Consider the following 72,089-nt stretch of genomic DNA (forward strand, 5'->3'; position numbering starts at 1 on the left):
CAAGCATATTGTTGAGTTTTCTGAAAATTCCTCTATACAGAACAATGTCTACTTATTTCTCATTTATTAGATGGTCTACAGTTGTGTGAGAAAACTTGGTGTTAAAATGCTAGCATCTATTATTATGAAGTAAGGGGTGAAACCATTAGTTTTCATTGAGTCTCAAAGTACTGTAACACTAATAGTAGGATAGCATTGTCAATGAATCACCAAATTTATTGAAATCTGAGCAAAAAACCTAAGAAACTACAGCCTCATAATCCCAGAGTTACTTAGCATTACCTGAGAAAGGAAAAAATGGCGAATGGATTACAATTAAATATGCACTTTACATGGTTTCCTACTGTCTTTTTATTTTTCCTCTTAGGTTGTGTTTATTATACCAAGTGAGTGAGGAAGTGTAAGATTGATTGTAATCTAAATTTAATTTCTCAATTTCTAAAAGTTGCTTAGAATTTGGGTCTCTGGGAGGATACATGGAACTTGCCACCAAGAGTACAACCTGGTTCAACTGGGGAAATGAGTAAGAAATGAAGTTCAAAGTCTCTGTCATCATCATGATCAGTGTATTTCATCTAGTTCCATCCTGTTCAGGTGTCCATGCAGAAAGCAGCAAATTCCTACCTGGTCCTTGCAACTTTTCATGGTGGTCCAACACGGTGTGATCCCCTGCTTTCTCTGCACACTTGCATGTACCACTTACTTGACAATGATCAGCTACCACCCAACATATCTTAACTATTTTGTTCTGACAGCTGGCTTGCAAGGCCCCAGAGCCCAGGGACACTCTAACCTACAGATGTTGGAACCATGGATTCTTGTATAAGATGTCGGAGAAAATCTAGATTTGCTTCCTACTCACTTGGGTCAATAAATATTTATTATTTTTAATGTGCCATGCTAATAGCTCTCCTCAAAGATTTTCTCATAGTAAGAACAACAAAATGTTTCCTCAAGAATCTCAGAAGTCATGCAATTCAGCAATATTCTAGAGAATGTTGTTCTCTAAGGCATGCTTGAAAAGAAAGCTGTAAAAGGAGAAAAGAGTATTACAAAATTAAGCAGAAGTAAATCGTGCCACATCAGAAAAGACGGCATACATAAGTAAAGAAAGCCAGATGGTTTTCTTCATTAGAAGATATGGAATCTGAAACTAACATGCAGAAGGAATTTTGGTTGTCAGCTCTTCTTCAATTCTAAACTTCACCTTCAAGTACGAGTTAAATTGATTCTTCCAAAAAATTCTTCTAAGTGCTTTATAATGATTTTGAGTTTGTTTTGGGAGATTAAGCTGGTATTTTCCTTATATATACCATATTATTCCTGGTTTTGGAATCAGTCCATGCACTCTCTTTTTAAACAATGTTTCTTTTAGCTTATGTAAATCTAGATATTACATCTTGCTTTACATTTTTCTTTCTGCATTTTTCTGGGGTCCAAAGGGTCAGAGTTCCATGTTTCTCTATATCTGATATTTTTCTGGGCTCACTACCTATTCTTTCTTTTCCTATTTATTGTGTGTACTCTTGTTCTTGATGTCTTAAGACACTGTTATTGACTTTATTGCTTAGTGTCAATAAAATGCATAATTATAATTAAAACCCTGTCATGGAGATTGGTCACCATGTTTTTATTATAAAGTAAGATTTGGTGCTAAAGTAAAACAGTTCTATCAAGACCTTATCTACATTGGTTATGTAATAACACAGATTTGTAATGTATAAAATATGGCAAATATTTGTAACTCTTGAGAATTCCAGTGATGTCAAGCATATAGGAACTGTCCATAACTTGGAAATAGACTTTATCAAAATATATTTTCTAGTATCTGTGATGTGCCTCTTTTGCAGTCCCATCACTCTATTTATTATGATACTATATCTAATACTTAAATCTGATATCCCTCTATTCCCTAGGAGAATGTCACCTCCTCATCTCAAAGACACATTTGTACCAAGGTAAGTAACTGAGGCTTTTTAAATGAGACAGAGCTAGTAATTACTCAGGTGTCCATTGCAGAAACCTTAAATTTGTATCTCCAGAAGCAACGTCGTTGCATAGGTGTCAGCTATTAAATGTCCATGAGCCCCTAGGGAACCAGTGGATGGGCTTCAGAGAGCCTAGAAACCCTCTGAAGTATTGGGTATTTGTGCATTTATTCATTTTTTCTATATACATTGAGCATTCTATCAAATTCATAACAAGTTTAATAATCATGATCTTAAAGGGAGCCAGCATAGGACAACTGCATGGAGACTTCAGTGGAAGAAACTGTGTTTAATTCATTGATGTGAATGTTAGATAATAGTGACCCCCAGGAAGGTGGGTGATAGTGACATTTACCTTCCAGACCATCCCATACTTTATCATTTCCCATTGAAACTTACCAGCATCCAGACGTAGCATTCTTTCTTTCAGTTCATTTGTTCATTCATTCATTCATTCATTCACTCATTCATCATTCATTCTATATGGAAAAGATTGTGATTTATTGCAAAACATAATTATACAACAAATTTCAAAGAAGGTCAAATAATTTTCAAAACCAAAATTTAAAATTTAATGACTTAGGCCAAAGATTCAATTATGTTCTGGAGATCTCAGAAGTATTAGGGGTGGAAGAATGGTTTCCTTCTTTATTTCTTTTCTTTTCTTCCTTTTTGTGATGTTTCCCCTTTTCTGATTTATTTTTTCTCTTTTTTCTTTTCTTTCTTCTGATATTTTTGTTTATTTTGTTTTGAAGTGTCCTCTTCAGTGGAACTGGATGAATGAGAACTTTTCCTTTTTTTTTTTTTAATTGACTCATCAATCTCTAGAACCTCAGTCAATAGCGGCATAGAAGGTAAGAAAACAAACAAATGAACAAACAACACTACCACCCCATCCAAGCCATACAAGTCAGTTCAGAAAGAATCCACTGCTCTTAGAAAAGGCTTCTGGAGAAGACTGTTGGCAGTTTTGTTATCCCTGGTGTCAAGAAGTTCATTGGAAAATCCCCTACATCTGTTCAAGATGCTTTGGAAAATTAAAGAATCTAATCTCCAGGCAGAGGGATGCAGTGGAAGTTATTTTGGGGTATTAATTGATTTTACATTTGATAGGAAATAAAGGTTCAGTGAAACCCTCCTGGCTGTCTTTTGGTGCTCTGAGTTTTCCAGTTCAGTGAAATAAGTAAGAGTTGGAGCACTATCTTACCTAGAGAAGGGCAAAAATATATTTTTTATAGGCTTTGGAACACTGGGATTTTTTTAAAATTTTTAATTTTTTTATAAACATATCATGTATTATTAGCCCTAGGGGTACAGGTCTGTGGGATTTTTAATGCTGAAGTACTCTGATATGGTCTGTGCTATTTTCTTCTCCCAACCCCATCCTCCAATCACTTCTTCTTTGTGCCTATATAAAATGAGAGAGCTGCTAAAAAGAATCCTGAATTTACCCAATAAAATTAAAAGACAGTTATTCAAACAAAGAAGCTATCCTGTTCAAACTCCTATCACATGTAAATTTATTCAAAAAACCTCTTAAGACATGGTTTGCTTAAACACTACCAAATAGACTGAAATGTAGGTTCTGCATGAGGGCTTTTGAGGCTTGGAGGATGATGATGCTTCAGGATCTCTGTGCAGGGGAATAGTGAAGAGTCTTAGGGATCTCTGAGCAGGGAAATAGTGATGGAAAACCACCCAAGCTGGGTAGATGAATATAGATTGGCACACTTGTTTTTGGCCAATGTCCTCCAGATGTCCACAAAGCAAAGAGCTACCTCCTTGTGCATCTTCCTCTACTGAATTCACACTAGTCTTCAAAGGCGTTTTGAATTGCCCTTTCACTGATTCCTTCATAAGTGTCCGGAACCAGAGTAGAGAGTATTTGGAATTAAGTGCTGGTATAACACAGGGGCTTCTTTGGTAAGCCTTCCTTCAGAAAATAACTCAGATAAATACTCCTTCCTTCCATAATGCTAGGCTCCTTTCTGACAATCTGAATCCTATTCTAACCCTTCCCATGCAACATTCTTTAACTGTCTGCTACTCAGTATTTCCACACTCTCTCTCTGGACACACCAAACTGATCAGAGACCTTATGTAGTCTCATGTGCCTTTTCAGTCCAGTCATTTGGTATCTTGGCTGGATGTCAGTGATCTTCATATGCTCGAACAAGTCCTGTCTTCTCATGGTTGAAGAGGGCATTCTCATCCCAGGTAAGATGGGGTGGAAATGAGGGGAGGTTCTCCAACTCTTGTTCTACCTCTGTCCAATAACACACCTGTGGTCCTATTTTCTTCTGAAGTTTTTGACACAAACAGTATGATGATCATGAGAATTAAATTTTTTTCTTTCAGTAATCAACCAAGTCTTATTTACATAAAAACTGTGTATTCCTCCTTTTATCAAATGTTAGTCACATATCTTATGAAATAAAAAACTCAGCCCTTTTAGTTTACAAAAGTACATGATTCTCCTTTTTTTAGGCATCCCTCCACCTTACCTCTCAATGAAGTCATGTATTAATTGACAATGCTTCTACAGTTCAGATAAATGACAGCTTCTTCTCAAATTTCTTTCTAATCCTCAGTCTTTTCCCTTTTATCCAGAGAAAGGAGTTTGGTGTTTCCTATCAAATTAGAAATTATGAGACACAGATTCTTTAGATATGATGGCCAAGGATTATGTCAAAGACTTAACGTATTGAGATTTTAAATATCTTTGCCTTTGAAACCTTAGTCTTCAGTTTCCACTTAACTTTTCTAAGGTGGATTTATGATTCAAAAATTGAAAATTAGAACCAAGTCTTGAATTATATTCAGAGCTTGAAGGTAATCTGTCATGATAGTTAGTGTGATCCAACCATTAGCCAGACCTGTCCTCATGGTGCATATTCCCTCATGGCAGAATTTAATCAACTTCACTGGATCTACACAATACCTAGTAATATATTTATATGAACAGGTGAGTGCTCCTAGACCCTTTTTAAATTGATAAGAAACTCACCTTATTTTACAGTCTCCAGAGGTATATGTAATGATGATGATTTACAAAGTTAGAGGAAAAGACTGACTAATACGAAATAATCGGTCCTAAATCCACAGAGTTCTTGGGGAAGGTGGGCAAAGGGTCTGGCTATGTAGTCAGTAAATAAAAGAAATACAGCACTGAGTATGTATGTTATAAAATAGATGATCTTTGTCACTGTATATAAAGTCTACAGAACCTTTGCTTAATTTGGTTTCATTTTTGATGAAGGTTTTAAAATGCACATTTAGGGGCCTGGGTGGCTCAGTTAGTTAAAGACTCTGCTTTCAACTCAGGTCATAATCTCAGGGTCCTGGGATCAAGCCCCCATCAGGCTTTCTGCTCCGCGGGGAGCCTGCTTTCTCCCCGTACTCTGCCTGTCTCTCTGCCTACTTGTGATCTCTGTCTGTCAAATAAATAAATAAAAATCTTAAAAAAAATACAAACAGCACATTTAAAATGCACATTTAAACAAAAAACAATGCAGGTAATTTTACATTTTTTTCCAGTTTTCTCAACCTGCTATGCACAATGACTATGTATGATTATTGTGTTGTGAATGAGTCACTGTTTCAAAGTAAAAGCATTTCTGATATTAAAACTTCATTCTTGTTTCCTAAGAAATCTAATCAAAGTGATAGTAACATATTCTCACTAAGGATAGTCTATGAAATGATGGAGTACCTTATTCACAGGTCACAATAAAATAATCAGAAGACTATTACACTTCATAGGATCCTATGCCCAATGACAATACCCATGACAATGGCAGCCATAAGCACTGGGGAAGGAAGGTGTATGAATCATTGAACAGACACTATTGTCATTAATAATAAACACTGGGAATAAGTTGTTAAGGTTTTCATCATGACTGCTACTGTTCAGACTGTAGATTTATTTTCAAAGTTTGAATTGATGACCGCATAAAATTAGGAACAGCACCCACAGAAATAGCAAAATGTAAGTTAATATATTATAGAGGCCTTGAAAATCAGTCCTTACTAATTATTGCAATGCATAGATACTTACATTTTGTGGTTAACTGCTGAAACAATTAGGTATTATTTTCCAAACAGTGATATGGTGCTATTAGGTTTCCTGTACAATCCCCTTAGGGCTGCTTTTAGTCAGGAGTGGGAGGTAGATAGAGGGGTCGGATGCCTTTCTTCTCTTATTTCCTACCTAAATCCTAAACTACCTTTGAGGCATGTTTAATGACTTTCTTTTCCAGGATGCTTTCTTTGGCTCCTAGACCCTCTGCTCTCAATTCCCCAAATTGTTTAGTATTTGGAACGTGCCTTTTGGCACTTAGCCACATACAGCCTAACACTGATGGACTTCTCCATAAAGATTATAAGTTTATTGAGGTCAGAGGCTGTTCATTATGTTAGTTTTTATTTTTTAGGGCACATGGCATTGTGTACATGACAGACACTCAATGAAAATTTGCTGAATTATATGCAAGTAATATTATCATAGCATTTTTGACCTTATGAGACATTCAGAAATCATTTCATTCAAGTCCCAGTTTTGTAGATGAGGAAAATGAAGCCAACAGAAGTTAAGTTCTTGGTCAAGGTCATATGACTAATGTATAATTTAAAAATAATCAAGCACTTTATTTGCTTAGGATGTAGATATCTCATTCATATTCTTACTTACCCTGTTTGTTTTCCTACAGACTTCGCTTTTCACTGACAATTCAAAATTACACCTCTTCCACTGTACTGCTGAGGTAAATGAGAATTTGACATATTTGTAGTTCTCTTTACAGGTCTGATGCTGTGATTAATATGCACAAACACATTTGCTAATGCTTGTAAACTTTTAACTTGATAGTTTTAGGTTTCATCATTAAATTTCTATCGTCATTAAATTTCTATCCTTTCATCTTTTGTGAGAATAGATGATTTAGGAATTGTTATTTTTGTCTAAGTATCAGAGAAGGTCTCTTCTTGCCAGGCCCAACATTAATTGAGTCTTTTTGTAGAGCAACTAAACAGAGTTATTGCATCCCTCTGGTCATATAGAGCTCTGTTTCTGCCCCAGTTTTGTTATTTTCCACAATCAGACCTATATTGTGGTTTGATGAATATATGTTTATCTCCCATACTATTCTGGACTTGCTTGAGGTTGAGAGAATCATCTAGTAACCACCCTGACTTCTCTATATCACTAGTCCTGTGCTTTGAGTACAGCAAGAACTTAAAAAATGCTGAAAAATGGTTTTCCAGTCTAATATGATTTAATGATGATTACAAGAATCTGTTCTGGAGAAATCAGACTTCTTGCATGAAAATGCTGTCCAAATCATATTGCTTATTATCTTAAAAGAACAATTATAATACATTACTTGTCAACACAAACCAACTAACCTATTTCCTAAAATGCGATTAAAACCCAATAAAGTATCTAGTTAGAAGTAACTACCAGGTTAGGAAATAAAAAGCTTAACCACTTTGTATTCTAATAGTGATGCATTAGGACAGATGAACTTGTGAAACTTGAATTGAACTTGTGGAATCACTACATTGTACACCTGAAACTAGCATTGTGTGTCTACTATCTCAAAACAACAACAACAACAATAGCAAAATCTTGACCATCTCTCTCTTATCACTGAACCACTTAGTAAGGCTGTTCAGAATGTTCTGTGTACAGTAACATGTACAGTTTTAACTCCATATCATAAATATCATACTTGTAATAAAGTATAGAAATGGATACAGGGCAATAAATATAGTTGTTAGAGAAAAAAGCAAATACAAGTTTACAATAAAAATTTCATTTCTTGTAATGAACTTGTTATTTGCAGCTTGAAGAAAGTTGAGAATGGAACTGGAAAGAAAACCTTTGTTTATTAAAGGTTATAGAAGGAAGTGGTGTGAAGCATTGGTATGACCAGTTGACAAAGGGCAATTTTAGGTAAATATCAGACTCAGAGGCACTGGTAAAGAGGCACCATCTTTCTGAGGCTTCTCTAAAGACTCCTGAACAGGAGCCTGAGATGAATATTCAGGGAGCTTGCAGAAATTTTAAGATGCAAAGAAAACAAAACAAAACAAAACAAAAACAACCGAAAACCAAAAAACAAAGCAAAAAAACCCACACCACTTTAAAACAAGCAGCCAGCTTTGCTTATTTAAAAGAAGAAAAGTTTTTAACCAGGATTCTTGTCTTATCACCACTACCTCCCAGCATGTTTGCCATCCCATCTGTATGGGATCCCATCCTTGTGCCACAGTCCTCTCTTCGGATCCACTCTCTCAGCATCAGCAACAGCAGGGACACTCCCATGCCCTTTAAATTCCACGTGATGCTGTTTTCTGAATGTAATTTAAGACTTTTATCTGCACATCCTGTTGTTACTAATGTTGCACTGAGTTTTAATGATCTAAGGATAATTTTTTTCCTTTATCAGTAATAGGAAAGCATTGTATTTAAAGAGATATGTGTTTATGAAGTTTGTATGTTAAAATCTAAGAAATGACTGAAACAGGATATAGTCTGTGGAATATATGTGATACTGTCTCAGTTTGCTTTGTTCCTCTTCATGGGGCATATCATTCTTCCAAGGGAGTAAAATTCTCACATCATTAACAATATTTATTGGGTGCCTAAAGTGTTTATAGCATTGTCAAGAGCATTGTGGAGGAAACGCTGACAGTTCAGATAAGTATCCTGAGATACGGTCTGTTCAGATTCAGCTGCACAAAATGGTGGGAAGGGATTATATCCACAAACAAGATGCAGGAGTCCGGTGGAGTGGGGTTCTGTGTGACAGAGGGAATAGTAGCATCTGGAAAGAGTTGGTGGCATCTTCAGGGTAAAGGTAGAAATTGAGCATGAACAAGTCAGCATGCTTACTTAAAAGTAAATTTATTCTTTATAATGACAGGTATTCCCATGTGGGTAGAGGAGAGGTGATTCTATTTGAGAGACGGATGTTCAGTAGTAGAGTATGGACTTGCATTGAAGTGGTTCTTTTAGAACTATAGCGTATTAGGGATAATGCCTTGAGGCTTTGATGCAGAGAAAATTCAAAGGCCATGTTGTTATGAAGCTTTCTGTCTTCAGTTCCTTGAAAGAGGGGAAATAGGAAATGGTGCCAGAAACACATCATAATTAAACTAGAGGAGCACTAACTTGGGGACTTAAATTCTTGCAAGGAACTCTGCCTTAAGGTAGCATGGACTGCATAAGTAAGGTTGTTAGGGTATAGGAGATAAACAAAACTATAGTTAACACATATTGAGTGAATATCTGTTGTTTGCTGCCTAGCATCCACTGCCCTCTCCAAAATTTCTTTTGGTCACCACCCCTTATTCTCAGCCATCCAGGCTGTGTGGTTTTGACCTCACTGGTTTCTCCAGACTGTCTTGAATCTATCAGTGTGTCTCTTTTCTTCAACTGATTGACTGATTCAAGGATAGTCATATTATACCAGTGGACAGAATTCAATGTGAGATGTTGACTGGGGAAGGCACTAAGGAGAAATGTCTACAAGAAAAAAAGAGGCTTTTTCTCTTTCTCTCTTCTTTGGACAACATAAGGAAGTAAGGTCCAGAACTGACATTGTGACTTTTGACCTTTTTTGTTGTTGTTTGTTTGTGTTTATTCTGTTTTGATTTGCTTTTGGCTTTGCTTCCACAAGAAGAAAAGTTGGAGCTCTTGGAGAATGGAATGGATGCCTCTGGGTGGGTCAGTGGTGGACTGGGGTAAAACAAACACTGGCAGAGTATATAGATGGAGAAACCAGACCTTTGGTGACAGTGTCAAGGCTACTAGATCAAGCTGAACTCTAAAGCTGACCTCTATAGGGATGAAGACTATTCCTGATATAGTCATATTATAGCTCTTTTAGGTATTGTTTTGTCATGATTCTATGTATGTGTATGTACACATGTGTATTGAATGTGGGAGTGGGCACAGCAAAGGCCAACCAATTGGTAACAATACAGTTGTAAAAATGAGCATGGAATGGCTCAGAATAGAGTGAGGCCAAGTCATCTTATAACAATGAAACGACCTGCTGTCAGTCTCAGTATGCCTAAAATTATTCTGGAAAATGCTAGTGAAGTAACTGAAAGATTCTAAATTAATGATAGTTCAAAACCACCTGAGTCAAGAGAAATGCACAAAGGTCAGTACTTCTCTATACGAGCAACAACTGGTAAGCAAACATAATGGAAAAAAAAATTCCATTTTCAATAGCACCCCATACCCATTAACTAATTATGAACTAATATAAAAAGGTCCTATATGAAGAAAATTACAAAAGCTTAAGAAAGACATAAAAGAATATTGGGGTACCTTTTAGCGTGATGGAAGGAGTCATAATTGTAAAGGTATAAATTCTTCTTAAATTAATATTGTAACACTATATATTTGAATGACTTTTTAAAATTTAAATGATTTTAAAGTTTTTAGGAAGAAATTATTTGTGAGAATAGATGGTTTAGGAATTGTTATTTTTGTCTAAGTATCAGAGAAGGTCTCTTCTTGCCAGACCCAACATTAATTGAGTTTTTTTTAGAGCAATAAGTGAAACTGTCAAGAAATTTGAGATAGACATCAATTTGAAGGGTTTTTCAATAAAACTATTTTATTTTCTCCCCAGTATAATATTAAGTTAAAATAAAGCATCACCTGAATTGAAGGTAACCTTTTCTAGCAACCCTATTAAATGTTCTAGAGGAATTGGGGATTTATTCCCCCATCTTATGTGGGACTGTGGTTACAGCATCCCCTCCAGAGGGACCTACCCACCTCTTTAAAGACCAAACAGCCATTTAGTGATATCATCAATTACAAATTTTTTTTCTCTTTTGATGCACTGGAGAAACATTTCCTCAGTCTTTCAAACAAAAATATGAAGCTCCACAGACTCAATTTTTATGATAAGATATAGCCTGAGAACAGATTCCTCTCTCCCTCTCCTTCTCTTATTAAGATGTGTATAAGTCATCTCATGAGAAGAGAATGACAGCCTAAGCCTGGCTACACTCTGCTCCCTGAGTGACAAAGGGTCATAGCAAAGAAAGTACTTTCACATTCATGTTCACATTTCATATTCATTCAGTAGATGTTTACAGCATTGGTTATCAAAGAAGTGCAAGTTAAATCAAGGAGATAACTGGTTTTGGTCAATCATTTTTATAAAGATAGGATAATAAAGCTGCTGATGGGTAGTAAAAGAAGCACAGCTATGTACTGGCAGTAAGTATGCATACTGGGGCAACTTTTCTGGTGAACAATCCAGCAATGCACATTAAGACATTTTAAAATGTTCATCATGTCTCACCCAGTAATTTCCCTTCTTCTTTTTAAAAAAGATTTTATTTATTCATTTGAAAGAGAGTGCACATCCTTGAGAGAGAACACATACAGTGGGGAGGGACAGAGGGAGAGAGAGAAGACTCCCTGATGAGCAGGGAGCACAACTCTGGACATGAGGCTCCATCCCAGGACCCATGAGATCGTGACCTGAGCTGAAGGCAGATATCTAACCAACTGAGCAACCCAGGTACTCCAGTGATTCCATTTCTAATATTGTCTCCCATGGGGTAAGATATGCACCTAAAGATTGACAAGTGCTTATTTTCCTCATTTTAAAGTAGGAAAATCTGGAAAAAGAGACATTAAACATTAAACAAGAAATAAATGAAGAAAGAGCCCTGAAGAAATGACATGCAACCCTTAAAAATTAAAACATGTTTTTCCTGCACATCATTTATAATTTTTAAATTGAGCTATAATACATATGAAGTGCACCAATCTTAAATCCAAAATTCAGTAACTTTTATATACACCCATAATCGGCACCCTGATTGAGAGCACACTTGTGGTATATGTCAGAGGACTCCTCTGATTGCCTCCTACTCAGTATCACCCCCCAAAGGTAGCCGCCATTTTTCCCATTGATTACAATTTTCCTGTTCTCTAACTTATATAAACAGAATTGCACATTATACACTTTTTTGTGCCTGTTTTCTATGATGCTGAATGTAATTATAGTTCATTCATCTTCATTGATGCATACTGTTTCATTTTATGAATATATCAAAATTTGATAATCCATCCTATTGAGGGATATTTGAGTTGTTTCCAGTTTGGAGTTATTGTGAATGAAGTTTCATCTTTTTTTCCCCAAATCATATTTTTGAACATTAAAAATGCTAAAATAAAGTGCTAATTTAAAAAACCTGGAAATACACATCTGATGAAGTATTAGTTTGAGAAATTCAGCTATGCAGAAAGAGATTGGAAAGAAGTGCAGGAAATATCTGACTGTGGTTATATTCCAATGGTAGTACTACAGATAGGATCGTGCATGAAAAGGATACTAAAATGAGGCTCTATTTCAGTTTTGAAAAAAGGACCCCAAGGTATGAGTGCAGGTGGATTTAGGCTGTTGATATCCTGCATTTTATTAAGATATTGAAGAAGAAGTGCCTTAGAAAATAAGCAAGAGAATTTGATCGGGGAGAGGAATCTCCATCTGCAACAGAGGAATGATTTTCTCCAAATTTTAGGATAGAAGATTAATAAAGAACACTTGAAAGTCCTCATGCATGTCACAGTTGCCCAATGTCAGACAGAAGTAGTAGGAATTGAAAGCTGTGGCCCAAAATGACAGAGTAGGTTTGGCGTGGGGATAAGGATGCACTGAGGATTGGGTCCATGAATACCAATAGTGGGGCAAGGATGCTTCTGTGTCTTGCTTAGTGGGCTACGCTGAGGACATTCGTGGTCACCTATATCCTCTGCTAGAAGAGTGTTTGGAGAACCTTGTTAGAGGAGGAGATTGATGGACTCTCAAGGGGTATGGGAGGAAAATTAGTGGCCTGTACAAGGGAAACATCATTGCCTGTATTCTAAAAAGCACAGCCTCGGGTTGGTATTAAGGAGGGCACATATTGCATGGAGCACTGGGTGGGTGTGGTTTATAAACAGTGAATCTTGGAACACTGAAAAAAAATTAAATTAAATTTAAAAAAAAGTACAGTCTAATGATTCTAATGAGGTCTCCAAAGAACCCGTGATGGGTACCACTGAGAGAAAAGGTCAGCTTTCCTTACCTACCAGACCTGGAAGAAACCATTACCAACTGCACTGGGATCACTCAGGACAGGCTTTTCTAGATTCTTCTCCCAACTTCTGCTTCTCTGATTTTAGAGGCACTAGACAACTTAGATAGCCGGTGAAGGGAGGGAATGTGAGGGCTGGAAGCAAAAGAAAGAAGTCAACCATCTTCTCCCATCACAACTATAGGCAGAGGAGGGGAGTTTATATATTTAAAAAGTTTAGGATTTTTAATATTATACAGAACTATGCACTTAAATTACTGCAGTGAGGTAATTATTGTAAATAACAGTGACAAGTACTCATTTTTATTATTTAAGAATGATAATAAATATCATAAAACCTGCCTTAAATTTCACCAGAGGACTGAAAAGGAAGCAAACACAGAGATTAATCTAAATAGCAGTAAGGAGAAAAAGTTTTATTAAGACTGTACAGTGGAAAAAAGACAGTCTCTTCAATAAATGGTGCTGGGGAAACTGGACAGCTATATGTAGAAGAATGAAACTCGACCATTCTCTTACACCGTCCACAAAAATAAACTCAAAATGGATAAAAGACCTCAACGTGAGACAGGAATCCATCAGAATCCTAGAGGAGAACATAGGCAGTAACCTCTTCGATATCAGCCACAGCAACTTCTTTCAAGATATGTCTCCAAAGGCAAAGGAAACAAAAGTGAAAATAAACTTTTGGGACTTCATCAAAATCAAAACTTCTGCACAGCAAAGGAAACAGTCAAGAAAACAAAGAGGCAACCCATGGAATGGGAGAAGATATTTGCAAATGACAGTACAGACAAAAGGTAGATATCCAGGATCTATAAAGAACTCCTCAAACTCAACACACACAAAACAGATAATCATATCAAAAAATGGGCAGAAGATATGAACAGACACTTCTCCAATAAAGACATACAAATGGCTATCAGACACATGAAAAAATGTTCATCATCACTAGCCAACAGGGAGATTCAAATTAAAACCACATTGAGATACCAACTTACACCACTTAGAATGGCCAAAACTAGCAAGACAGGAAACAACATGTGTTGGAGGGGATGTGGAGAAAGGGGAACCCTCTTACACTGTTGGTGGGAATGCAAGTTGGTACAGCCACTTTGGAAAACAGTGTGGAGATTCCTCAAGAAATTAAAAATAGAGCTTCCCTATGACCCTGCAATTGCACTACTGGGTATTTACCCCAAAGATACAGATGTAGTGAAAAGAAGGGCCATCTGTACCTCAATGTTTATAGCAGCAATGGCCACGGTCACCAAACCATGAAAAGAACCAAGATGCCCTTCAATGGACGAATGGATAAGGAAGATGTGGTCCATATACACGATGGAGTATTATGCCTCCATCAGAAAGGATGAATACCCAACTTTTGTAGCAACATGGACGGGACTGGAAGAGATTATGCTGAGTGAAATAAGTCAAGCAGAGAGAGTCAATTATCATATGGTTTCACTTATTTGTGGAGCATAACAAATAGCATGGAGGACAAGAGGAGTTAGAGAAGAGAAGGGAGTTGAGGGAAATTGGAAGGGGAGGTGAATCATGAAAGACTATGGACTCTGAAAAACAATCTGAGGGTTTTGAAGGGGCAGGGGATGGCAGGTTGGGGGAACCAGGTGGTGGGTATTAGAGAGGGCATGGATTGCATGGAGCACTAGGTGTGGTGCAAAAACAATGAATACTGTTATGCTGAAAATAAATTAAAAAAATTTTTTAAAAAAGACTGTACTTTTGAGATTCCTGTTGCTACTTATGTATGTTTTCCAAATTTTATGCGATAGCATTTGTTAATTTTTAAATAAAAATGAGTTAAAAATAATTCTTAGCAAAAGAGAATGAAATACATAGCATGGACAAATAGAAACAAAGAGTCAGAGGGTTAACCAAACAGTGGCAATGTCCTCGATCAGTAGCATTTGTCATGTCTTATGGCTACCTAACTTCCAATGTTTGAGAAACTTCTTATATTATGAGTCCCATCTTCCCACAGTATAAACAGGGAATTCACTTTTCCAGCCTTTCTTATAGTTAGGGTACAGTCAGAGGACCTCAGCTTCACCAATCAAATGCATCCTCATGAAACCTTGCATTAGAAGAATGTAACTTGAGGAAACAAGCACTGTGAGTAGATCCCAACTTTTCTGGCATAAAAGCCAATGGAGTTGTTTTGTTTTCTCTGGCATCAGTAGGTGAGTCTCTTGTGCTCAGCATCAACAGTGTAGACAGCAATTTCTGTGCCCAGCAGGGGCAGAAACAAGACATCATCCTTTCCCATGGTGTGACTGGTATTGGCTTTGGCATGTAGTCTCCAAGCTTCTGGCCTTTTGAAGATTCAATAAACTAACTGATGCCCTTTAATAAATAGTTCTACTACTTATGCTAGTAAGAGTAAATTGTTTTATTTTCATCTAGAGGAAGAGATGCCTTGGACAAAGTATTCTTCACTCTCATCCCCATGGAAATGTGTGCATTGAATTACCAAGGCCTGATGCCATTGAAACACAACTCCCTTGCTCATTGGACAGTTTCGTGATTATCATTTGTGTCTACTGGGAGAAAATGCACTGAAAATACTGATGTGTTCTAGGCATTAAGACAGTCATGTTTCTCATTTTTAATTCACAAATTATAATTCTGGTTTGTGCACAAGTCTTTTGTAAGCTTGCTTTATTATGAATTTGTCCTAAGAGATGGATTTAGTCTCTATATGCTGACAAAATCAAATCGCTAAATTTAAAAGCTAGGATTACAAACTGGGTCTTGTTATATTTTTTCTTTAAATTAGTTGACCTCTTATAAAGACACAGCCATGTCCATTTCTTCGTGACACTTTGATATTGCCATGAGATGTTCTTTTCAATATTTACAGTTATTTATATAAGCTCAAGAAGAATTACTTGTGTGACCCTTTTGGTCCTGTTGAATATATCAATAAAATATGCTTTTTAAAAGGATAGAGCAGTTCACCTTTAACAGAATTTTCTACATAATGCTTTAAAGTTTCAGTTTGATCCAAGTAGCTGCTCCCTCTTCATGAGCCCATCTAACCTAAATGAAAAAAAAAAAAAAAAGAATAAGACTCTTATTGGAGTTAAATTCAAGTATATAGCTTTACATGTAAAGTGGGGAAGAGGAGCAATGAAAATAACAAGTCAATTTGGATACGGAATCAATAATCTCTCCAGAAAATAAGATAGATCTTCATTTTGCAGAATTCTTTTTATAGGTATGATTCCCTTTTAATATTTAAACAATCTTATCAAGTGTTATGGGACTCTTTGTACCTGAGCTACAACCTTTCATTTGGTCAAGATATCACAATTTCTTCCATATTTTTTCAAGTAATGGAATCAACATAAAATATTGACTCAGTGACCAAGTAAATAAGGGGCTTGTTGAGAGATAGTGATTCAGATTTGATGATTGTGATTTAGTCTCAGAAAGTTCTTCTGTGAGAAGCATAAAGTAAAAGTGTGCAAGGATACTTCAGAAAATGAACAGTACACTTGAAAATGGGTTTAGAAGGAGTAGAGATTGCCTGACCTAAATAAAGCACAGAAGTCATGTAGGAAGCATTAAAAGTGACTTTAGCTATCAGAAAGTAGATGGTCCTTTTATGCAAAGTTGTCCTATAGAAATCATTAAAATCGGGACACTTCAGTCAATTGGTCTTAACATAAATTTGATAGAGCAAAATCAGTTGATGGAATAATTTTGGGACAGATGAATAGACAGATATTTTTTGAACATATCAGAGAAACAGTGGAATAACTGAAAGTCTTTCATTCCTGGGGAGAGTGAAGAATATAGCAGTCACATTTGGAAAACAGTTCGGCAGCATCTACTTTAACAGATGCCTAATCTCTGACCCAGCAATTCTACTCCTAGATATATATCCAAGAGAATAAATACATGAACCGACAAAAATACAAGTGCAGAAATGTTCATAGCAGCTTTACTCATAATACCGCAACTGACAATGATAACCAAAATATCTATTAATAAGAATGGATAAATAAATTACAGAATTCATAAAACAGAACATTACATAGGGAGAAAAAAACAAGAAGAAGAAACTCCAGATACACATGATAGCATAGATTAATTTCATAAATATAAGAGTGAAAGAAGCCAGAAACAAAGGAGTACAAATTGTGTGATTATATTTTTATGAAGATCAAAACAAACAAAAAGAATCTATGTATTTAGAAGTCAGATAGTGACCACCTCTGAGTGAGGTATTGACTGGGAAGGGGCACATGGCAAACTTCTGGGGTTCTGGGAATGTTCTCAGTCTTGACAAGATGGTGATTGCAAAGGTGTATATACATAGAGCTGTTCAGTTGCAGTAAGTGTGATTTAGAGTATGTTATACCTCAATAAAGTAATTTTTAAAAACATAATAAAGTCCATATTCAGAGGAGAAAATCATACTTGGTTACATCTTTTTTTTTTTTCCTCATTTCTCAACCACTTTCAGCTTAGTGAACAAATAATTGTATTGTCAAACATTATTAAATAGAGCCAAAGGTTAATTGGTTCTCTACAGCTCAGCTGCTGAATTGTTGCTAGTCTTAGTTGGGAAGATCTTTTGCAACCACTATATTTTCCATTCCTTAAATCTAGTATCATCAAAAGCCTTTCATATTATGTTATCCACCTCTTCCTGAGTGGCATTTATCATAGCCAAAAACAACAGAAACCCTTTTCTGAAAGAGACGTTTTTCTCATTAGTTTGACTACCTATCATCATGACTTTATCAAAGCATCACTCAGGTGAAAATCAGTGGCTTGTCCATTCAACCATATTTTTATCTCTACACCGGACTGTTGTGCATTGAACTGGCATAACTTAAAACTTTTTCCAGTTACAATAAAAAGCCAAGCTATATATTTGATCTAGAAAAAAATCAAAACAAAATCCAAACAAATAAAAACAAAGGGGAAAAAAAGGATTTTAAGCCAAATAAAAGAAACAGTAGTATGTAGCACCTGGAAAACTAAAGGACGGGAATAAAGTTTTGCTAAAAACTAGGGATCAAATAAAATCCTACAAAATAGATGTTAATCTCTCTATCCCATACCTTTTTTTTTCCCCCTCCACCTTGTTCCCAAGTGCTGGGAACCAGATTTATGACTTTCAGCCTTGCCTGACCAACCAAGGAGAAAAGACCAATATATGTCACTTAGGTAGACACTTCCCTCTCCAAATCCTGATTCTTCATAATTACCTTGCAGAGAAGCAGTTATGAAACTTGCAGTGTCCCATTCTCAAAGATGAATGAACAACCCAGTATACTAGAGATTTCAGGAAAGATTCCAACATGAAAGAAACTAAAATAAAAAGAAGTTAAAAAAAAAAGAAAGAAAGAAACAGGAAACTAATGTTATTTAAAAAATAACATTAAAAAATTAAGAATATTATAAATAATATTCTTCAGAGAAGATGTTTTCATTAGTTGGGAAGAGGATACTGTCAAAAAGTAATGGAGATAAGAAAGAGATCTTAGAGGGGTGCCTGGGTTTGGCACCCTTCTAAGGGTGGCTCAGTGGGTTAAGCCTCTGCCTTCAGCTCAGGTCATGATCTCAGGGTCCTGGGATCGAGCCCCACATTGGGCTTTCTGCTTGGCAGGGAGCCTGCTTCCCCAATCTCTCTGACTGCTTCTCTGCTTACTTGTGATCTCTGTCTATCCAATAAATAAATAAAATCTTAAAAAAAAGAGAGATCTTAGAAAATAAAAAAAAAATACTATGGTAGAAATTTCAAAGAGATCTATAGAAGAGTGGAATGTAAAAGTTGGTCAATTCTTCCAGCAAGTAGGGCTAAAATATGAAGAGATGGAAAGTAGGAGAAAGAACAAGTTAGTGGAGCATTCAAGAATGCATAATATCTGATTAGTAGAAATTTTAAAAATAGATAAGTGGTGGTGGTGGTGGTTGAGGATGGTTGTCAAAGAGAATACAGAAATTATTCCACATTTAAAAGGCCCACTATATGTCCAGCACAACAAATAAGAAAGGTCTTCTATCAATTTCTGAACAGCTGAGAAGAGGGGAATAATAGGTTTCACAGAAAGGATTGTGAATCAGATTGACACTGAACTTTTCAATAATATATTGGAAGCTAAAAGATAATGGAACAATGACATTAAGAACATCAAGAGAACATTCTTTCTGACTTGGAATTTCATATCCAGATAACCATGTCTAAATGTATAAAAAACTCTTTTTCATATGGTCAAGATCTCAAAAACGTTTTTCTCTCACAGAGTCTTTTTGGTCAAGCTAATGAAATAATTACTCGATAAATAAATCAACAAAGTAGACATGCCATCCATAAAACAGGATTCAACAAAGGAGAGAGGACACTGGCTGATGATTAATGGAAGTCCCTCTGTAGACAACAGAATACCAAGGAGAGAGAAATTGGCACACATTGGATCAGAAGGAGCAAAGCTCTAGGAATAATCTCAGAAAGGGAAACAATGGATTTATTATATTCCTTGATGTGAATGACTGCACTGAATGGTGATATTCCCAGTTCTGTTGAAAATTTGGGAAGGCATTAGTGATGGGAAACTGAAGTTAAGAAAAAAGAGAAAGAGAGAGAAAGTATAATCATTAGCCTAATTAATTTCTAGAAGATTAAATTATGTAAAAGAAAAGACATTATCATTGTTTACTGTGTGGCTCAGCATGGAAATCACTGACATGGTAATAATATGCAACAATGCAAACACCGAATATCGAGAAGACAGAGGATTTAAGTGCAGATAGGAATGAGTGCTATGGCAAATTGTATTCTTCCAAAATTGCCCTATCAATGCTTCCCATCCAAATGCTCTGCTGCTATGTAATCTTGCCAATCTTCCATCCAGAGATGGAGTCTAATCCCCCTTCTGACCTTATGACCCAGTTGTTACAAACAGATTGCAATTGAGGGACGCTAGATGATTCCAGAAACTAGGTCAGAAAAAGACATATAACTTACATCCAGTTTTCTTGGTAGTCCTGCTTTCCGGGTCTTCACCTGCTATGTAAGAAGTACACTGATGCAGAGACTGCAATGCTGGAGAAATCATATAGAGAGATAGAGACCGTGTAGAGGCCCCCAAGACTTAGTTTCAGCAGACTCCAGCCACGTAAGCCATTGCAGCAAAAATCAGATATATAAATACCAAAGATGACTCCTTCAGGATGACTCCAACTTCAGGTCCCATCTGACTGCAGCTATATGGAAGACCCTGAAACAGCTGGATGAGCCCACCTGAGCCTTGCAGAACCAAACACCTGATTGGTATTTAAGCTTTTGTGTCTGGGGTAGATTTTTATAAAGAAATATGTGAGACAAACAAGTGTTAAATCCTTATTTTCCATAGTTAGAAGTCAAAGAAGATGAGCATAAAGTAAAGAAACCAAGAAACAGAAGTATAAACATCTAGTTTAGAAACATGGTTGTAAATATAAAAAGAAACAACCCAAAGAGATAAAAGTAGTTGCTTCTAGAGAATAGAATATGAAGGCTAGGAACAGGCGAGACAGGGAACCACTGTTCTTAGCTGTAAGTCTTACGACATTCCATTTTTTTTAAAGATTTTATTTATTTATTTATTTATTTGAGACAGAGAGAGCTTGAGAGAAAGAGAATGAGCGAGGGGAGGGGCAGAAGCAGAGGGAGAAGCAGGCTCCTGCTGAACAAGGAGCTCCATGTGGGGTTCAATCCCTGGACTCTTGGATCATGACCTGAGCAGAAGGCAGACGCTTAAATGACTGAGTTGCCGAGGCACCCTATAATATTTCACTATGAAAGCTAAATGCATGTAATTGCTTAACAAAAATAAAAATTAAATTAAAACTCGGCAAGAAAAAAAGGGGATATCTGCCCTGCCCAGCAAGCAAGCCATGAGAAGAAGATTTGCTGGAGGACATGAGCATGAACACACTTTGAAAACTCCCAACGCTATTCATATGCTTCATTTTACCTAGTATTCTTTTCTAATTTTCCATTCTTCCTTCAAACTTATTATTCAACAAAAGTTTGAGAAGAATTCAGTTTAATTTATGATGAAAATATGGGCTCTATTACCAATTTTGTACTAAATGTACAAGCTTTTAACCAACTTAAGCCTCAGTTTCCTTATTAATAAGGGCGTACGTGGTAGGCATATATATGACATTGAAGATGTCATTTCCAAAACGTTATAAAATTTAGGATCACTTGAGCTCTACCCTAAAGCTCATCATTACTAGTTTCTCAGGTGTTCAGTTTTAAACTGTCTAGGAGAAGGAGTTGTCATTTCTTGTTCTCAGGAGCCATTTATACCTTTTAAATCATTGAGCACCCCAGATAGTTTTGTTTATGTGAATGAAAGATTTTGGTATGCACCTTGGTAGAAATTAAAGACAAAACTTAAAATCAACTTATTTGAAAATAACAATAAACCTATTATGTGTTAACTTATTTTCTTATGAAAAATCAACTTTCCTAAATAAAACAATGAACAGAGTGGCACTGGCTTACATTTTTGCAAATTACTTTAATGCCTGGGTTAATGGATGAGAGTTATATTATCATATCTGCCTTTGCATTCAATCACTTAGTATCACTCATTAGGTAACCTCTAAGAAAGCACTGTACGCTTGCCTACAGAATGAGAGTGAAAAGGGCAATTAATATTTTGATATTATTATAAAAATAGTTTAACCTCACACATCCCATGGAAAGGTTTTGAGGACCTCTGGTGTAAGACATTAAAATGCACTGACTTTGAAGAACGTCAAAGATGTAACCTCTGAAAAGTCAATCAGTCTTCGGAAAGTTAGCAGATATTAGATTAGAGATGAGCTATTTTTCGTTGTTTAAAAAACGTCGTTATAAACAGGGATATGAATGGACTCAGAGAAGCAGCATAATGCAATGGTTAGTGCTGTCTCTGGAATCAGACTGCACAGGTTCAAATTCTGGCAATGCTATTTATCAGCTGTGACAAGTCAGGCAAATTACTGAGTCTGTCTGTGCCTCCGGGGTTATTATCACTAAGTCAATATCGCTATACACTTAGAATATTGCCTTGCACATTAATTGGCACTAACATGCTGGTGAAATTTCTATTATTTCTTCTATTTAGCTTCTTCCAGGGGAGAAAGGTTAAATTCAGTTCATTATGTGAATGTTGACCAAGAAGCAGAGGGTCTGTGTCTGTCCAGGCTTTACCATTCATGGGTCATGTGACTGTAGGCAATTCTTCTACAACCTGACCCCTAGTTCTCTGATCATGCATCCTTTGCAAGACTGTTGTGAGTCTCAGCTGATAAAATATTTGTGAAAACACTAGGAAAAAGTTCAGTGTTGCTCTGCTCTGTGTTTATGAAGGGGTTTTCTGATTCATATTCTCACCTGTGAGATGATCTGCCTTAAGTAACTATTGCAATTTTTGATAATTGCAAGTATCTGCTGTCCTTCTGGATTTCCTTTGCCTTTGGGTATCAGCAATGCAACTACTGAAACATTCCCCTCTCTGCCTCTTGGCATTTTGGTTTCTGTTTTCTGTAGGGTTCCTTTCCAGAGTAACCTCATTAGGTGCTTTGAGATACATGATTTAGTTTTCACATCATGTAATGTTTGCTGAGTTTATCAATTCCCTGGGGCCTCCGTGGGACAGTAGGGGGGAGAGAGACAAAACCCTCTTAGAAATACCATTATTATTGTAATTATTCACTGTGGGCAGAGATGGTTTTATTTTAGATTCAAAGCATTGCTGGGAGGAGAGGAGAGGAAGGAGAGCCTAGCCGGTGAAGTTGTGTGGCCAGTGAGCCCTCGGGCTCTGACAGCAGGCCAACTAGAAGGATGAGAAGCCACACAATGTCTGGTCCAATTCCGTCAAGCTTAGATCTAAGGGAGATGAAGTAAGTCCAGCAAGTCAATCTCCTTGAGTCAACATCAGGCTCTCAAGCAGGGCTAGTGATTGATCAGTCCACTTGAGCGGAAGCTAGGAGCTTAGGTTCTTAATTTCATGATTCTGTAACCTATAAAATACAGTCAAAAACTTTTTGCAGGATAAGGTCTTTGCAGTATTCAGAATCTGCTCTGCTGCTCTTCTGCATCTTTGTCTTTGCATGGGCTAGTGCTTGTGTGATACATCTGTTTTGAGGCTTGGTAAACTTTTATTTTTCCTTCAAGATTCAGGTTAATCGCTAATTCCTCTGGAACTTTCTAAGAAAGCTTAGGCAGTTCCTTTTGGTCTGCTTCCATCTAGCTCTAATTTATAGTATCTAGACTTACTTAAAGCCTCTAGGGCATTTATTCATACATATTGGCTCGACACATCTATTTCTACACTGGACATTGAGTTTTTTTGTACGTAAGAGGTCTTACCCAGGTACACACTTTTCTGCAGCCTTAGGATCTTTCACAGCTCTTACTGGAATATCAACAGACATGAGAAATGCCAGGATTGCTACACATTTGAAGTTCTAATGTAGGGCAAAATGCTGACCACCTGTGGGAAACTTTCTTCCTTGGATGCTGGACATCATGCTCTTGAAGCTGATAGTGAGGAGACAGGCAGAGTGAGTGGTGCTGATGAGGGGACTGTGTAGATTGTTATGCCCGAATAATGGGTCCATGATTAAAGGAGCAAGACTGATACAAAGCCAAGGTCAAGCAAAGCTTTATTTCACGCCAAGCATCAAGAATCAAACTGGCCGGCCAGGGCCGCACCTCTTACAGAGAGAGGGCGACCCTGCTCTCCTTTACGGACTGGCTTTTAAGGGCAAAGGCCATGAGGTTGGAACTGCACAGTGTTACTAGGTTGGTTAAGATTGGTGCCCAAAAGGCTCCCAAAGGGCGGGGCCCATACTCCTTGGTAGCTAGGGAGACAGTATGCAACCCCCCACTGATCGGATGTCTCCACCTGGCCTGACCCATCCTTGAATCTGCGCGTTGTTACCTGAGGCTGGTTTCTGGGACTTGTTTTTTAAGCAGGTCCCCTGGGGGAAGGGGAGCAGAGAGAGTTTAAAGGTTAAACAACAATGTTACTGTTTAACCTCAGTGGAAGCCTCTGACTAAAATATAAAAATATGAAATAGGCCCTTACATAGATGACAGTAAAATTCAACTTCTTACAAGACTTGGTTGTATGTAGGTGAGAGCAGGAGCTAGTAAGATGGGAGCATGGCTAGCCAGAGAACACTGCAATTCAAGGTTTCATCCATCCAGCATGGCCTAGATGATAGAAACATGTAGATTTCAGTCTGAATTCAAGAGATAAGACGGTGCAGCAGATAGCATTTGGGCTTTGGGCATTGTGCAGACCTGGGTTCACGTCTTGTTCCCACCACGAAATGGAAACTTGATTTTGAATGAATAATAGAATACCAATCTCCATTTTCTGGTTTAGTTCTGTCCAAAAACAGGACTACATATTCTTAAAGCACTGAGTAGTTTTATAAATTAAAGCTGATTAATTTTCAAGTGTTGGGTTTTCAAATTTCACCTCAAGCCCTTACTGAAGTTGTAGGGTATTCTCAGTATTGTTTTTGTTTTTGTTTTTGTTTTTTCTCTTAAAATGGACATAAAAATAGTCCTAGGAGTGTCTTAAGCATTAAATGAGAGAATACATGTAAAATGCTTTCATAATACCTGACATAAGAGTTTAATAAATGTAAGCCAGTATTTTTATTAGATAGTATATGAAGCATCCAGATGATAACAAGCGCTCCTCACATGTTAGCCTCCTTCTCTTTCAATAAGAGGGAGTGGGACAATTACACTGGCTTGGTCTTATTCCATTGGCCATTTATTTTTATAAAGGTCAGATGAAAGAGTTGTATGAGAATGTGAGCTTCTTCCTTCTTTCCTCCCTCCACTTTCCTTCTTTCCGCCCCTACTCCTTTCTTCCTTCCTTCTTTCCTTCCACCTTAGAGTATTTGAAATTACATAGGCCAGGTTCTTGTTTTCTTGGAACATGTGTTGGGCTTCACACAACGCAGATATCAGGTGCTTGTAGTGTTAAATTTTCTGTGCAACCTGGGGATAAAGAAACAAAGGCTAACGGCCATTTCCTTTATGTTAGGTGACCATGCATTTCTTCCCCGAAAACATATGAAAGTCCTGCTCCGAAGAGGTTCAGCTTCAGAAACTCTTGTTCCTGCCGACCTGTGACTCTGAGGATAAATCACAAACTCACCTCCACACTGCTGTCTGGGAGACACACATTGGAGCTAAGAAAAGACATCTTGACTAAAAATAGAATTATAAGTATTTAATCTATACTGAAGAAGTATAGGCAGGAATGGTAGGGCTCTGGAGGAGAAAGGGAAGGGGTGGCGACAATATCACCAGCTCGGCTGGAGTTTCCACCCCATTTCCAAGGGGCACTGAAATGGAGGATCCCGAGCCATGGCTGGGAGAGCCTCCTGTGGTGTTTGGGGCTCAGGTGGATTCTCAGCCTTATCACAATCTAAATGAACTCTTTTCCCCTCCAGCCTATGGGAACAGAAAAGACTCTCTTCTAGAGTGAAGGCGGGTGGCCTGATTCTGGGGTTTAGCAAGTGCAGTGCAGCAGCTTCAGCTTCCGTGGGTTTGATCCAGGCGAGACAGAAGGATCTCAAAGCTGCCTGTCAGCTGCTCAGTAGCTTATGAGAACTGAGTGTGGGTAGCGCTGTGTTCTTTCGGACAAAAATTTTTATAACCCCCCCCAGAAAAGCCTACCTTCAGTTCTTGATTATGCTATCATTTCATGTGTTTACTCCTAGTTCCTGAAAACATTGACAAGAGAGATTTGCCCAAATGTAAACTATAATAGCTATAGTAAGATCACTATGCAGAAATAATTTATATTTTAATTTTATTGATTTATTTATTTATTTTGAGAGAGAGAGAGAGCTTGTGCACATGCAAACAGCAGAGAGGGACAGGGGGAGAGAGAGACAGGGGGCTTGATCTCATGACCCAGAGGTCATGCCCTGAGCTGAAATCAAAAGTCAGACACTTAACTGACTGAGTCACTGACAGAAGCAATTTATATTTTAGGTAGGTATCTTAGTCCATTCGAACTGCTATATAGCAAAAATACTGTAGCCTGGTGGGCTTAAATAACAAACATTTATTTCTCACAGTTCTGGAGGCAGGCAAGTCCAAGATCAATGCATCAGCAGATTTGAACTCTGCCCTTAAAAGAATTTTAGTCTTTGGGGAGCCTAGGTGACTCAGTCAGTTAAGCGTCTTTGGCTCAGGTCATGATCCCAGGCTCCTGGGATCAAACCTCACATCAGGCTCCCTGCTCAGCGAGAAGCACGCCTCTCCCTCTTCCTCTACCTGCCGCTCCCCTTGCTTGTGTTCTGTCTGTCAAATAAATAAATAAAATCTTTTAAAAGGCGGGGAATTTCAGCCCCTTAAAGAGCACCAATTCCATTCCTGAGGCCTCCATCCTCATGACATGATCACCTCCCAAAGGCCTCGCCTCCTAATGCCTTCGTATGGGGGGAGGGTGCTGGGATTTCAACATGAATAGGGGACCAGACCTAAACATTCAGTTCATAACGGATAGCTTTATCCAAATGATCACAAATGGGGCAATTATAAATGTTAGGATAAACATGCTGATAAACAAGATTGATGGCACTGGCCTTTACTCAGATGGAAAGAGTTGTGTGATTTTCCTGACTCATGAAGCCTGCCTGCCATCCAAGGCATGGATGTTGTTATCTGTTGATTGTACTGATCACAGCAGGTATAGAGCTCCGTGTTGGGACAGAGTCATAGGTCTTTATGCAGATAAATATGCACTTCTGCTAAGAGGATTTGCTGCTCATACTTCAGGGATTAAATACTTACAACTAGAGAAAACAGAATAACATACCATGTTGGCTCATCCAAGGGACAGGAGCTCTTTGGTGAGACCTCTTTTATGTGCAGAATGAATTTAAATAAACTTCAGAATAAATCTCCTTACCTAAGATCTTTTTGAAATCATGGATTTTAAGATGTAGAATTTATTTTAACAATTATATATTTAACATGGGTTTTAGAATCAGTTCTTATTTTTTTTTTAAGATTTTATTTATTTATTTGACACAGAGAGAGAGACAGCAAGAGAGGGAACACAAGCACAGGGAGTGGGAGAGGGAAAAGCAGGCTGAGCAAGGAGCCTGATGCAGGGTTCAATCCCAGGACCCTGGGATCCTAACCTGAACCAAAAGCAGATGCTTAATGGCTGAGCCACCCAGGCACCCCTAGAATCAGTTCTACTACTGTACTTGTGTGCAGTTTTTCACCTCTCTACATTTAACTTTCTCAGTATGGCGATGGGGTGGAATCAGGATTATACTGGATAATATGGTTGGGAGGAGAAGGAGGGAGAGAGGAAGAGATAAGGAGGAGGGAAAGGAGAGCAAACTATATTTTAAAGAATTGTTCACTGTATTTGATTGTAGAGGCTGACAAATCCAAAATCTATTGAATAGCCTGGCAGGACAGAGACCAGGGAAGAGTTGATATTTTAGCTTGAGTCTGAAGGCAGTCTGAAGGCAAAATGCCTTCCTTCCCAGAGAATCTCTGTCTTTGCCAGTAGGCTTTCAACTGATTGCATGAGGTTCACCAACATTATAGAGGATAATCTGCTTTACTCATAGTCAACCAAACTAAATATTGATTATCTATAAAAAAGTCTTTAAAATAAAAAAATAAAAATAAATTTAAAAAATCTTTACAGCAACATCTGGACTGGCATTTGAACAAACAATCGACAATCCAAGTGAATACATACAATTAACCTTCATGGTACCCTTATATGTCAGCCTTTGGGGGTTGAGAAAGTTGGAGAGAGGATCCGAGGGGAGAGGGACAGAAAGACAGACTGTTTGGCAACCCATGTGTATAGTAATGCCTACCAGGCTTCCTGAGAGTAGGAGGTAGAAGCATTTTGCACATTGCTGAGTTCCTAGTGCCTAGCACAATACCTGGCGCATACTGCAGTAGTTTCCCCAAGAGTGTTGACTGAATTCACTTGAATGTTATGAAAGCAAGTTTGAAGAAATGAGTGTTTAGTGAAGTGGCCCTAGAAAGTAGCAATATCTCAAGAGCTGTTTTGCAAGAAAAAGGTAAATACCACTGCAGTTTTCTATCACCTTTTGAGTACAGAACAAAGCACCACATCAAATCAATCAGATGGAATGATTTCTTCTAAGGTTCAAGACCAGATCACACTTCCAAGCTTCACTCTCTGCCTTATTAATAGAATAAATTTAGTCACTGAACTGGATGATCACCTGTGCTGGCAAAGATTTTAAATCGCTCCCTTTTTAACCGTGCAATTATATAAAGGATTGGTTATACTACTGGGCTATGATGGAAGTCATTTATCAGGTAAATAATCTCAGAAACAATCTAGCCTTAATGGCCCACACCTGCAAGGAATGTGACACCAGATTTACTCCCAACAAAGAAATGGGCTGGGAATCAGAATGCATCTTACGTGTTTCAGGACAGTGAAGACAGAATGCAAATGAATAAAGTTGGAAAGACCTGTAAGGAAAGTGCACCCTGGCTTATACAACACATTATTTTGGAAGTCACTGAAATGGTTGCTCAAAATCTATTGAAATATTACCATTTGAGAAATCAGTTTTTGGCCAGTTCATTTTCATCTTCTGAAAACCAGGAACAAGGCATCTATAAAGGGAGAATGGAATGATGAAGGTCATGGAGATGCAGAATGGCACCTCCAAGGCCATTGTGTCATCAAGGAGTGTAGCAGCTATTGATCAAAATGCCAGTTTGGCTTTGTGTATCAGTTGGTTCTGATGAGAATCTTTCTCTTCTTCCTGTTGCTTTCCTGGTTTGCTCTCTTAATGAGCAGATCTTTGAAATGGAAAATTAGTCATTGAGCATCAGAGAACAAAATTAAAGGAAATATGAAAATACGTCATACAGGCATGTTAGGTACAGTGGTGCTGCTTCTTGTGATGTTATAAAAAGAAATTGTCTTACAGGGACAGCTTGAGGCAAAAGTTGTTTCTGTTTCACCTTGAGGCTGAAAGTCGTCACTGCAACATATGCTTTCTGCACCTGTTTCTGCCCCTTGTCTAAAGTCCTTACCATTCCCCCAGCGCACGTGCACACGTGCACATGCACACAGGCGCACACACACATCTCCTGCAGCTATCCCAGGTCTTATTCTTACAGAGTCTGATTTAGCTATTCCTCAACTAAGTTGGAGCCACTGATTTCACTGTGTCCCCAGACCATAACACACCTCCTGGAATACTGAAGGTGCCCAATAAATCTTGTAGGAGTGAATGAAGCTTCAGTAAGACATTAGATGAAAGTGGCTCAGCCACTTCAAGGTTTGGGAGTGTTTACAATTTAATAAGAGATTCTTAAAGCTAGAACATCTAATGACAGAATTTTTGGCAATGTGATAGCGGCCACAGACATGAGAAGCTAGTCTTGCCTAGCAGTGATGATGTCATGCCCTTTTCTGATTGTTTGTAAGCAGAGGTGATTCTTGGCATTTCTCAGAGTTTGGGTTCTGTCTCCATCAAGAGCATTGAGTCACAGAAGGCTGCCAGAGTTGACAGCTATCTCTCTTCTTCTCCCGTGTAAATGGGGTGCCTCTTTTTCCAGTCCTCCGAGGGAAGCATGGGCTAAGATGGTCCAGTCATAATTTGTCCCGATGCAGATAGCGCCCACCCTGTATGTCCAGCTGCCTCTCTTTTCCAGAGTAATCTGTTCTATCAAGTTAATTCAAATTCCATGATGTCAGACTATGTCTTTGCTTTCCACCAGAACATAGTAAAATATTGTACAAATAAAAGTTGTTAAATAAATACATTTTTTGCTTCATGGATTTCAACCTACTGGTAAGAACTATAAACCCTTGAACTTCTGGTTTCCCTAAGGAAGTTACTTTTGAATTTTCCAATATCTTCTTTTTTTCTGGTTTAATATTACATATGTAAATTTCTGCTCTGAATACTCTCTAGTGAATTTTCCTTCCAAAGGTCAGTTTTGCCCAACCCATGGCTAAAAATAGGTTCCAGCATGCTGAAATACTGAGCATCCTTCCAGCTCGAGACTATTCACAGAGGGCTTTGAGTAGCTCAGAGCTCTGGCCTGGCTGCCTCTGGCAAGAGCAACATCTCTGTTCAACCTAACTTACTGTTCAAATGTTATCATTTTCCTTGTACACCATGATGTGGGGATAAAGAGTTGAAAGCATTGTTCTGCAGAGGCCAGCAAACATTTTCTGTAAAGGGCCAGCTGGTAAATAATTGGGCTTTGGGGGCCATATGGTCTCTGTCTCAACAAAGCTCTATCATGTAGCATGAGAGCAGTCAGACAATACTGAACAAATTGGTGCGACTGTGTTCCAGCTAAACTGTTTAAAAGATAGGTGGCAGGATTGTGATTTGGCCTGGGGGCCATGTTTGCCCACCTCTAGCGCTTGGGATGAACTTTACTCTCCTTGCTGCAGGTGATCTCCTGTTGTCCTGGCCCTGACAACCTTTTCAGCTCCACCTCTTCCACTGGCTCAAATGTCCCACATCCTGGGAAGCAGTCCCCCTTGTCTCCAAGCAGAGTTATGTGGCCTGTGTCAACTCCCAAAGCCATATATTCACACACATTCCCACTTTGATGTAATAATATGTTGTAAGGTCAGTCTTCTCCATCAGAGTATAAAATCTTTTATGGTAAAGACTGTGTCACAGTTATATCTGTACCCATTAGACAGAGCAAATTGTTTGTCACATAGTTGGTTCTCTGTACTTCTTGCATGAGAAAGGGAAGAAGAAAGGAAGGAAGGATGGGAGGAAGATTCTCTCTGGTTGAACATTTTTATATATAAAGTTTCATTGCCTCTAGAAGGGGTCAGGGTAAATGTTGGTGATAAAGAAAGATGAGTGAGGGCAGGAAAGAGAAGGGGTAGATAGTAGGTTTAAGGAGGAAGTGGGGCTAACGGAATAGGAAGTTGTCTGAATTCTACAAAGTTCATTGGCTGCCATTGAACCTGCATTATGTCTGAATTACTTGGTATTATCCCCAGATAAACCAGCATCATAAAAATATATGCCTTAAGCAGTGAGATAAAAGGTTACTGTGGCAAAAAGCAATTCAGCAATGCATTTGCAGTACCTCTGGGGCTAGAATTTATGACAAGGAAATGAACGAGAAGTAAATGAATCAGAAACCATAATAAGGAACAATGGCAAGCTACAATATAGTTCATAATATACTTCAATTATAAAGTATATCTAGAAACTTTATGAATTAATTTCTTTTTCTTCCTCTTTCTTATGAATTGTCTCCAGGTTTCTACTGTGATATAAATACTCATATTATGGTATCAGTGTAATTTCATTTCATCCCAGCCAAGACCTGGAGCAGAAATTTCCCCAGTCTAAAATAAATAAATAGTGCAAAGTTTCATGAACTAGATTGAAGTGTATCTCTCTGACTCGTGTTTCTCTAGCTGTAAGGGCTTAACCCCTAAATATTTTAGTGATGGGTAATATATAGTGAAATGTAAGAAATAAAATTCAGAAAATGTGACAATTAAAATAATATTCCTATATTCATGCTGTAATTTGTAAGTTATAAATGACTTCTATATATATCTTTAACTTGTCCTTAAGATCTGAATGTTATGGGATTCCTGGGTGGCTCAGTTGATTAATCATCTGCTTTCAGTTCAGGTCATGATCACAGGGTCCTGGGATTGAGTCCCACATCAAGCTCCTTGCTCAGCAGGGAACCTGCTACTCCCTCTCAGTCTGCTGTTCCCCTTGCTTTCTCTCTCTCTCTCTCTCTCTCTCTAACAAATAAATAAATAAAATCTTAAAAAATAAAGATCTGAATTTTACAGGAATCTAGACTATAAGTACTAAGCTTTCAATCTTTCAGTTTTTCAATATTGCCTTATATGACCTACTTCGAAGCATTGAAGAGACAGGCAAAGCCTAAGTTTGGTATTTCCCACCCAAACACCAGTTCCTGCCAGCATGCAAAACTGTCATGTGCCTGGCAAACATAAGTTTATTTTTTCTACTGATTTTTTTAGTTTATACCAAATGTTCTATTCATAGCACTATGACCTAATTAAAAAAACAAGTTGTAATAGGTAAAAAATTTTGCCTGATAGCAAATTACTTTTGAAACTTATTTCCCAGGCTAGTATCACTGAACTTTTTCAATTCTTATGAAGTGGTCAAACCTTTACCATCCAGAAGGTAAAATCAATGAGTTAGAAGAGGCCAATTATTCAAATAAAGAGGACATCATAAAGATAAAATATGTGTGGCCATTCTTGCACAGAAGTTACAATGTATTGAGATATAGCTGTTCAGTTGAGGTCCATAGGGATAAGGCAATTATTCCCCTTTGTGGAGTGTTTATGGCCTCCTTTAAGGGAATGGTCATTCCTGACGTCCATTACCAGGGAAGGAGGAAGTATTTAATGAAAATATGAAGACTATGAAGGTAGGTCTTAGGTAGAGACCTACCTTCTTTGTCTCTTATCTTTGTCTCTTTCAGTCTTGTTCTCTTTGTTCTAAACAGAAGAGTATAAATGTCTAGCTCTCTGTTCTCATGAGACCTAGAGGATGTGATGGTATCTCCTATGTGGAGATGGACCCGAAGAAGGATGAGTAGTTACTGAGAGCCCCAGAGAGCAACTGGTATCTGTTAAGTAGAAGTATCTATGGCCATATTTCTCTAGAAATTAAAAAAAATTTTTTTTTCTTTTTTCATGGCTGAGACAGGGAAAGTCTTACCCAAATGTTTCAGCCTTGCATAAGCTATCCCACCAGGTGCACAAGTTCACCTCTGGCGCTTCTGCTAGTTACTTGAAGAAGTGGCAAGTTTCTCTGAGACCAGAGCAGAAGCACCAGAAGGAAATAGGGAGAGCTTTCTAAGAGGCTTAGGGTACAGTTGGGACTCCATAGTTCAGTGGCCACCATCCATGGGAAGATCTTCAGGTTCTAATCTAGGTTCGTTATAAAAAGGATCATGGGTGCTTAGACCAGCTAGGGATCTTCCAAAATCATATAGTCCATTCCCCAGAGTCTAGATAGAACTGAAGCAAATGCAGTGCCAAACCTACAATGCAGTGAAACAACATACTGGCTTATAACACTGCTTCGAATCATTTCAACTTATGGTAATAATGCTCTGATAACATTAAGCATGTAATTTGAAAACACAAAAGATAATAGTTTAAATTATACTTTTAATGAGATTAGTTTCTCAGCTTTTAATGAGATTAGTTTTTCCTTCTTAGCTTCACTTGATTCTTCTGTTTATTGCTCCTCACAACCTATCAGCAGACAACACTTTTTTTAAGTCCTAAATATAAACCAGGGTGATGGAAATAAGCTGAATTAGTACACAAAAACTTTCCCTAGTTGTCCTAAACCAGTTAACCTAAGACATTTTGATCATTGCCAAAAGGAGAAAATATTTTTGGCTTTAATTCATGCTTAACTATACCTTGTCATACCCACAATAAAACTTTCTCTCTCATGTTTCTCAAAAATTGGGAGACTAGTTAAATTATTCATCACAAGGCAGACAACATGTTAAGCTCAGCTTTGCTAAATTTTTTTTTTTTCCCTGCTTTCAGTTTTGCCCCTAGGACACGTCGGATTTATGCAGAGGCAACATTCTGGGTCATTTGAGTAATAAATCTTGCCCAAGTTCTCTGAGGAAGCATATTTCACTGGCCAAGTGAAACGCTCTTTTTATTTAACCAGCAACATAAAGGAAGCAAATGTTTTCAGCATCAGCATTTCCCTTGGCCTAATATATGTTTTAACGTTCTATAAGCTTAAATGATTTTAATGGTCTTATGTTCAGAAAACAAACACATAAACAAGATGTAGAGGATTTTTTCCTTCAGTATTTTCCTTTCTAATGCCTATTTGGGGAGAAAAAAACTCCAATTTCTATATCTTGAAGAAAATATTCAAATCCCTGAAGTTATCCCTGGAGCACATCAAGGGATATGTATTATTAATTATTAGGATCTAATAGCTAACATTTACTTAACGTTTACTATGTGACACAATTTTTTGAAAATGTTTTGAATGTTTAAAAATGTCCTGAATCCTCGTAACAAAGACTCTGTAGTCTAGATGCTTTTATTGTATCAGTCTTCGTTTTATAGCTAAAGACATGGAGGTGCAAAGAAGTTATTACATAACTTACTTGAGGGGTACCTGCGTCGCTCAGTTGGTTGAGTGACAGACTCTTGGTTTCTGCTCAGGTCCTGATCTCAGGGTCATGAGATCGAGTCCCCCCAGCCCCCTGCCCCCATTGGGCTCCACTTTCAGTGGGGTGTCTGCTTGAGATTCTCTTTTTCCTGCCTCTTCCCCTGCATGCACTCTCTCTGCCCCTGATTGTGTTCCCTCTCTCACTGTTTCTCTCTCTGTCAAATAAATAAATAAAATCTTTAAAAAATAAAAAAATAAAACAAATCTTTAAAAAACATAACTTCCTCAAGGTAACCACCATTAAGCAGCAGACAGAGGGTTCAATTTGATCTTCCTCCAGAACCTGTGCTCTTAGCCATCAGGCTACATCGCACCCTATGGTCTATTGTCAGCCTCATGCCAGATGCCTGACATGCAGTATTGCTAATACCTGCCACAGTGGGAAAGTAAATATTTTTACCTCCCATTTTTTAGATGAGACACAAGAGGCTCACCACACCCGAAGAACTCGCCATGGCTCCCATGGTTCACGAGCAGCAGCTCTGGGATGTGAACTGTGATCTTCTGCTGTTACAAGCTTCATTCTTTCCATGACCACAAATCTTTGCTCAGTTGAGTTGCAATGAAAATGTTTAAAGTTTTCACTGTGCACTCTAAGATCTACTTTGGGAGAAGAATAACCTAAGAGCTTATTCTAGAGCTTCCAAAGAAATTTTCCAAGGGAATTTACATATTCACAGAGGAAATTACATTAAACTGGAGACTAGGTCCCCAGGATGCTGGTGACTGGGGCTTATAATTCAGAGGCAAGCTGTGAGTTGGGGATCAGGCTAGCTTGGTTTTCTAAGGAGGTCTGGGAATTTAAAAGTGGGTGGTGAAGTGTTAGGGGAAAAAAGAAAGATGAGGCAACACAAAAGACACTTGTATATAGTATCTAGAATCCAGATGTGGGGTCTTTGGTAACCTAAAAATGTTTTTATAAAATCAGCTGAAAATGGGCCAAAGCCACAAATACAATTAGATAAAATGTTTCCAAGTAGATTCAACCATTTTGGGGTTAAGCTTTAGGACGCTGAGTTATAAAACCTACTAGTATATCTCAATATATTCATTTACAGCTGCCATTCAAATAAAGTGCAACTTCAAAATAAAAAAATACTCTGGAATAATCTTTTCTTTTCTAGAACACCAAAAAAAGAACTTTTAAACTACTTTAGGGAACACAGTGACTGTACGAGTGAAAACCAAGGGTTGTTTTAAAAAACAGACAGTTACTCTATTCAGGGGTTCATTACTTATTCAGTTATTTTAAAAGTTTCCATCTATAAACTGTTTCAAGGAACAAATATGAAAGACTAAAAATACAATTAGTTAAGATATTTAAAAGACCTCATAGGAATGCTAAGAACAGCAGGATAAAACCACAATTAGTTAACTGACATTATGAAAAATAGCTGAAACCTCCTGTCCCAGCAGGGACCTCGGTTTATGATGACAGTATCCTCAAGGATGGCAGAGAGGGGGCGTGGCTGAAATTGACATGGCAGGATGGTGACAAGCCACCTTAGTAGAAGCAACCTCTGTATTTTCAACATTGACTCACTTCTGGTTCTCAAAAGTGGCAGAGATTCTCAAAAGTGGCAGAGATTCTCCAAAGTGGGGCCAGACTTCGGCAAATGGTAGATTAGGTGATCTTAATTTCTCTACCATCTCCTTTTTTTCATTTTTCTTCCTCTCTCTCTAGGCAGATTCTCCCAGACTTTCCTTTTCCTTATAGAGTGAGATATCTGAAAGGCCCTTCACTCTGAGTCCATGGGGATTTAAGGGCCATTCACCCCTGGAACATGTTTAAAAGCAGTATTAGAGGTGGACGTGGGTGTGATGAGGAGTGGAGATGTCCTCACACAAGGTCTGTTGCAGTATTTTTTGTGTAGCCGGTCATTATCCATGAGGGCAAATGTATTGTTTTGTGATGCTTTTACTTTAATTATACATTGTGTGTGTGTGCGTGTGTGTGTGTGTGTGTGTGTGTACACGCGCGTGCACACGCATGGGAGCTCAGAGGCAACGAGAACTACATTTCAAACCATAAGTCATGGTAAGGAACATTTGTACTCCAGGGGCAGTGTGGTTAATAATCTAGATTCATGAGCCAGCATATAATAGTTCAAACCCCAGCTATGCCTCCAAGTAGTTTTGTGACTTTGGGCAAGTTTTTAACCCACATGTGACTTAATTTCTTGATAGTGAATAGGTATAATAACAGCGCCTTTCTCACAGGGTTGTTGTGACCATTAAAATAAGTTAACAAAAGCAAAATGATGTGGAAAGCAAAGGCAGAAGAAAAATTATTAAATTTCCTTACTACCTACAACCTGTTGACAAGTCCTTGAAATAGGCAGAGTGACATTCCTCTGGGGACTCAACTGCCTTGAAGTTAATACTTTGCTAAGTGCAAAAGACAATCCTAGTCTGACCCTCACTCCCCCACCCAGGACCCTGTAAGTCTACTTTAACATATAATAATTCCTTTAGGAATTTCCTTTATCTCTAAGCCCCTCAAGATACATGTTGGCAATCATTCCCCAAGCATATGGCCTACTGATATACGTCTGAAGGGTCTCATCACTAAGGTTTTATTGGACAGCAATATATGACCTTTTCCCAACAATAGCTAGCCCCCTCAACGTCCTGGAAGCCTTGCTTTCAAATTCCTTAGAGACTTATGCTCTCCTTAACACCCTTCCAAGTGGAAAGAGTATAATGGGTTACTCCTTATGACCCCGGTGTTGCTCTTTCTGCCTAAGGATGCTATCTCCGTGCTTTAATAAAACCACCATTTTGCACCCAAGATGTCTCAAGAATTCTTCCTTGGCCATTGGCTTCAAGCTCTTTCTTACATCACAAAGCACTTTAAAAGTGCCCAGCATAAAATAAATGCTCAATCAGTTATATTGGCTATATATCAGTTCTATATCAATTATATTGACTGTTGTTATTCCAGTTATTTACTGTCACTTGGGTTGGCTGGTTGTCTTGCTGTCACTGTCCTTGTTGGAGAAACTGAGAAAGAGCATCACTCCTGATGTCCACAAAGTGACTGAGTTTTCCAGGGCCCCTCCCAAGGATGGCTGGGCAATAGCTGATGGTGTCTGATTGTACCTGCTTGTTTTCCTAAGCCAGTTACCTTCAGTTTGAGTTGTCTCTGGAGTGAGGACAGGGATTTGCTCACCCATGCATACATATGCATTGTGTTCAGTCTTCTTAGATGCCCAGAGCTCTTCTCAATGTTGATGATACAACAGTGAGCAAAATGACTGAGGTTCTTGCACTTAAAATTTTCAGTGGGAGAAAGACAATAAACAAGTCTATGTTTAAAATAATAGGTGGTGGTAGGTGCTGTAAAACAATGAGGCAGGGTAAAGAAGATAGATAGAAGTTGAAATGGTGGTGGGAGATATTGGAATTATGCTGTTTTAGTTGGGATGGGCAAGGAAGGCCTCTCTGATAAGATGATATTTAAGCAGAGACCTAAGTGAAAAGTGGAGTGGGGAGGGGAATGTATGCATCTAACTGGGACAAGAGCTTACCTGGCAGAGGTAGCTTAAGCTCTGATATGGGATGGTATTTGGTGTGTGAGAAATATCAATGAGGCTAGTATGGATAAAGTGCAGTGGGTATGGGAGAGAGAGTAATGGAGACAAGGTCAGAAGGATCAGAAGAAGTGAAATTATGGAGAACCTTAGAGGTCATGATAAGGACTTTGTATTTTATTCTGTGTGAGGTGAAAAGTCATTGGTGCATTTTGATTGGAGAAGTGACTATTTAAAAAAGATCACTCTAGTCATTGTGAGAAGAGTACAGTGGAGCATGGGTGGAAGCAGGGAGATTAGTTAGGTGGCAAAAATCCAGGGAATAATAGTTATTAGAAATGTGAGGTAGTTCTCAAAGTAGGGGAAAGTGGTGGGATCCTGGACATCCACTGAAGAAAGAGCTAATGAAATTTGCTGATGGATTGCATCTGGATTGTGAGCAAAAGAGAGGGGTCAGTTAACTCTCCCATTCTTAAGTATTGCAAACTTAAATGTTGTTGCACCAGCCAGGCTTCTTGGTTGCAAGTGACAGAAACCTAATTCAAACTAGCATTTTTTTTTTTTTTAAGTGTGAAACTAAACTGAAAAAAGCAGGAGTAATTCTGCTCTCAGGAAGCTCTTTTTCTCAGTCTGTCCCATACACTCTCTCTGCAGTCGGCTTCTTTCTCTCAGAATGTCTTCATGCAGTGGAGACGTTGCTATGGACATTTATAAGCCAAGATCCCTAACCACTTCTACTTGGAGAGGAAAGAATTCACTTGATCCTGGTTTTGTCAAGAGCATTCTTGAAGGAAAGTCTTTCTGTTACCACAAAAGTATTGATCCAAATATCCAGGTGAGTTTCTGCCCACCACCCTTAATCGAGAACTATCTGCAGTGCGCCAAAGTAGGTCACCTCTCCCCAGTGACCTCTCCAAATAAGAACATAGATCAATTCAGAAGCAATAGACCTTCTGCCTGACACTGTGAATTTGGGAAGAATTTCAACTATTTGTATAGACCAAGAATCAAAATGGTGGGTCCAGTAGGCACCAACACTGTGGAAGATATGGTAGGGAATGAGTAAGACCTGACCACTTGTAACAACCCCACTGGGATTGGTCGGGCTTTTTTTTTGTTTTGTTTTCAAAAACCTTTCTCAGTTTAGTTGATCCCCACAATAGTCCCTGAAAACGGGTAAGACTGGAAAGGAGCCACCACCCTCTCTCCACTCTTCTTCTCTCTCCTCCCCTTCTCCAACCATTTAGAGTGAAGGAGATTCAGTGTTTAAGCCATCAGTCATGGATAAAAGCTCTTAGAAAGCAGCTTCAGGTATGGATTCCTCAATCTTCTCAGTGCTGCTCCCAACTGTATATAAAACCATATTCAACCAACCACTGATATGTTCCCTAAAAGAAAATGCTGATGACTCTGTGGTTTTTCTAAAGAGACTTCCCAGATTATGCAGGTGCTACTTGACAATAAAACAAAAGAAACCTAAAACATCAAATGAAGAAAAATAAATCAGATAACTCTCGGGCTGAAAAATACAAGTTGCTACACAGAAATATTATGGGAGGCTATTGTGAAATATTTTGGACCAAAGCATCAGTCCATATCTGATGAAAAAGCAACCTACCCAAGGAGTAAAAGACTGTAAAACAAACAAACAAACAAACAACAAACAAACCAACCCAGAACAAACTTGAATGGGAATGTAGAGGAAGGGTATTTGGTCATTCTCTGATCTGGGTAGCCTCTGCACTACCCATTTAGAGCTTAGTGCACATGGCATCTTCTTCAGAAGTCAAGGGCAGTGATCTGACCAGGTGAGACAAGTTAGTCATGCAAACCAAATTTTTCATGTTGAGAGTTTGTGAAAATTCTTACTCAATTTGGCTCCAGGCAGTGTCTGGACTGACAGCAATGATAGACACACCTTTCTAAGCTTTGTTTTTTAGATGTCTAGACACAATATATGTATTTTTTATATACCATGTGCTATTAATCTCCATTACAAATGGCTGTACAGTCCACAGATTCTTATAATGAAGCCCCCATATTTGGTGATGTGAATGATTTTTCTTAAGACATTGTATTACATATCAGTTCAGCATTTATTTCCTTATTCACTCACACATTCACTCCCATCTTCTCACCTTCCATAATTTCTATAAACATCTCCTGAGGGCCTATTCTGTACAAGGCCTCAGGCTAACAGGACAGGGTCCTGTGAATGGGGTATGAACATCTCCAAAGGGGTGAATTCTGTGGTCAAGGCTATAGATGTGGTAAGTCACCAAAATCAAGCCTTTGTCTTGAGCTTTAATTTTAAACAAAATAGAGACTATTTTGTTAAGGAAGTCAGCCTCTCAGCCCACCCCTGGCGTCTTGCCTTTTTTAGTAGTTCTCATTTCCTCTCCAATAATGAGGACAATTAACTTAGGGTAGAGATTTATCCAGGACAAGCAATTCTAAATAGACTTTGGTCTATATATTCTTTCATTAGATGCTGACAAAATCTGCCATTCAGAAGTAGATGGCTTCTAATGCATGTTTTAGAATTTCAGATTTATTTCTATGAATGAGGTGGTAATTGTTCTTGAGGATTCACTTTGGAAAAGCAAATAATGACTTCACTTTTATCTTGCCTTTTGTGCTTCCCCAAGACATTCAGACTAATTTCCTAATCTCATTGCTTATCCTTAATAAATCAAAAATAGTATCTATGATTTGGAAGCTCATTAAAAAAAGAAGGGACATAGGGAGATAGGGAGTGTTTTGATCTTAGACATTATGACTGAAAAAGTAGGGAAAAAAATTTAAATGATGATATTCTATGGCTTTCTCTTAATTAGTGCCCATGACCTGACTTACACCTTACACTCTTAATAAGAGTGTATTCTGTTATTCTGACATCCATGTTGACTTTGTTATTCTGACATCCACATATTTTCTTTGGCTTATTTGAATTAGCTCTGAGCCCCCAAAACATTATGCTTTATTCTTCCCACAGTAGTGTTGCCAAATGGGTAAGAGATCAGATGGCATCTTTGGTCATTATTCTATCTACCTAGATCCAAATAATGAGCACTTAGATCTTACCTAGATAATTTCAGGAGGTTTAGAACAAATCCACAAACTTCATATTTATGATACAAGATTATTTCCTTTGTCTTAAAAAGAAGTAAATTGCCTTGAAATGCTCTCATTATTTTAACCCAGAAAGGATACACATTGCTGACCACTTCATCAAAATAATGGTTGTCATTAGGATTATTGCTTATTCCACATTTGGAGCATGAATAGGAACTGCAAAGTAACAGAACATTTTTTATTGCGGTGATTGTTTCATGTTATGACTCTAGCCCCATTTGCGCATGCTGCAATCATACCATGAGACAGGACAGAATTTGTCTTTCTGATGTATTGGCTTCCTTGACATGTTTAATTAATCTATCAATTGTGACCTTATTAGATACACACAGAGCTTTTACTGCACACTCAGTTCCACTTACAACTCTGCTATTGCTCCTCTTCCTCCAATAACAATTCATTTTGACCTCCTGTATAAATGCTGTTGTGTAGCCCTGTGCCAACTGTTAACTCAAAAGAAAAGGATGTCTCTTGAAAAACCCTGGAATCTAAAAAAAAAAAAAAAAAAGAACTGAAAGTTAGAACTAGAGTAGAGGAGAATCCATGTTCCAAGTCAGGCAAGTGAAATGCCTCCTGAACAGGTTCTGAACAGAACCAAATTCAAATTTAGGGCCTAGATAGGACTGCCTAACTTTTTATATAAGGTGGAAGTTTGGGAACCAGAGACTTGCATTATTTTGTCTTTTTTTTTTTTTTAAAGCTTGTGTGTGTGTGTGTGTGTGTGTTAAGAGAGAAAGAAGAGGGTGGGAAAAGGGGGAGGGACAGATGGAGAGAGAGAACCCTAAGCAGGTTACACAACCAGCGTGGAGCCCATTGTGGAGCTCCATCTCACAACTTTGAGTTCATGACCTGAGCTGCAATCAAGAGTGGGATGCTTAACCGATTGAACCACCCAGGTGCACTTGTTTTATCTTTAACAACTTGAGTGAGGTCTGAGCTACTTGGGCAGTGGACCCTCCTCTAACAGAATGATTGACATTTCTTTTTTCAAATGGACGCACTAACATGTATGGATTGCTTTGAAGGACACTGGGAAAAATCCTTTTTTTTTTTTTTTTTTCCTCAGAGTTATAGGACTTCGAAATACACTTCAAGATTCATACCAAAGTCACAGTATCTAAACCCCATGTGGAATATCTGTCAGCAGTTGGCAATGACATATATTATGATGCCAGGCATAGCTGTATTCCCCTTGGTAATTCTCTACTGTCATCTGTAAACATGTCAGTCTTCCAAGGTTACATGGCACTGTTTTTCTGAGAAGCAATGAGAGACATGTGTTGGAGATTCCTTTGGATCTGGTGTGTATATATTTTCTTTTGTGTCATGTGAGGTGACAAATCCCCAAAAGACTTTAAAACAGAGGTGTAACTAAAAGAAATGTTTATTTTGAACTATATGGTTATAATGTGTACTTCAGGTAGATTCATGTGTGACATGTATAGTGTTTTTCTGGGGCAAATATTTAACATAAATTTTTCTTGTATACAGAAAATCAGATGAAATGATTTGGGCTGCAGTAAAGCCTGCGATAAAACTTAGTAAAAAAAGAGAAATATAATCATATGTGAATATCTAAATAAATTTGCTGATGACAAATTTAGCTTCTCAGTGAAAAAAATTAGGGTTTTTTGTCTTTGCTCTTTTACTCTTTTCCCAAATATTGGAACTATCTTTCTTTCAATATCTATTTTTAAAAGATTTTCCTCTGATGGTCTATTTTGAAAACTGTCAAACCTACAGAAAATTTGCAAGAATAGTACAATCAACACCCATATGTCATTTACTCTGATTCACTAATTGTTACCATTTTGTCACATTCATTTTCTCTCTCACTCTCTGATTATTTGATGATCCATTTTAATGTCAGTTGCAGATAATCATGAACTTTCAGTCCTCTATATTTCAACAAGTATCCTCTAAGAAGGAGGGCTTCCTCCTGTAAAACTATACAATAGGGGCACCTGGGTGGCTCAGTGGGTTAAGCATCTGCCTTTGGCTCAGGTCATGATCCCCAGCCCATGGCAGAGAGCCAGCTTCTGCCCCTCCCCCTGCTTGTGCTCCCTCTCTGTCAAATAAATAAATAGGGATGCCTGGGTAGCTCAGTCGGTTAAGCAGGTGTCTTCAGCTCAGGTCATGATTCCAGGGTCTGGGATTGAGCCCTGCATTGGGCTCCCTGCTCAGCAGAGAACCTGCTTCTCTCTCTCCCTCTTCCTGCCTCTCTGCCTTCTTGTGATCTCTCTCTATCTCTCTGTCAAAATAAATAAATAAAATCTTAAAATAAATAAAATCTTAAAAAAAAAACTACACAGACAAAAACAAAACAAAACAAGGCTACACAACAGTTATCAACTTGGTAAAGTTAATATTGGTATTATATTATTATACATTGGTAGCCCATATTAATATTTCTACATTCATCTCAATAATGTCCTTTACCCATTTTTTAAATCCAAGACTCAATTAGAGATCATACGTTGCACTTAATTGTCATATTCAATATACCATTTAGAGCCAGAAGAAAACCATACTCTGAAACACTTCTATCCAATAGGACTTCTTCTTCTTCTTCTTCTTTTTTTTTTCTTAAATCTAAAAGGAACCACCATTTTTCAAATCAAGAAAGGTTGCTGGGTTTTCTTGCTCATCATATGTGCACAGCCTGATGCTGTGCTGTTTGCTCTGTCTAGACTTTTCTGATAGTTCTCCATATCAAATTAATTGATGTGGACATTTTAAAAAATTCATATTTTGAATTTTATTCTCATGGGACTATTTCTTCTGAGATAAAAAGGTTAATACCTAAATATAGGCTAGTGGTTGGCAAACCTGTTCTGCAGAGAACCAGATAGTAATTATTTTAGGCTTTGTGGGTTTATTTATTTATTTATTTTAAAGACTTTATTTATTTATTTGACAGAGGGAAAGATCACAAGTAGGCAGAGAGGCAGGCAGAGAGAGGAGGAAGCAGGCTCCCTGCTGAGCAGGAAGCCCAATGCAGGGGCTTAATCCCAGGATCCTGGAATCCTGACCTGAGCCAAAGGCAAAGGCTTTAACCCACTGAGCCACCCAGGTGCCCTGCTTTGTGGGTTTAAAATGGTCTCTTTCTCAACTATTCAATGCTGCCACTGTACCTTGGAAGTATCACAGATGATATGTAAACAAATAGGCATGGTTGTTTTCAATAAAACTTTATTTACAAAAACTGACACTGGCCAAGGTTTTTTCCTTAGGCAGTATTTTGCTGACCCTTCACCTAGGGTAACATGATAATAGGTGATAATAGTTAAGGAAATAGTATTCTGGGGTAACTTAATTTTATGTTAGCTGCAGCATTCTGGAAACAGTCTTTTTATAGGTGAAAAAAAATTTCTTCTGGTATTTGGAGAATATGAAGCCTGATCTCAAGAGACCCACAAACACCATTTTAAGAAGTTAGTATGTATTACTCCATGAAAGCATTTTTTACTATGGATTATCCTTGCAAAAAAGAACTGAGTCTTTACAATGACAGAGTGTTCAAAGATTTTTATGTAAATAAAAGAACAAACAAAATTAGAATATTCTACTGGAAACTTCAGACACACAGTTTTTTAAGTTTTTAACTTTCAACTAGTTAACATACAGTGTAATATTAGTTTCAGATGCACAATATAGTGATTCAACACTTTCATACATCACCCACTGCTCATCACAAGTGTGCTCCTTAACTCCCATTACCTATTTCACCCCAACCCCCATTCCTCTCCTGTCTGGTAACCAGCAGTTTGTTCTCTACAGTTAAGAGTCCTCAGACCCACATTTTGTAACTATCTTGACCTCCTGGTATGAATTTTTAGGGACTGTAACTGGTTTTTGGGAAATAAGCTTTACTGAGGTGAGAGGGGTGGTTAGTGACACTCTCATGCCCTCAAAACACAGCCAGTATACTCTGTCTACTCTGGGTGGCCTGCCTAGCTACTCTCTCTCCACTTGTTCAAATACACATTGACATAAACTATGCAAATCCTGAACTGCCAGGTGATCAGGCCTAGAGCCTTCTGGTGCTTTCAGAAACTGAATGACAAATTGCTTCCCTCATCCTTCTGTTCCCAACTTCTTGAGTTTGGCTGTGTATACTACTAAATTGAAAAACAATATGAAATCACTCTTGAAAATCATTTTTTAAAAGTGAAATTTCAGGGATGCTTGGGTTGCTCAGTCAGTTAAGTGTCTGACTCTTGATGGCATATCATGTCTTGATCTCAGGATTGTGAGTTCAAGCCCCGAGTTCTGTTCCACACTGGGCATAGAGCCCACATTAAAAAAAAAAAAGTTGAAATTTAACATTTGTGTAGAAAAACATGAACAATCTTAAGTTCACTATATCAGTGAATTTTTATTAAATAAATACAATAAAACAAAAAATAAAAAAGCAATAAATAAAAGCATCACAGGCTGCTACTAGCCTCGCTCATCATCCCTCCAAGTAATCCCCTCCCCAGCAAAGGAAACAACTGCTGTTGACTTTTATCCCATGCATTAGTTTTGCCTGTTTGGGAATGTTATAATAAGAATTATATACTGCATACTTTTTGGTGTCTTATTTTGCTTGATGTTATGCTGGTAAGATTTAAGCATTTCTTGTATGTCAGTAATTTATTCATTATCATTGCTGTAGAATATTCCATTATATAAACATTTCACACTTTATCTATTTTGTTTTGATGGAAACAAAACTGTTTCTAGATGTTGGTCAATACAACTAATGCTGCTATGAACCTGCTCGCTCATGTCTCTTTGGTCTTTTGGAGCTCATAGTACAAGGAGTAGAGTTGCTGAGTCATAGATTATATATATAAATGCAGCTTTAATAGATAGTGACAGTTTCCCAAAATAATTACACCAATACTCATCCCTACCAGCTGTGTGAGAAATCTAACAGGTCTTTTGAAATTAAATTATCTATTTATTCTTACTGATCTGTAGGAGTTCTTTTATATTTCAGATAAAAAGCTTTTTTAGTGTGTATATATTACAAATACCTTCTCCCATTCTATGACTTGCCATTTCATTCTCTTAATTATGTCTTTTTAAAAATTTGTACATTTTATTTATTTTTTAATTTAAATTCAATTAATCAACATATAATGTATTACTAGTTTCAGAAGTACAGGTCAGTGATTCATCAGTCTTACATAATACCCAGTGCTCATTACATCAAGTGCCCTCCTTAACGTCGATCACCCAGTTACCCCATCCTCCCATCCTCTCTCCTCCAGCAACCCTCAGCTTGTTCTCTATGATTAAGAGTCTTTTATTGTTTGTCTCCCTCTCCTGATTTCATCTTGTTTTATTTTTTCCTCTCTTCCCCATGATCCTCTGTTTTGTTTCTTAAATTCCACATATGAATGAGATCATATGATAATTGCCTTTCCCTGATTGACTTATTTCGCTTAGCATAATACCCTCTAGTTCCATCCACATCCTTGCAAATGGAAACTTTTCTTTCTCTTTTATTCTTCTTCTTCTTCTTCTTCTTTTTTTTTTTTTGGATGAGTGAGTAGTATTCTTCTCTATCCATTCACCTGTTGAGGGACATCTCAGCTTTTTCTATAGTTTGCCAATTGTGGACATTGCTGCTATAAGCATTGGGGTGCAGGTGCCCCTTTGGATCACTGCATTTGTGTACTGCAATTGTTGGGCCATAGTGTAGCTCTATTTTCAACTTTTTGAGGAACCTCTATACTGTTTTCCAGAGTGGCTATACCAGCTTGCATTCCCACTAACAGTATAAGAGGGTTTCCCTTTCTTTGCATCCTCGCCAACATCTGTCATTTCCTGATTTCTTAATTTTAGTCATTCTGACTTGTGTGAGATGGTATTTCACTGTGGTTTTGATTTGTATTTCCCTGATGCTGAGTGATGTTGAGCATTTTTTCATGTCTGTTGGCCTTTTGTATGTCTTCTTTGGAGAAAGAATGTCTGTTCATGTCTTCTGCCCATATCTTGACCATTTGTTGTTGTTTTTTGGGTGTTGAGTTTGATAAGTTCTTTATAGATTTTGGGTACTCGTCCTTTATCTGATTAGACATTTGCAAATATCTTCTTCCATTCTGCCAGTTGTCCTTTGGTTTTGTTGACTTGTTTCCTTTGCTGTGCAGAAGTTTTAACTTGATGAAGTCCCAATAGTTCATTTTTGTTCTTCCTTTCATTGTCTTTGGCAATGTTTCTAGGAGAAAGTTACTGTGGCTGAGGTCAAAGAGGTTGCTGCCTATATTTTCCTCTAGGATTTTGATGGATTCCTTTTTCACATTTTGATCTTTCATCCATTTTGAATCTATTTTTGTGTCTGGTATAAGGAAATAGTCAAATTTCATTCTTGTGCTTATGGCTGTCCAATTTTCCTAATACCATTTGTTGAGAAGACTGTATTTTTTCCATTGAACATTCTTTCCTGCTTTGTCAAAGATTAGTTAACCATAGAGTTGAGAGTCCCTTTCTGGGATCTCTATTCTGTTCCATTGATCTATGTGTCTGTTTTTGTGCCTATACCATACTGTCTTGATGATTACAGCTTTTTAATAGCTCTGAAGTCTGGATTGTGATGCCACTAGCTTTGGTTTTCTTTTTCAGCATTCCTTTGGTTATCTGGGGTCTATTCTGGTTCCATACCAATTTTTGGATTATTTGATCCAGCTCTGTAAAAAAGTTGATGTTATTTTGATAGGGATTACATAGAATGTATAGATTGTTCTAGGTAGCATAGACATTTTAACAATATTTGTTCTTCCAATTCATGAGCATGGAATGTCTTTTCATTTCTTTGTGTCTGCTCAATTTCTTTCATGAGGGTTCTATAGTTCAGAGTACAGATCTTTTACCTCTTTGGTTAGGTTAATACATAGGTATGTTGCGGTTTTTGATGCAATTGTAAATGGGATTAACTTTTTAATATCTCTTTCTTCTGATCATTCTTACTGTATAGAAATGCAACTGATTTCTGTGCCACTTTGATTTTATATCCTGCCACTTTGCTGAATTCCTCTATGAGTTCTAGCAATCTGGTGGAGTCTTTTGGGTTTCCCACAGAGTATCATGTCATCTGCAAAGAATGAGAGTTTGAATTCTTCTTTGCCAATTCAGATGACTTTTATTTCTTTTTGTTGTCTGATTGCTGAGGCTAGGACTTCTAGTACTATATTGAACAGTAGTGGTTATAGTGGACATCCTTGCTATGTTCCTGACCTTAGAGGAAAAGCTCTCAGTTTTTCCCCACTGAGAATGATTTTGATGTGGGCTTTTCAAATATGGTTTTTATGATATTGAGGTATCTCTGTCCCTACACTTGAAGAGTTTTAATCAAGAAAGGATGCTGTACTTTGTCAAATGCTTTTTCTGCATCTATTGAAAAGATCATATGGTTCTTGTACTTTCTTTTATTTATATAGTGTATCACATTGATTGATTTGCAGATGTTGAACCACCTTGCAACCCAGAATAAATCCCCCTTGGTTGTGGTGAATCTTTTTAACGTACTGTTGGATCCTATTGACTAGTACTTTGGTGAGAAATTTTGCATCCCTGTTCATCAGGGATATTGGTCTGTAATTCTTTTTGGTGGGGTCTTTGTCTTGTTATGGGATCAAGGTAATGTTGGCCTCATAGAAAGAGTTTGGAAGTTTTCCTTCCATTTCTATTTTTTAAAACAGCTTCAGAAGAATAGGTATTAATTCTTCTTTAAAAGTTTGGTAGAATTCCCCTGGGAAGCCATCCACCTCTGGACTCTTGTTTGTTGGGAGATTTCTTATTAATACTTCAATTTCTTTGCTGGTTATGGGTCTGTTCAGGTTTTCTATTTCTTCCTAGTTCAATTTTGGTAGTTAATAGTTCTGAATGCATCCCTTTCTTCCAGATTGCCTAATTTGGCATATAGTTGATCATAATGTATTCTTTTTAAATATTTTATTTATTTGTCAGATGGAGAGTGAGAGTGAGTGAGAACAAGCAAGGGAGTGGCAGGCAGTGGGAGAAGCAGGCTCCCTGCTAAGCAGGGAGCCTGATGTGGGACTTGATCCCAGGACCCCAGGATCATGACCTGAGCTGAAGGCAGACGCTTAACCAACTGAGCCACCCAGGCATCCCTATCATAATGTGTTCTTAAGATTGTTTGTATTTCTTTGCTGTTGGTTGTGATCACTCCTCTTTCAATTTTGGGTCCTTTCTCTTTTGGATAAGTCTGGCCAGGTTTTATCAATCTTGTTAATTCTTTCAACAGCTTCTGCTTTCATTGATTTGTTCTGCTGCTCTTTTGGTTTCTCTTCCATTGATTTCTGCTCTAATCCTTATTAATTCTTTTCTCCTTCTAGGTTTAGGCTTTATTTGCTGTTCTTTCTCCAACTCCTTCAGGTGTAAGGTTAGTTTATGTATTTGAGACCTTTCTTATTTCTTGAGAAAGGCTTGTATTGCTATATATTTCCCTCTTAGGACCACCTTTGCTGCATCCAAAATGTTTTGAAATGTTGTGTTTTCATTTTCATTTGTTTCTGCGATTTTTAAAAAAAGTTCTTCTTTAATTTTCTGGTTGATCCATTTGTTCTTTAATAGGATATTCTTTAGCTGTTATGTATTTGAGTTCTTTCCAAATTTCCTCTTGTGGTTGACTTCCAGTTTCAAAGCATTGTAGTCCAAAAATATGCAGGGAATGTAACCAGTCTTTTGATACTGGTTGAGACCTGATTTGTGACCTGGTATGTGATCTATTCTGGAGAATGTTCCGTGTGCACTTGAGAAGAATGTGTATTCTGTTCCTTTAGGATGGAATACTCTGTATATATCTGTGAAGTTCATCTGGCCCAGTGTGTCATTCAAAGCCCTTGTTTCCTTGTTGATCTTCTGCTTAAATGATCTGTACATGGCAGTGAGTGGGGTGTTAATGTCCCCTACTATTATCGTATTATTACTGATGTGTTTCCTTAATTTTATTATTAATTGGTTTATATAATTGGCTATTCCCATGTTAGGGGCATAAATATTTATAATTATTAGATTTTCTAGTTGGATAGACCCTTTAATTATGATATAGTGTCCTTCCTCATCCCTTATTACAGTCTTTGATTAAAATCTAATTTGTTTGATATAAGGATTGCCACCCCAGCTTTCTTTTGCTGTCCATTATCATGATAAATTGTTTTCTGCCCCTTCAACTTAAGTCTGGAGGTGTCCTTGGGTTTAAAATGAGTTTCTTATGGACAGAATATTAATGGGTCTTGCTTTTTTTATCCAATCTGATACCCTGTGTCTTTTGATTTGTACATTTAGCCCATTTACATTCACAGTAAATATTGAAAGATATGAATTTAGTGCCATTGTATTCTCTGTAAAGTCACTATTTCTCTATATTGTCTCTGTTGCTCTCGGGCTGTCTTTTCTTGAAGGATACCTTTTAATATTTCCTGTAGGGCTGGTTTAGGGATCACAAAAAATTCTTTTACTTTCAGTTTGTACTGGAAGCTTTTTATTTCTCCTTCTATTTTGAATTACATCCTAGCTGAATATTTTTCTCATTTAACACCCTGAATATATCATGCCAGTCCTTTCTGGCCTGTTAGGTCTCTGTGGATAGGTTGCCAGCTTATGTTTCTACCTCTGTAGGTTATAAACTTCTTGTTCTGAGCTTCTTTCAGGATTTTCTTTTGTGTCTGAGATTTGCAAGTTCCACTATTATATGTCTGAGTGTTGACCTACTTTTACTGATTTTGAGGGGGCTTTGATGTGCCTCCTGGACTTGAATGCCTGTTTCTGTCCCCAGGTTATGGAAATCCTCCACTATAATTTGCTCCAGTATACCTTCTGCTCCCCATCTTCTCTCTCGCTCTTTCCTCTTCTTCAGGGATCCCAGTTATTCTAATATTGTTTTGCTTTATGGTATCACTTATCTCTCGAATTCTCCCCCCCATGATCCAGTAGTTGTTTATCACTCTTTTTTCTCAGCTTCTTTATTCTCCATCATTTTGTCTTCTATATCACTAATTCTCTCTTCTGCATCATTTATCTAGTTGTTAGTGCCTCCATTTTTTAAAATTGCATCCATGAATAACCTTTTTTATGTTGACTTGATTAGATTTTGGTTCTTTTGTTTCTCCCAAAAGGGATTCTCTAGTGTCTTCTATGCTTTTTTTCAATACCAGCTAGTATCTTTATAATCATTTTCTGAACTCTAGTTCTGACATCTTACTTATATCCATACTGATTAGATCAGTACTGCCTCTTGTTCTCTTTTTGGAGGCCAATTTTTCTCTTGTCATTCTTGCAAAAAGTGGTCACTTTTCTATTTGTTGAGTTGCAGCTATTCTTTTCAGATCTCTGGTTGAGTTCACAGGTGTTCAGAATGATTTGATAGCTAGCTAGCTGAATTCCTGGGACCAGACAAAACTGAGGTCTCCTATTCCTCCGCCATCTTGGACTCTTTCAAATTATGTTTTTTGATGAACAGATGAACTTGATTTCAATAACATTAAATTTATCAATACCTTCTTTAGAGTTAGTGCTTATGCTCTAAGAAAACTTGGCTTATCTCAAAATAAAGAAGATATTCTTGTGGCTTTTTTCTAGACAATTTTCTAGATATTTTATTGTTTTACCTTTCACATTTTATTCTTTTCAAGGACCAACTCTGGATTTGGTTAGTTTTTTCCATTATATACTTGTTTTTCTTTCAGTTAATTCTATTTTTATATGTATCATTTTCTTCTACTCTGTTCATATTTAATTTGCCATTCTTTTTGTAATTGCTTAAGGTAGACATTTACATAATTTTCAGATTTTCCTCTTTTCTAATATATGCATTTAAGTGTACAATTTTTCTTCTAAGTGTAGCTTTAGTTGCATCATATAAATGATGTTGTCATATTTTTTATTATTATTCAGTTATATTGCCTAATATCCATTCTTGCCCTTTGTAGCTCAAAATTAGGCAAATACCTTGAGGGAAATGTGATACAGATGTTGAGGTTATCTTTTTTTGAGGATCATGATGTCTCAAGTGATAAATGCCCTTGTAACCTCTTAACTTATGACTTCCAAAAGCTTAATAGTGCCCAAACCGCCAGTTTCTGCTCAGTCTGATTGCTGCACTAATCATGAACCAGCGTATACCTAGAAAGGGAAAATGGTGGAGAATAACAGGTAACTCAGTGTGACTTCTTTCTTTCCAGGAACTTACACCCTCATATCCTGACTGCCTTCATTACTGTCTCTCTCTCTCTTTTTTTTTTTTTTCTCCAAACAGCTATTTCTTAAAAGTTTTATTCAGTCTTTATACATCTCCTCAGTGGGAAGCTGGCCTGAATCAGATATTCTGTCATAGCAGAAACACAAATTGCCTCAGCAAATAAGTTTGAAGCTGGGGAAAACCTCAGAGATTAAGGTTTCTTGACTGATCAAATGTCATTACCTAGGTTTCATTACCTAGTGGCAGTACTAGAATTTGTAATTCTTGATTCCTTATAAAGCACAAAGAGCATGGGGATGTGGCTCAGGGGTCACAGACAAGGCACACACAGCAGCTGGACTTCTCATTCCTCTCCACAGCCTCCGATTTAGGAACAATGACTTTCTAATCCTGTAAGAGGTCCTAAATGCCCCCAACTATGTGAATTATAATTTTGAATACAAGAAAAAAATGGACCCTTCAACTGTGTTCCCAGACCATGAACCTCTATTGGCAGTTGATATTGTATGACATATGGTTCTTGCATTTACCATATACAAAGACTAAGACTGTGGGTACAAAGATGAAAATCACAAGTTTTTCCTCACTGAGAAAGAGAGAGACAAACAAACAATAAGAAAATGGTTTTCATATGGGGGTGCCTGAGTGGCTCAATTGGTTAAATGTTGGGTCATGATCTCAGGATCCTCAGATTAAGTCCTGAGTTGGGCTCCTCAGGGGGAGTCTGCTTCTCCCTCTCTGTCTGCCCCTCCCCACATCTGTGCTGCCTTCCCACAATAAATAACATACAAAAAAAGAAAGAAAAGAAAAGAAAATGATTTTCATGTGGTTTAGACGAAGTGCAATGGAAACACTGCTGAGGAGCAAAGAATTGCCTGGGGAGTTAGGAAAGCCTTCATGAAGGAATGTCCAAATAACTTTCTAGGCCCAAAATGGAGATGCTCCTGCCTCAGATGCCACATGAGCAAACAGAAACTCAGATAACTCTGGTGTCCCTGAAGATATCTGTTCTGCTTGGCCAGAAACACAGTATGCTATTCAGCCAGTCCCCAAATGCCAAACCAACTCTGGCTCCATACTCACTTCCTGTTACTTATTCATTTTCTATTTTTCTCTTCTTTGTTCTTTAGCCCATAAAAGCTTCTTGCCTCCCACTCCATTTTGCAGTTATCTGGACCCATGGGAATGGAGATTGTCCACTTCCTGAAATGTTAAATAAAGTTTCTTTTTATCACCTAATTGTCTTTTCAAATTATTTTTTAACATATCCTAACATATATACTCACATGTATGTTTATATACAAAGCCTGTCCCCATGTGCAAATAAACAGACCAACACACAGACCAACTATTGTGGATCCAAATTTGTGCACATTCATATTCCAAATTATTCTCTTCTATGTAACCCAGGCTGGCAATCTGCTTTTGACCTCTTGGTTTATCCCCTGCCTCAGCTCTGCATGCACCCCTCAGATCTGCTGCTAGATGCTGACTACATATCCCAGCTCCCTCACCAGGCCTGAGTCACAATTTATCTCCACATAAACACCCTCAAGTCTGAAGAAGCACCAGGAACCACCCAGGAGTGTCCATGTGGTTCTGGGTTTGCCTTGAAAATTTTGGAAGTAAGTTAAGCACATGTTGAGTCTTCTGGTGAATCTTTTTTTTTTTTTTTTTAATATTTTATTTATTTATTTGCCAGAGAGAGAGAGAGAGATCACAAGTAGTCAGAGAGGCAGACAGAGAGAAAGGGGGGAAGCAGGCTCCCCGATGAGCAGAGAGCCCTATGTGGGGCTCAATCCCAGGACCCTGAGATCATGACCTGAGCCGAAGGCAGAGGCTTAACCCACTGAGCCACCCAGGCGCCCCTCTTCTGGTGAATCTTAATCCTGAAATTTTAATAACAACATGAACTTCCCAATCCCTCCATTTCTTTTTTTCCTCTGAGCCATATAATTTTTTTTTTTTTTTTGGTATTCCCAGGAAAAAACAGTGGGCAGCCAGTGAATAAAAAACTCTACCCAAGTTCTATAAAAGAGGAAAAATCCCAAGAATAGCATTGAACAGAAATATAGAGACAATCTACAGAAAGAAAGACTTCAAAGGTAACACGATGTCAATAAAAACGTATCTATCAATAATCACTCTCAATGTGAATGGCCTAAAAGCGCCCATCAAATGGCACAGGGTTGCAGATTGGATAAAACGACAGTACCCATCCATATGTTGTCTACAAGAGACCCATTTTGAACCTAAAGATACACCCAGACTGAAAGTGAAGGGATGGAGAAGCATCTTTCATGCCATGGGCCTTAACAGAAGGCTGGGGTAGTGATTCTCATATCAGATAAATTAGATTTTAAACTAAAGACTGTAGTCAGAGATACAGAAGGACACTACATCATTCTTAAAGGGACTATCCACCAAGATGATCTAACAATTGTAAATATCTATGCCCCCAATATGGGAGCAGCCAATTATATAAGAAAACTGTTAATCAAGATAAAGAGTCATATTGATATGAATATAGTAATAGTAGGAGATCTTAACACACCTCTCTCAGAAATAGACAGATCATCGAAGCAGAAAATCAATAAAGAAACAAGAGCATTGAATGACACATTGGACCAGATGGACTTCATAGATATATACAGAACATTCCACCCTAAAACAACAGAATACTCATTCTTCTCAAGTGCACATGGAACCTTCTCAAGAATAGACCACATACTGGGTCACAAATCAGGACTCAACCAATACCAAAAGACTGAGATTATTCCCTGCATATTCTCAGATCACAATGCTTTGAAACTGGAGCTCAATCACAATGAAAAGTTCTGAAGGAACTCAAACAACTGGAAGCTAAAGACCACCTTGCTTAAGAATGCTTGGATCAACCAGGAGATCAAAGAAGAACTGAAACAATTCATGGAAACCAATGAGAATGAAGACACTTCAGTCCAAAACCTATAAAATACAGCAAAGGTGGCGCTAAGGGGGAAATACATAGCCACCCAAGCCTCCCTCAAAAAAATTGAAAAATCCAGAACACACCAGCTGTCTCTACACCTTAAAGAACTGGAGAATCAACAACAAATCAAACCAACTCCACACGTAAGAAGGGAAATAATCAAGATTAGAGCTGAGATCAATGAAGTAGAAACCAGAGATACAGTAGAACGTACCAATGAAACTAGAAGCTGGTTTTTTGAAAGAATCGATAAGATCGATGAACCATTGGCCACACTAAAAGAAAAGAAAGAAAGCCCAAATTATAAAATTATGAATGAAAAGGGAGAGATCACAACTAACACCAAGGAAGTAAAAACAATTATCAGAAGTTATTATCAACAGTTATATGCCAATAAGCTAAGCAACCTAGATGAAATGGATGCATTCCTGGAAAACTATAAACTCCCAAAATTGAACCAGGAAGAAATTGACAACCTGAATAGACCAATATCTAGTAATGAGATTGAAGCAGTGATCAAAAACCTCCCAAAAAACAAGATCCCAGGACCTGATGGATTCCCTGGGGAATTCTACCAAACTTTCAAAGAAGAAATAACACCTATTCTCCTGAAGCTGTTTCAAAAAATTGAAGCAGAAGGAAAACTTCCAGACTCTTTCTATGAAGCCAGCATTACCCTGATCCCCAAACCAGGCAAAGACCCTACCAAAAAGGAGAATTTCAAACCAATATCACTGATGAATATGGATGCTAAGATTCTCAACAAGATCCTCGCAAACAGGATCCAACAGCACATTAAAAAGATTATCCACCATGACCAGGTGGGATTCATTCCTGGGCTACAAGGATGGTTCAACATTCGCAAATCAATCAATGTGATAGAACAAATCAATAAGAGAAGATAGAAGAACCACATGGTCCTCTCCATTGATGCAGAAAAAGCATTTGACAAAATCCAGCATCCGTTCCTGATTAAAACGCTTCAAAGTATAGGGATAGAGGGAACGTTCCTGAACTTCATAAAATCTATCTATGAAAGACCCACAGCAAATATCATCCTCAATGGGAAAAAGCTTGCAGCCTTCCTGTTGAGATCAGGAACACGACAAGGATGCCCACTCTCACCACTCTTGTTCAACATAGTATTAGAAGTCCTAGAAACAGCAATCAGACAACAAAGAGAAATCAAAGGTATCCAAATTAGCAATGAAGAAGTCAAACTCTCTCTCTTCGCAGATGACGTGATACTTTATATGGAAAACCCAAAAGACTCCACCCCCAAACTACTAGAACTCATACAGCAATTCAGTAACGTGGCAGGATACAAAGTCAATGTACAGAAATCAGTGGCTTTTTTTATACACTAACAATGAAAATACAGAAAGGGAAATTAGAGAATCGATTCCATTTACTATAGCACCAAGAACCATAAGATACCTGGGAATAAACCTAACCAAAGAGGTAAAGGATCTGTACTCGAGGAACTACAGAACACTCATGAAAGAAATTGAAGAAGACACAAAAAGATGGAAGACCATTCCATGCTCTTGGATCGGAAGAATAAACATTGTTAAAATGTCTATACTGCCTAGAGCAATCTATACTTTTAATGCCATTCCGATCAAAATTCCACCAGTATTTTTCAAAGAGCTGGAGCAAATAATCCAGAAATTTGTATGGAACCAGAAGAGACCGTGAATCGCTAAGGAGATGTTGAAAAACAAAAATAAAACTGGGGGCATCACATTACCTGATTTCAAGCTTTACTACAAAGCTGTGATCACCAAGACAACATGGTACTGGCATAAAAACAGACACATAGACCAGTAGAACAGAGTAGAGAGCCCAGATATGGATCCTCAACTCTACGGTCAAATAATCTTCGACAAAACAGGAAAAAATATACAGTGGAAAAAAGACAGTCTCTTCAATAAATGGTGCTGGGAAAACTGGACAGCTATATGTAGAAAAATGAAACTCGACCATTCTCTTACACCATACACAAAGATAAACTCAAAATGGATAAAAGACCTCAATGTGAGACAGGAATCCATCAGAATCCTAGAGGAGAACATAGGCAGTAACTTCTTCGATATCAGCCACAGCAACTTCTTTCAAGATATGTCTCAAAAGGCAAAGGAAACAAAAGCGAAAATGAACTTTTGGGACTTCATCAAAATCAAAAGCTTCTGCACAGCAAAGGAAACAGTCAAGAAAACAAAGAGGCAACCCACGGAATGGGAGAAGATATTTGCAAATGCCAGTACAGACAAAAGGTAGATATCCAGGATCTATAAAGAACTCCTCAAACTCAACACACACAAAACAGATAATCATATCAAAAAATGGGCAGAAGATATGAACAGACACTTCTCCAATGAAGACATACAAATGGCTATCAGACACATGAAAAAATGTTCATCATCACTAGCCATCAGGGAGATTCAAATTAAAACCACATTGAGATATCACCTTATACCAGTTAGAATGGCCAAAATTAGCAAGACAGGAAACAACATGTGTTGGAGGGGATGTGGAGAAAGGGGAACCCTCTTACCCTGTTGGTGGGAATGCAAGTTGGTACAGCCACTTTGGAAAACAGTGTGGAGATTCCTCAAGAAATTAAAAATAGAGCTTCCCTATGACCCTGCCATTGCACTACTGGGTATTTACCCCAAAGATACAGATGTAGTGAAAAGAAGGGCCATCTGTACCCCAATGTTTATAGCAGCAATGGCCACAGTCGCCAAACTGTGGAAAGCACCAAATGCCCTTCAACAGACGAATAGATAAGGAAGATGTGGTCCATATACGCTATGGAGTATTATGCCTCCATCAGAAAGGATGAATACCCAACTTTTGTAGCAACATGGACAGGACTGGAAGAGATTATGCTGAGTGAAATAAGTCAAGCAGAGAGAGTCAAGTATCATTTGGTTTCACGTATTTGTGGAGCATAACAAATAGTATGGAGGACAAGGGGAGTTAGAGAGAAGGGAGTTGGTGGAAATTGGAAGGGGAGGTGAACCATGAGAGACTATGGACTCTGAAAAACAATCTGAGGGGTTTGAAGCAGTGGGGGATGGGAGGTTGGGGGAACCAGGTGGTGGGTATTAGAGATGGCACGGATTGCATGGAGCACTGGGTGTGGTGCAAAAACAAGGAATACTGTTATGCTGAAAAAAAAATAATCTGCAAAGAAAAAAATATTATAAAATGAATAATCCATTTGGGGGTCAATTCCATGTGCTTGATAATAGCATGCCATTTATCAGTGGGTAATTCTTTACCTTCTGTGTTTTTTCTTCTGAATAAATTGCAAGTCATAAAAAAAATCAGAAAACAAAAACAAAAACAAAAACAAAACTCTACCCCATCTGTTATGAAGAGATAATTGAAGTACAGAGGATGTCTACCTGCCTCTTCTATACCCAGCCCCCACCCAGCTCCTTCCACCCCACCAGTAGCAGAGCCAAGGGATTTTCTTTCCCCGATGTACAATTACAACAGCAAATGCCATGTGAACTGAACACTGGAAGAGCCTTCAGTGTACTATTTATTACGGGCTGCATCACTGGGTTTCCATTTCTGTCTGCTATGATACTTCTTGGAAATACAATGGAAATTAGAATAAAAATATTAAAAGTGTATATAGGGGTGCCTGGGCGACTCAGTTGGTTAAACTTCTACCTTAGGCTCAGGTCATGATCCCAGGGTCTTGGGATTGAGCCCCATGTTGGGATCTCTGCTTAGGGTGGATTCTGCTTCTCCCTCTCCCTCTGCTGCTCCCCCTGGTTCTGCTCTCTTTCTCTGTCAAATAAATAAATAAACTCTAAAAAAAAAGGTAGTATAAACGTTTTTTCTCTTAGGGTGTATTAATGTCATACTTATGCCAAGAAACTATTAAGAACTGGAAATACAAATATGAGTAAGAAAAATCATTGCATTCAAAGAAACTTGATAAATATACAGATAATAAAAATAAATATGATAAGAATTATGGGATTATGGAGAACAGTATAATTAATTTGGGTATTTTGAACAAAATATAAAAATTGTTCAGTAGGGACGCCTGGGTGGCTCAGTGGGTTAAGCCACTGCCTTCAGCTCAGGTCATGATCCCAGGGTCCTTGGTCTCCTTGCTCTTGGGCTCCTTGCTCTTCAGGGAGCCTGCCTCTCTCTCTGCCTCTGCCTGCCTCTCTGCCTGCTTGTGTGCTTTTTCTCTCTTTCTGACAAATAAACAAATAAATAAAATCTTAAAAAAAAAAAAAAAGAATTGTTCAGTATTTGAATTGTGCCTTGAAGGTAAGATAGAAATTGTATAAAACTTCATACATGTAACTAATTTGTAAAAAGAGATCTGCCTGACTTTATTTCCTTAAACGCCCTACATTTGTTTATATATTTAAGGAGCAAAAACCTTAAGACAGAAGTACTCCTGAGAATGGACTGACAAGGAGATTTTAAGGATGAAAGTAAATTCAAGTAAACAGCTAAAGCATCAAGATTAACATTTGTTATATTGAAAAGGTTTGTCTACTGCCCTTCATGGCAAGATAAGAAATATTGACCAGAGGAATGTATTGCATAGGACTCTGGCCAAGGAGTTAGGTGGTATTCTATTCTCAGCTCTACAGCAAATGTGCTTCCCGACCTTGAATAAATATCTTAACTTCCTTTTGTTTTCAGAATCTCTCTATTCCATTGACATTTGGATTATTATGTTCCTCATAGGTAACCATCGCCATGGGCCTATTTCCGACATGCTCTCATTTCCCAGTGACAATGGAAAATACACAAATGTTTTTGCTCAGATTTGCCAAACAAGAGGCTGTAAGTCCAAGTCTTTAAAATGAAAACAGTTCCACTAATCAAGATAACTAGTGCAATCACAATTGATTCTTAAACTCCATGATGAATCCTGTGGAGAGAGTCACATGTTGGGGTGATGAATGTGGATGTTCCTGGTTTTAAACAGACAGTTTCAAAGTGAACAAAATGTTAAGGAAAAGGAAAAAAGATGGATACATATTGACTAGAGCAACAAAGGCAGGTGTATATGAAAACCAAATAGAATATATAAGGGCCAGCTCAGTTTACACAGGAACCAAATGGAACAGAGGAAAATATGAATCTGGCCACACTAAGTGTCCTGGAGCTAAAATGACCCATTGGAGTTGTTCCAAACTGAACCATCATGTCCTTGACATACAGACACCCTTAGAGTATGAAGGTAAATTACAACAGGCTCTATTGTCTCAGTGCGAATATTTTTATGGTAAATACTCTTCTGATGGTTTCCTCACCATGCACCTTCCTGTGTCACTCATTGGCTCTCAACATGTGACCACTCCACCCTGTTCCCAAGGTTTATCTAGTTAGAGTAAAACGTTAATAGTTAGAGAAATAAGTAGAATAGTAAGCCCAGTTTCTTATGAGTCTAGAGAGCTTTTGGGCTACACAAATGAAGTTTCTGTGCCTACATTTAGAGAACTACCCCAGCACCATGTTGAAAAGGCCACTATGGCCCTCACTTGATCCATGCAGCCTTCTTCACTCTGACCTAGCCTGTAATTGGCAAGGCAGAAAACAATCTAAATTCTTTCTTTAGCCATAACTGTATTTAGGATCTATAGCCGTATGTCCACATCTGTACAGCTCTATAACTAGCTCTGGAACTATTTACTCTATCTGCCTTGCTACCTACCTATCATCTTCCCTAAAACACATACATTAAAATTGAGGGAAATCTTAGGTGTACATTCAAGACTGCAAGTTATCTCGGAGAACATCTGCTTTCTTTAGAAAAGGCTCAGAATCACCCATAGTCCAAAGAGTGTGGAGAGACTATTCACTTCTTAGTGTTGGAGAAGCTGGGAGAAGGGTGAAATAATCCAAATGGAATGCCTCTAAGATATCATTAAGAGTTTCTTTAGTCATATGTAGTCCACGAAGGACAGAGTGGTGGTAGAGGTCGTTCTTCCTCTCCCACTGGAAGCCTTTGGGAATGAGGCAGGGATCAAGAATGTTCATGAAAGGACCCTGCAACTAACCCCATTGTGGGTGGTGTGGTGTGTAAGCTACAGTCATCCAGCACGATGCAAGAAGGCAGACTGGATGGTGTCCCTGTGAGAAGCAGAGCCTGAGCTCTGGGGAACAGGAAGGACAGCTGGCAGGAGGATGCTTGGCCACAATGACAGGGAATTCCAGAACACCAAGGACTCACTGTTTTGTAGGTGGACACTTCCAGGGACTAGATATGTGGATTTGCTCACTTTGCACTCCTTTTCAACTGCTGTGATTTGCTTTGGCAGGTTGGAGAAAAGGGCCTGAAAGCAGAACAGGAATATTTCCCTTGAATATTTGATCTCCTTAAATATAAAATTGTTTCTATATTGCTTGATTCAGTCTATTTTAAGGAACAGCAAATGTATTGAATAGAGTTACTGCCTCTTTATTTGAAAACAATGTAATCATTACTGAGTGTATAACAGGACTCCCGGTGCTGCCAAGGTGCAGAGGGCTTTGTAGAGCTCTACCTCACTACTGAAAAGTAGCATTCATGGACAAAAGCACTAGCACAACACCCTGAGGAGAATATGTAGTAACGATGGATCCCCCACATTTTACAGGTGAGGAGATAAGGCTTTGAGAGGTTAAGTGGCCTGTTCTGGGTCTCACTTTAGAGAAAAGACAAATTCTGTTGTTTGATTCCAAACCTCAGGCTCTGAACCACTGTGCTCAAAAACTGTTCAATCAATGTAGCACAAAGGAAACGTGCTTCTAATGTTGCTACTATAGAAATGCAGGGGTCCTGTGAGGCAGGAATAGCCACACAGTCTGGTCTTCAGCATCTTACCTTGTTCCCATTTCCATGGGGCCAACTGTTAAAGACAGAACAGAGGAATGAATCCTATTAGAAAGGTGCCAATAAAACTGTGTCTATCTTCTATTAGTGCTTCTAATAGATGAACTATGCAAAGAGCATCATTAATTGAAAACAATCCTCTCTATCTATGTGGCTGTTTGCAATTTATAAAATGTTTTCATAGACATTATCTCTTCTTTCATTTGATTATGTTTCAATCTTAGGGAATTTATTGGTTCAGACCTATCTGCATGACTTCAGATATTGAGTAAAATGTTTAAGTGGGGGGAGAAGAGCTGTGAAAATGGGTCATTCAGCCATGGCCAGGTGCTTAGTATCCTGGAGACACAGCATCCATATGATTGATTGATTTTTCTTATTCCGTCAGGATGTTTTGTTATAAGCTTCAAACTAACCGTTAAAAAAAGAAAGGAAAAACTTGAAAATATATTCAGAATTTTTTATCTGGCTTGTTTCCCAGATATTTCAAGTATATTTTATTTACTAGCATCAGAAGTTAAAGTAGGCCATTGTGTAGTGGATTTCATTCAATCACTTCTTTTTTCTCATCTACACCTACCTGCCTTTTGAAAAATTCATTTATCCATCTCTCAAGATTCACACCAAAACAAATAAACACACCCCAGCATCAAAATATATAAAATAATGTTTGGGTTAATGACATTCCCTATGATTTATTAACAAATACTCAAACAGAAATAATAAGCTTTAAATCATTAAAACGTAGGTATCTAATTGACATCCTAATTGATCAGAACAAAATTAATTTTATAATTATGTCATGAGTGTATATATCTTGTATTTAGTTATCAGAATTTCAAACCTAAGTAGTTGGAAATTATATGAAGAACATAGAGTCTCCTCTAATTTCAACCAGAGAACTCTACATTCCTTTGTTCCCACCAATTGTGTCTTCTCAAAAATAAGTTGTTTCTCTTGTATCTTAGAAGGCCATTCACAAAAGTCAAAGAGCCCTCATTTGCCATGCATCAAAGCACACTTGGAATTAAGTGTTAGAAAAACATGCACATTTGCTAAAATGTTCTGCTTTCTTTGTTATTGTCCTTACTTTGTGGTTAACATGAAGGTTATGACACCCTACATGTATCTTTTTTTTCTTCTAATTCCCAAGAGAATTAAAGCTAGGTATTGTCTTTTTTCCAACAATTGCTGTCCTTGATACTGACCTTAAACTAAGTTCTTTAACTATCTTTTACTCTTCTTTGCTTAGTGTGTATTCTTCATGTTATAAAAGCATGTGGTTAGAAAATTTCTAACAGATTCTAGTATCTTATGAACAAATCCTTGTCCCAATTAATTCCTGATACATATAAAGACCCTAAATTCACACAGCAATTGCAAAATCCTTGATGAATCATCTTTCCATTTTTTGAATGGAGGATCTATTCATCCTGGGTGTTGCCCTTATAGGTGTGGTCATGGCTACCATGATGGCCCCTAGTAGAGTCACTGGGAGTTGATCACACTGTGCTTCCTCCACAGCTATCCTCACAGAGCTCTTGGAGACAAGGCCCCTATCTCAACACAAGAGTGGCAACTGATGCTCTGGCAGTAAGATCCTGCTTTAAGATACACTCGTATCAGAAAGATGACCAAAATGTTCATTATTCAGCTACTTCTATGTATCCTAAAGTTTACCTCAAGGTGTGCCAACTGTTGACCTACACCATATCACCTTTGGAGCTGCAGTGCTCTTCTGGGTTGCAGGTGAGTTCAGCAATTCACTGTATCTGAATTGCAACCCCAGAGCTAGTGTCCTTTCTTCCCAGGTATGGTGAAGTCGAGAACTCTATTCCCAAATATCTCCCACTGTCATTGTTTGGAGGTTGATGTGAGGTCTTATTTGCCCCCCAGTTTCGACAGATCAGGCACTAGAAAGCCATTGATATAATTACCTAAGACTTGCAGAGATCAGTAGCAGTACAAAGCGTATCTCAGTTTAAGCTGAAAGCTAAACGATCTCTTAAGGACACACACCTAACAAATCCTGTACTCTGCATTCCCAAGAACACTGGGGAGGAGACACCTCTTAAATTTAATCCATCCAGAAGGAGAGAGCGAGGTTTGATTTAGGTTGCAAGGCCCTGTCCTTGTAGTTGATAATTCCTATTTTCTGAAGACCTGATCAGCTATTCTAGCAAATAAGTAAAAGGGCTTTCCTGAAGGATGAAAATTCCTAGTCTGGGAAACAGGAAGCCAGATTTCTATTTCAGTTTTATTTTTCCTCTACAGATACTGCATAATCACAATTAGTCAAACTGTAGCTTCGAGTTATTATAATATTGAAGATCAAGACTTTTGCTTGTCTGCAAGAAAATTACATTTTGAGTGGAAAAACAAGAAAATATATAATAGAAGGCAGAAATATACAATAGAAGGCAGAATTGTATACCAACACAAGAGATCTTGGAAATAACTCACAAGCAAATAATTATTCTATGGAGATGCTTGGAAGATGTCAGAGAGTTTTTTTTTTTTTCTTTTTATTGAAAGTTAAGAGCTCTTTTCTTAAAGATTACAAAGCAAACACTATGCCAACAACTCAAAAATTCAGAAGTCTGAATTGACATAATGTCATTGCCAAGGGAAGGGATTTCCTAATTTTAAAGAAATTCACTGCAAGCCTGAGTTTACTAGTTATTTCACTAGCCAATTAAAGAAAACTAGCAATTAGAAAGTGATTATAAAATCAATGTAAGATCATAAGATAGGGAACAGAAGGGAAAAATGGGAAGATTTTCACATTTACATGACTACTCATAAAGAACGTGCTACAATCAGTGGAACATTAAATATATTTTTTTCTTTTGCTTATTACAGAAGCTTGGTTTTAAAAAACCTGCCACTTTGTTTTATTTTTTATAGATTTTCACATGCTAGTATTAAATGAATCCATGTCTTTTTAATTGTTTATAGACTTTGTCATTTCAATCTCATTAATTCTATGTTATAGCTGTAACCGTTTTTGTAATACCAAATATATACCCAGAAATGAATACACAAAAGAGAGCAAAAATGAAGAGATTTGGAGGTTGTTGTCAATCTCATCTCTGATGCAGGTGAATTTTTTTTTCTGACTTTTTTCCAGAGTATCCCTAATTGTTTTCACCCTGTATAATCTTGCCTTTAGTGACTTTTGTATAACCCCCTATCTATTGCTAAATTAGGAGGGAAATGATAAGTAGTGGAGAAGATAACCTGGGTTCACACTCAAGCTCTGGCACTGAGAGTCCGTTTAGATAAATCTTGTAGTGCTCAGAGGCCCAGCATCCTTGCCCGTAAGACTGGTTAATAATGTCTGGTTGGTACGATGTTGTGGAACTGAGTTGATATTCTTGATGCATCTAGTTTAGTGGCTCACACAGCTGGCACACAGTAAATGGGAGATTGCTCAGGGCAAGTGGAAACAGATTGTTTCCCCCAATTTACCTTTTTTTCTCTTTCTAACTAGCCTCTTGTTGGTCGGATCTCTCTTCCTTTTTCAGTGAATGCTCTTCATTAGGGAGGGCACACGTACATTTCACATTAGTGAAAATGTTCTAGCTATTATACTACCCAGAGTTGTCAGCAAAACCTTTTTCAAATTCTTCATCTCCAGATTTCTCTATCCCTCTACCCACCTTCTTCATTTGTTCAAATAACAAACATCTATTCTTAGGTGGCTTACCCAATAGTAAATTGCTTCAGCATAGTCCATATGAGTGCATGAAAATGTTTTTCTTAAGGCCTTAACGGTTTAAAAAAATAGCTATTATTATCCACAATAATTCCTTAATCATGTTAGAGTCTTTTAATAGTAAGGCAATACATGTCAAATACTCAGGAGACCATGACGCAAGATAGAAACGGGTAAATTTGTTTAAGGTCCCTTCTCAGAGTCTCTACCTTTACTCTGCCATAGTAGTTATTACTCTGTAACTTTTTTTTTTTTTGGCTTATAACTCCTCCAATAGATTGTGAGCTTTTCTTAGTCACAATCTTTGCATTTAAAGAAACCAGCACACAGTCTAGTTCATGAGAGTCATTCAATACAGATTTGCTGAATGAATAGAATGGTTTGCCAATATTTTAATATTTCTTTACTAATTTTACCAAGAAAAATTTTTATGATAAATGGAATATAATTTTAGAACAAATAAAATAACTTCTGCCTCTCATCAGATTTTTAAATATCTGAGATTTGGAATGTTTGGCTGTTTAAATGAAACTGATGAATCCCACTCATATAAAAAGGTGAAATAAAGCATTCATTCTAGGCCTAAAATGATTCTGATAAATAAAGTAAAGAAGTGGTCATCTGGCAATGCTCAGCCTGAAAGCTCATTTATTGTCATTTTGGTTAAGTTCAAGCCCTAGGACCAAAGACTCCCCATATTCCTTCTGCAGAGGTCCTTGCTTATGGAAAAGAACATGTTTTTGAGCCACTCTGTGATGCCAGGGAGTGAAGACAAGGGAGCTAGTAGTGCCCAACTGAACTTGTCCAGAGAACTCAGGTAGAAAATTAGATTAGAGAATCCCTAGTGCCCTGAAGTAAATTAGGGAGAGTTAGGAAACCTAACTCCTTGGGAAGGAAGTAGAGCCTCTGCCTTCTCACCTAGATCCATGACCTTCAACAGATAGAATTTCTGTCTAGGAAATCAAATTTTGACAGAACGCATCAAATTTTGTAACATCAGAGCCAATTAGCTGGTTACAGTGTCCACTGACAAATAAATTAACTAACAGGCTGCTGTTCTGCTCCCTTCTCTACTTATGCTATGTAACATACTAAAGTGCATATAAATAAAACTTATTTTAGGTAAGTTGAAGTACTGTACAAAGATGCTATTTCTGTAATAGCTGGCAGATGGCCAATTGTGACTATGCTTTACAAATTTGTTTCCTTGCCTTCAATTCATTTTGTTCAATGACAATTCCTGATGAACCAGTTTCATAATCATTTCCTGACAGTGGGGGGAATCGATCTGTAATAAAAACATTTTTTTCTTCTGATTTTATTTATTGCAAATACAATATTGTTGCAACAGAAAAAATGTTATCCAAGTTACACTGGTGGTAATTCTGTATTTGGGTTTTTAAAAGTCATGATGTGCATTTTGTGGGTGACTTGAAGATCAACTGCTGAGAGGTAGAGGGGAAGTTATTAGTCATTTCAGTGGAAGAAGGAGTGAGTTGAGAAATGTCTCAGAAGACATACCTTCTTTCTCTTGCTTTGTGGAAAAATTTACATTAAAATTATTGGAAAGAAAGGTTATCAAATACAAAACTGAACTTTTAAATGTTCAGGTAGAGATGAAGTAACGTGATTTTTATGAATGTTTATGCGAGGAAAGTCAGTGTATTCTACCCATAAACATTTATTAATCATCTGCTGTGTGCTAAGCATTTTAGTTCCTGTGAACACAAAACCCTGAGGGAAGTATGTAAACAAATATTGACAGTGAACTACAATATTGGCAATGAAAGAGGTTCGTCCAAGATGCAATAAAATCACAGAAAATTAACACTTAAGTTCGCCCAAAATAATCACAAAAGATGTCACTGGAGTTTGCAACTCAGTGTTTCTTTTTTCCTTTGACATCCTAACGAAAACTTAAACTGAACTAAGCTCATATTTTTTCCATCACCACCAAAATCAGCTCCCCCCTCCCACCCACCCCACTCCACCTTCCCTACACGCAACATCTGGACCAGTTCTGTGCAAGGCACTTGGTTAAATATCTCCCGTTTTTTTTTTCCTTTCCCTTCTTTTCTTTTCTTTTTTTTCCCCCCTCTTCTCTTCTCTTCTTTTCTTTTCTCTCCTTTGCCTTTTCTTTCCCTTGGGTTCACCAATCCTTAACTGCCGGGTGACAAGTTACCTAACTCTTTGATTCACTTTTGAGTCTAAAGGGAAAGGCCACAGAGGTCACTAAGCCTGCTTTTGGTGAAGGCCATAATCCAGAGACAGTCAATCAGTCCTTCCAGTTCATCTGTGGCCGAGTCAGACCCTAGCCATTTGAAATCAACCTGTTTTATCCATTCATTCGACAGATATTTATTGAGCTCTGCAAGTGCTACATTCTATTCTAGGAGCTGAGGATAAAGTGGTAAATGTGACAGAAAGTTTCCAGCCTCTTAGGAAATTGAGGTGGGAAGAGGTGAATTTATGTGCTGAATCAAATGGAAATTTACTGGCAGAATCAGGCTTAGCCCTTCAGATCTCTTAACTCCCAGAAGTCATGGAGGTATTTTTCTAGGGTTTTGCTACTTGAACGTGCAGGATTCTGAAAGGGTGTGAGTGTGTGTGTGTAAGACAGAGAGAGAGAGGGAGAGGGAGGGTGGGGAGGAATACAAGTATACGCAGTATATGTCATGCTTATTGGATTCTGCTATTCCTCACTTAGCCCATTGCTTACCATGATCTTATATAGGACATAGTCCCTGTCCTCAATAATTTTATTCTCAAGTAGATTAGTTTTAGGTAGTGCCTTAAGCCTAGTATGTCCTTGGTAAATATTTACAGAATGAGTGAATGAACATATGACAAGTAAAATGGCTGGTGGACAATTTACTAAGACCATGTTAATCATGCAGAAACATACAGTAAAATAAATGATTCACAAATGGAAAAAAAAAAAAACAAACCTCTGAACGACGATGCTACGAGAAAGCGAACCCTCTAATTTAAAAATGTTCTATTTCCAAAACAGGTTCCAGTCTAATTTTTTCACCCAGGGTCAATTACTGAATTGGTTTGGCCTACATTGACATTGTTTCCAGGCCCATTTTCAAATTTAGTTAGGATTTCTGAAAGTCTGCCAGTGGTCCTTATACAGAGCAAATGCACTCTCACTCCAAATGCCTGGACTGTCACACACCAGGTGACACAATCACTCCAGCTACTTACCAGTCAGTGTGATTTTCTCTCTGCCATTAGGGCTGATGGGGAAAGGGGCTGAAATGGCTAGGACACATACATGTGCTTAGCCCAAGTTTGCACCTATTTTTCCTTCTCAACCTGCTTCCCGGAACTTCTCTGTTATTAATAATTACCCATTATTATAACTTGAGAGATTTCATGTGTGTAAAAGAACTAATTCCCTTTGTTGAAATGAGCACATTTTTTTTTTTGAAGTTCTAATATCCCCTCGATGACATTTTTCCTCCCTTTGCCATAGTTCTGTGGCTAAATTATTTCTGTGGTTGTCTTTCATTTCTCTGGGGCCTGCTTTCCTGGGAAGGAGGCAAGCATTAGCTCTGACATCCACAGAGTATATTCAAGCCACAGTGAAAATTCTATCTAATTTACTCTCTGAAATGTGGAAAACAATATTGGGGAAGAAGCTAGAAATCAAACAGTAATAAGGTTTGAGGAACAATTCTGCCATGGCTGTCAGAATGTTGATTAAAGATAGTCTCTCTTCATTTGATCAGCCATTTCAAAGCTGGAAGAATGAGAAAGACAAGGGGAACGGTACTTTGCTTCCCAATGACTGAAAGGAAACTCCAGGAAAGAGACAGATTGAGGTTCCAGAGCTGAAGGTGTAAGGACCTGTGTCACCTGTGATCAATCTCATGCTTGAGTCTGAGGGACTGGCGTCCTCTTGAAGATATGAGCCTGGGCCCCCACCATCCCACATGCTCCCAGGGAGCAGCACATTAACCTAACACCCAGTGGGCTCCCTGGAGGTAGAGGAGGGATGCTCTTGAGATAATTTCCTATGAAGGAGAGCACCTGGAGTAGGGTGTGATGCACATTAATTCTTTTAGTAAGACAGCTTTACACTAGAGAATCTTTATGAATCTGAAAAATGTCTATTTGTGCAGACGTCAGTAGTAACTTTATATCATTTTATTTATTTGGCATGTTTTATTTTGTATGTGTTTATTTTCTATATTTTATACTCATACATTGTATATTGAAACATAAGAAATACTTTGTGGAGGGTAGGTTATGTTACACTGGATTTTCCAGAGGCAGAGCCAGAAACAAGGATTTGGGTACAGACATCTCTTTGCCAGGGGAGCCTAGGAAGTGGTGACAAAAGCATGGGGAAGAAAGCAGGCATGGGAAGGAAGCCAATACACATACCATGTGTGATGTGCAGAGACTGTATGGGCACCTAGGGCTCTGTTCCTCAGGAAGCCTCTAAGCTATTTTGTAAAAACCATGGTTCAGAGTTCTCCTTCCCAAAAGATGAGGAAGCTGGGGTGTCCATCCACCAACATCTGCTCCATCACTTGTTGAGGTCTACTGCCAAAGAAGCATTATTAAAACCAGGAACATCAGGCCTGAGTCTTAAAAAACTGAACACACTCCTGTAGCCAGACAAAACCCTTGAGGAGAAAGGTAGAAGTTGGCAGCAAGAAGTTGTGTGTGTACTTGGGAGCAGTGAGTACTGGGGAGAGAAGGGCAGTGCATCCACAGCACCTGTTACAATGTGCTGATCACCTCCTGTGAGGGGAGACTCATTTTCAGAAGGACAATAACTGTACAGCATAGGACAAAAAGGATGAGAATTTGGCCAAAGGATTCTGGGAACTGGGAAACTGCTTCTCCTCTTGTCCTCTGTCTACCCCAGGGATTTTTAAAAGCATTTCCAAAAAGAAAGGAAAGCCTTTGAAAATTGCATGTAAATAAGAGAAACAAAAGCATTCTCCTCATATTTTCTGCAGACAACATCCAGTTCTGCTGCTTTCTGCAACCAATTTTTACCCCAGCTCATAAAAAAAAAGTATTGTTTTCTTTCCTTTTAGTTTATGAAGTGTTCTCACACTTATTAACTCCTTTGATCTTGAGGATGCATACAGTCTGTTCTCATCTACATTTTCATAAGAAGCAGTCAAAAGTACATAGTTATTAAATGAATTGCTTACTAGAGCCAGGGATAGAATGTGCATCTCAATTCATATTTATTGAGCATCTATATTCTAGAAGCCATGCTCAGTTTTAGGGATATGGAGATTAATGAGACAGTCCTCATCCTTGACATAGTCAACCAGCTCTCCTCTTACTGCTTCTATTAGATTATTTATCTAACTCACCTTTTATTGTCTGACCCATCTTCTCATGACCTTGCCACTACCTACCCACTAGCCTCTTTTTCCAATCTTGCACTTTAAGTTCAGTAAAGGGGAAAGAAAAAAAACATAAATTCCCCAAAACACATCACAATCAGGCTTTTGTCTTTTACACATGCTGTTGCTTCTTACTGGAAATCCCTTGTCTTGTTTGTCTACCTTGAAACCTCATTTCAATCTTGTCTCCTGTGGAAGTAACTTTCTAGTCCCAAGATGGAGCCACTCTTGCCCTGGTGCCATGTCAGCAAACTGAAATTTAAGTAATTTTGGGGTCCCTGTAGCTGCTCTGCTTGGCCAGAAACACACTGTGTCCACTCAGCCAATCCTCAAACACCATGCCACCTCGGGGCTCTATACTTGCTTTCTTGTTCTTTATTCATTTTCTGTTTTTCTCTTCCTTGTTCCTTATTCTTTATCCCAAGAAATCTTCCTGCCTCCCACCCCATTCTGTGACTCTCTGGAACTTTGGGACTGGAGGCTGCCTGCTTTATGAAGTGTTAATAAAGTTAATTTGTGTCACCTAAATTCTCTTTTTAAATAATTTTTAACAGACATTAACTAACACAAAAGACTGGAAAATTGCACTCTGAAAAGCATGGTGTTTTATGTTTTGGGTTTTTTTTTTTGGGTACATTTATGTTTAGATCCTTTTATTTTTAAATTAAAATTCCTATGGGAGGAATTTTATCTCAAGTGTGCTAAGGGAAACAAGAATATAGACTATTGATACGTTGACTTGCAAACCGTTTTATCAATTGATCGATGGATCATTTTATATATTGTTCAGTTCCACAACTTTAAAAGGGAACTCAGCAAAGTCTGGTTGAAAATGGAAATAATCACTATTGAGCTACTGGGCTATGGGATTGCAGAGGAC

This window comes from Lontra canadensis, unplaced genomic scaffold (genome assembly GCF_010015895.1).
Source record: "Lontra canadensis isolate GAN:19392208 unplaced genomic scaffold, GSC_riverotter_1.0 scaffold47, whole genome shotgun sequence".
NCBI lineage: Eukaryota > Metazoa > Chordata > Mammalia > Carnivora > Mustelidae > Lontra > Lontra canadensis.